This window comes from Rhinoderma darwinii, chromosome 1 (assembly GCF_050947455.1).
Source record: "Rhinoderma darwinii isolate aRhiDar2 chromosome 1, aRhiDar2.hap1, whole genome shotgun sequence".
Taxonomy (NCBI): domain Eukaryota; kingdom Metazoa; phylum Chordata; class Amphibia; order Anura; family Rhinodermatidae; genus Rhinoderma; species Rhinoderma darwinii.
Window position 1 is genome coordinate 297,846,754 of NC_134687.1, and position 72,089 is coordinate 297,918,842.

At 43.5% G+C, this 72,089-nt stretch overlaps 1 protein-coding gene across 1 annotated transcript; it reads left to right on the plus strand.

Annotated features, from left to right (window-relative positions):
* Window positions 1–6,649: 6,649 nt before the first annotated feature.
* Window positions 6,650–46,792, plus strand: FAM174C (family with sequence similarity 174 member C). The gene is made up of 5 exons (XM_075851056.1): window positions 6,650–6,684; window positions 10,164–10,217; window positions 42,627–42,862; window positions 46,027–46,146; window positions 46,234–46,792. Exons 3-5 carry the CDS (start codon window positions 42,627–42,629, stop codon window positions 46,235–46,237), a joined length of 360 nt encoding a protein of 119 aa, XP_075707171.1. The 5' UTR covers window positions 6,650–6,684; window positions 10,164–10,217; the 3' UTR covers window positions 46,238–46,792.
* Window positions 46,793–72,089: the final 25,297 nt, after the last annotated feature.

Genomic DNA, 72,089 nt, shown 5'->3' on the forward strand with positions numbered 1-72,089 from the left:
TAATGAAGTCCCCAGCTGTGCTATCCTAATGCTCCTATATGGCCACGTTCACACGTGGCAGAATTTTTCTGCTGCAAATGTTGGTGCAGATTCGGGGCAATTACGCAACGAATCTGCACAAACATTTGCATATTTGACAGGTAATTCAGACGTTGCAGATATCACAGCGGACTTCCCACAGATTTCAGTTTTTGCATTGCAAAGGTTGAAATCCGCAGTGAAATTCTGCTTCTTCTCCGCAACATAATGAGCATGCTGCAGAGGGAAAATTCTGCACTGCAGCCTAATTTCCGAAGAGTTATTTTCTGCAACGTCTGAACTAAGTTTCCTAAAAATGTATAGAAATTTTTTTTTAAAACCGCTGACGCAGAATTCCACTGTGGACTGTCTGCAGCGGAATTCAAGAGCAATTCCGCCACGTCTGAACGTGGCCTTAAAGAGGCTCTGTCACCAGATTTTGCAACCCCTATCTCCTATTGCAGCAGATCGGCGCTGCAATGTAGATAACAGTAACGTTTTTTGTTTTTTTAAAACAAGCATTTTTGGCCAAGTTATGAGCATTTTTATATTTATGTAAATGAGGCTTTCTAAAGTACAACTGGGCGTGTTTAAAGTTAAAGTACAAGTGGGCGTGTATTATGTGCGTACATCTGGGCGTTTTTACTTCTTTTACTAGCTGGGCGTTGTGTATAGAAGTATCATCCACTTCTCTTCAGAACGCCCAGCTTCTGGCAGTGCAGACACACAGCGTGTGTTCTCGAGAGATCACGCTGTGACGTCACTCACTTCCTGCCCCAGGTCCTGCATCGTGTCGGACGAGCGAGGACACATCGGCACCAGAGGCTACAGATGATTCTGCAGCAGCATCGGCGTTTGCAGGTAAGTCGATGTAGCTACTTACCTGCAAATGCTGATGCTGCTGCAGAATCAACTGTAGCCTCTGGTGCCGATGTGTCCTCGCTCGTCCGACACGATGCAGGACCTGGGACAGGAAGTGAGTGACGTCACAGCGTGATCTCTCGAGAACACGCTGTGTCTGTGCACTGCCAGAAGCTGGGTGGTAACGAAGAGAAGTGGATGATGCTGATTCGTCAGCATCATACACTCCCATTCCTAACGCCCAGCTAGTAAAAGAAGTAAAAACGCCCCGATGTACGCACATAATACACGCCCAGTTGTACTTTAACTTTAAAGAGGCTCTGTCACCACATTGTGCAACCCCTATCTGCTATTGCAGCAGATCGGCGCTGCAATGTAGATTACAGTAACGTTTTTATTTTTAAAAAACGAGCATTTTTGGCCAAGTTATGACCATTTTCGTATTTATGCAAATGAGGCTTGCAAAAGTACAACTGGGCGTGTTGAAAAGTAAAAGTACAACTGGGCGTGTATTAGGTGCGTACATCGGGGCGTGTTTACTACTTTTACTAGCTGGGCTTTCTGAAGAGAAGTATCATCCACTTCTCTTCAGAACGCCCAGCTTCTGGCAGTGCAGACACAGCCGTGTTCTCCAGAGATCACGCTGTGTCGTCACTCACAGGTCCTGCATCGTGTCGGCACCAGAGGCTACAGTTGATTCTGCAGCAGCATCAGCGTTTGCAGGTAAGTAGCTACATCGACTTACCTGCAAACGCCGATGCTGCTGCAGAATCATCTGTAGCCTCTGGTGCCGACACGATGCAGGACCTGTGAGTGACGTCACAGATCTGCACTGCCAGAAGCTGGGCGTTCTGAAGAGAAGTGGATGATACTTCTCTTCAGAAAGCCCAGCTAGTAAAAGTAGTAAACACGCCCCGATGTACGCACATAATACACGCCCAGTTGTACTTTTACTTTTCAACACGCCCAGTTGTACTTTTGCAAGCCTCATTTGCATAAATACGAAAATGGTCATAACTTGGCCAAAAATGCTCGTTTTTTAAAAATAAAAACGTTACTGTAATCTACATTGCAGCGCCGATCTGCTGCAATAGCAGATAGGGGTTGCACAATGTGGTGACAGAGCCTCTTTAAACACGCCCAGTTGTACTTTAGAAAGCCTCATTTACATAAATATAAAAATGGTCATTACGTTACTCTTATCTACATTGCAGCGCCTATCTGCTGCAATAGGAGATAGGGGTTGCAAAATCTGGTGACAGAGCCTCTTTAAAGAGGCTCTGTCACCACATTATAAGTGCCCTGTCTCCTACATAATCTGATCGGCGCTGCAATGTAGATAACAACAGTAGTTTTTATTTTGAAAAACGATCATTTTTTAGCAAGTTCTGAACAATTTTAGATTTATGATAATTAGTTTCTTAATAGACAACTGCCCGTTTTTTTTAACTTTTTTACCAACTGGGCGTTGTAAAGAGAAGTGTATGACGCTGACCAATCAGCGGCATACACTTCTCTCCATTCATGATTAGTAGTACTCTCGCGAGATCATGCTGTCTCCCACATTAACTTTACCTAAGTGTCTCGACAGTGAATAGACATCGCCTCCAGCCAGGACGCGATGTCTATTCACACTCCCGACACCTCGGTAAAGTTTCTGTGGGACTTAATCACAGCACAGCGTGATCTATGTAGGAGATGTATTGTACCAGCGATATAACGATTGGTTCTTCAAGTCTCTTTAAGAATAAGAAGCTAATTACAAAAATCTGAATCCTAGAAATCCCTTCTAGTGTAGTGAAGGGGTTACTGCGAACATCCCTGGACAGCTAAGGTCATAAATGGGTAATGGGTACACATGTGTTAGGGATCTGCCAGGTACTTCATCTAGCTATACTCCTGGGATTAATCAATCCACACCTGAGGCCAGACCTGTTCGACTGACACCATCTCCCACCAACCAGGGTGGCAGGCTCAGGAGTGGGAGAGCCTATCGCGGCCTGGTCTCTCGGAGTTAGCTCCGCCCCCTGCCCTTTATTACCTGCCCTGTGCTCTCCCTCAGTGCTTGTAATTCTTTTGGATTCCTGGCCCCACTGCTGCTTGCTCCAGCCTGCTTCTGCCGTGCTTCTGCCTTGCTGCAGTTCTGCTTGACCTGCTTTGCTTGCCCTGGCTTGCTTCTGTCTCCGTGCCCGCTCGGGTGTACTCACTTCGTCCTGGTCCTGACTGTTCGTTCGCCGCCCCGTTTCCTCGTGGCGTTCCGTGGCTACTGCCCCTTCCCTTGCGTGTTCCCTGTTTGTCTTCCAGAGCACTTAGCCAGCGTAGGGACCGCCGCCCAGTTGTACCTCGTCGCCTAGGGCGGGTCGTTGCAAGTAGGCAGGGACAGGGCGGTGGGTAGATTAGGGCTCACTTTCCCTTCACCTCCTTCCTGCCATTACATAATTACAAGCCCCTGCCTACTGTTTACCCTTTCTCCTACGCTGACGCTATCATGGACCCCCTTGAGACCCTGACCCAGCAGATGCAGGGCCTCTCCCTACAGGTCCAGGCCCTGGCCCAAAGGGTCAATCAGGGTGACGCTGCTTTAGTAGTACCCCTCACCTCACCTCTAGAACCCGACCTCAAGTTACCTGACCGGTTTTCAGGGGACCGTAAGACGTTTCTCTCCTTCCGGGAGAGTTGCAGACTGTATTTCCGCCTAAAGCCCCACTCCTCAGGTTCCGAGAACCAGCGGGTGGGTATCATCATATCCCGACTCCAGGAAGGGCCCCAAGAGTGGGCCTTCTCCTTGGCTCCTGACGCCCCTGAACTTTCCTCTGTTGATCGTTTTTTCTCTGCCCTCGGACTCATTTACGACGAGACTGACAGGACTTGGGTACCTGCCCGTGATGTTCACGCTGGGGTATTGATCAGGAGGTTCCACCTCCTCTTCCCCACTAAACCGGGTCCCCTTAGTAAGGGTCCGGTGGCCCCTCATAAAAGGGGGAGTACTGTTAGGGATCTGCCAGGTACTTCATCTAGCTATACTCCTGGGATTAATCAATCCACACCTGAGGCCAGACCTGTTCGACTGACACCATCTCCCACCAACCAGGGTGGCAGGCTCAGGAGTGGGAGAGCCTATCGCGGCCTGGTCTCTCGGAGTTAGCTCCGCCCCCTGCCCTTTATTACCTGCCCTGTGCTCTCCCTCAGTGCTTGTAATTCTTTTGGATTCCTGGCCCCACTGCTGCTTGCTCCAGCCTGCTTCTGCCGTGCTTCTGCCTTGCTGCAGTTCTGCTTGACCTGCTTTGCTTGCCCTGGCTTGCTTCTGTCTCCGTGCCCGCTCGGGTGTACTCACTTCGTCCTGGTCCTGACTGTTCGTTCGCCGCCCCGTTTCCTCGTGGCGTTCCGTGGCTACTGCCCCTTCCCTTGCGTGTTCCCTGTTTGTCTTCCAGAGCACTTAGCCAGCGTAGGGACCGCCGCCCAGTTGTACCTCGTCGCCTAGGGCGGGTCGTTGCAAGTAGGCAGGGACAGGGCGGTGGGTAGATTAGGGCTCACTTTCCCTTCACCTCCTTCCTGCCATTACAACATGCCTGCTAACCGTCCCGGGTCCAGCGGGACAGTTCCGGGTGATGTCCCGCTGTCCTGGGAGGCCTGCGGCATGTTTCGGTCCCAATTGTATCTGCGCCCTCAAGAGGGAGCCTGCTCCACCACCGTGACCGGCCTGGCACAAACAGGCATGATGCAGTGTTGTAATCTGACCTGTCTGCGCTAAACCACACACAGCACAGACTGGAGGAGACATGCAATTTGATCTCACTTTCGTTGTGAGAACGGGGCTAGGTGAGTATTTTATTATTTTTAGGAGGCACTATGGGGGCATTTTTTTGTGTGTGTGTGTGTGTGGGGGGGGAGGGGTCACTATGTGGGCATTATACTGTGTGTGGGAGCATTATACTGTGGGGGGGGCAATATGGGGGTATTATACTGTGTTGGGAGGCACTCTGGGGGCATGAAACTGTGTGGGTTGGCACTACTGGGGCATAATATTGTGTGGGGCATGATGCTGCATGTAGGGGCGTTACAAGGGCACAATACTGTGGTGGGCACTAAGGGAGCTTCATTACCGTGAAGGGGCACTAAGGAGGTATTGTTACTGTGTGGGGACACCTACTGTGTGCCATAATAACAGGCTTTATAAAAGCGTGTGGGGCAACTAGGTGTATATAGACAAGAATTCGGTAGTACTAGAGGCGTGGCTTAGGCTCTATTCACATCTGGGTTGGGGTCCCGTTCTGACGTTCCGTCTGAGGTTTCCGTCAGAACGGGACCCTGAGCAGACACAAACTGACACAGACGGAAACCAGAGGTTTCCGTCTCCATCACCATTGATTTCAATTATGATGGAGCCGGTGCCCCTGGTGTCCGTTTGTCTCTTTTTTGCACCGGATCAGTCGTTTTGCCTGAAGCAATAGCATAGTCGACTACGCTATTGCTTCCGGCAAAACGACGGGTCCGGTGCACAAAAGAGGCAAATGGAAACCAGCGGCATTGGTGTCAGTTTGTGTCTGCTCAGGGTCCCGTTCTGACGGAAACCTCCGACGGAACGTCAGAACGGGACCCCAACGCAGATGTGAACAGAGCCTTAGTAAGTCAAGGATTTAGCATGGGGAAATCTGGATCTAAGTGTGCCCAAGGTTTAGGGCATGACACCCAAGGTACAGGATGGGGGCAAACCGGAGCAGATATTGTTAAAAAACGATGCGGGGAAGGTGCAGTGAAGTACCTGGTGAGAATAACTAAGAAAGCGGGAATGCCCAAGTATTTTCAGTTATACTAGATGGGATGATTTTTTGAGTGATGAGGGGCCATGGATTAATAAACAGGGTTACAGAGAATAGGTAGAAGCTTGGTTGAATGTGCCAAAGGAAATTAAAGAAGAGGGTTATACCGAGATACTAGCAGAGAAGGCGTTCGCTTTCCGTTCAGGGGTTCCATCGGAGGTTTCTGTCGGGTGAATCCCGCAACGGAAAGTCAAACTGAAACCACAGCTTCCGTTTCCGTCACTATTGATATCAATGGTGACGGAAACATTGCTAATGGTTTCCGTTTGTCACCATTCCAGCAGGTTTCCGTTTTTCCGATGGAATCAATAGCGCAGTCGACTGCGTTATTGATTCCGTCGTTAAAACGGAAACCTGCCGGAATGGTGACGAACGGAAAACCATTAGCAATGTTTCCATCACCATTGATCTCAATGGTGATGCGAACAGAAGCTAAGGTTTCCGTTTGACTTTAAGTTGAGGGGTTCCCCCGACGGAAACTTCCGATGGAACCCCTGAACGGAATGCGAACGCTGATGTGAACCGACCCTAATATTTAAAAAATGAGCATGAGTTGTCCATCTTTACCACCACTGATTGTTGAGTGGTATGGGTACAGCCCTGGTGGTCTAAGGTAGTAAAGGGGTTAATACTAAAATCATATTTTAAAATAAAAAAAATCACATGACTTGCCAGCACATTTTTAGTCCGTTAATAAACACGTTTAGAGATCTACATGAAGGAGTTTGCAAACGATTAAAATCTGTCACATCCTTTTCCTTCGACCTGAACTGATCGGTTACATGACACAAAGTTGTCGACTCTGCGTCGGTGTCACGTGACCTTGCTCGTGACGTTGTCCCATGCGTGCTAGTAGTGGGCGGGGTCGATGCAGGAAGTGGCAGCACACAGTGACCGAGAGTCTTTACCATAGAGTGGATCCGGTGGCTGGTCAGCTGTGAGTATGAGACGCTGTGTAGTGTGTGTTTTCCACAGTGGCAGCCTGGTATGTGGAGGCGGCAGTGCAGGTTGTACGGTGTGATGCGGCACTTCGCTGATATATGCTGCCGGCTGAGTTACATGGCACTTCTAGTGGGACTATCGTGTGTAGTAGATAAGGGAAGTGCTAAGCAGTGAATATGGGGGTGGCTGCTCCCTGAGACTTTCCCACTTGTAGTAGTATCAGTCACGGGGGGATAATACATGTGTAATTTCAGAATTATACTCTGGAGGCAGTGATGTGGGCCAGCAGACGTATATTGTATTGCACAATGTGTATGTGGCCCTATGTGGCCACGTAATAGTCACCATAAGCGTCTGTTGACTATGGGTTTTCCTGGGTATGGAGCGGTCACGCCACGCATACGCTTCCGTAGTCGTATTCCAATATAACTATGTAAATGGAACCTCTGTAGAGGGTTAATAACTCCGGGAGGTGACGCTATTCGTTTTAAACCGCGTCCATTATAGACAAATTCTGACAAGTTCAATCGGTTCTTTTATGATCTATTTCCTATTTGGCTTGGCACACGGCCTCCCGTCTTATGCCATCAGGGAAACTAGGATCTGACCATTTGTTTCCCCAAGGATAAGTGGTGCCATGTTTGTCTTGCAGCCCCTGTCCCTTCTGTTGCGTTTTTTCTCCGCGGTGCATATATTAAAATCCGCAGCATGTCAATTTATCCTGCGTTTCCACTTGCAAATTGTATCGGACTAGTTTCAAAAGAAAATGCACCAAAATCTGCAGCATGACAACGCACCTATCTCCGCATCAAAGTGTAAAAACCGCACAATTTGGCCGGGTCCCCACGTAGTGTAAACGCTACGGAATTCTGTGCAGAAATTCCGCAGCATTAAGGCATCATGCCCACTTCAGGTTTTTTCGTCAGGGTGCTATCTGTTTTTTTTAACTGATAGCACCCTGGCACATTCATGTCAATGGGACCTTGCACACTACTGTTGTTTTAACAGAACCGTGCAGCCGTTCCATCAAAAATAGGACAGGTCCGTTTTTGATGGAACAGTCTCGGCCTTTTCATTGATTTGGTCCAGGAAACAACGGACTGCACACGGAAGCCATCCGTGTGCGGTTCATGTTTCACGGAACAGTCATTAGCGGCCATACAATTGCAGACGGAAGTGTGCATGAGGCCATACAGTAGCAGCAAAGTGGATGAGATTTAGGAAATCCTATGCCCCCACTGCAGAAAAAAACCGCAGCGTAAACGTGAATAAATTGACCTGCGGTGTGGAATTTAAATCTGCAGCGTGTCCATTTATGCTGCATTTTCGTTACTTTTCTGCTGCGTGTTTTCCCAATTGAATTCAATGGGGATGCAAAACCCGCAACAGAAGGAGAGGGTAACTATAAACGTTTCTTTTGGGTTTTTTTTCTCCGCTGCTTTCCGCTAGAAAAAACGCACCACAATGTGGTGCGTTTTTATGGACGCGATGTGCTCCGGGTTCCAGGTCGGAACCGCTGCGTATACGACCCTTGGGAACCTAGCCTTAGGTGTGGAATTTAGTTGAGGAACTACCTGCGTATTCCTGCGGATTTGATAAAGATTTTCTGCACCAATTTGCGCCACGTGTGCATTTAGCTTAGGGCCTGTTCACACTGGCATCAATGCTTCTTTTTTTTCTTTTTTTTAATGCTTCTCTTTTTAAAGGATCCATAATGAATATGAAGGCCTATTTTTTTTTTTTCATGGGAAAATATGGCATAGTAGACTGCTATTCTAAAGCAAAGGAATCTTGACAGAAGTGTGACCTGTTTTCCCTCTTTTCTCTGGCTTCTGGCTATGTTACTTTTGCTCTGTTTGCCCGCTTGTCGTTATTGATCCTGCTTTGTTTTATGGTTGATCCTCCCCACCTTCCCCCTCTGTCTCTATCAGTTTCATATACCTGTTTGTTGACTTCCCTTTCTTTTATTGTATGCCCAAGTTCATCAGCAAAGGGGAATGATAACACTTTGTCTTTGCCTTTAAATAATCTGAGATCAGAAGATGGCACAATCTTTCTGACTGATATTAGTGGCTTCCTCCAGGTGTGGCAGCCTTGGTGACAATCACGAACAATTCTGATGTCACGACATGTCTTTACATGATTGTTATCCTTAAAGAGGCTCTGTCACCAGATTATAAGTGCCCTATCTCCTACATAGTCGGATCGGCGCTGTAATGTAGAGAACAGTGGTTTTTATTTAGAAAAACAATCATTTTTGAGCAAGTTATGAATAATTTCAGATTTATGCTAATTAGTTTCTTAATAGACAACTGGGTGTTTTTTTTTTTTTTTTTTTACCTTTTTACCAACTGGGCGTTGTAAAGAGAAGTGTATTACGCTGAGCAAAAACGTCCAAAGAAGTGACATGCACTTCTTTTTTCGCGCCGTTTTTTTCAAAACGACCGTGTAAAAATACGCCCCGTCGGAACAGAGTCGCCGTATTTCCCATTGAAATCAACGGGCAGATGCTTGGAGGCGTTCTCTTTCCGATCTTTATGCCTGTTTCTCGGCCCGAAAAACAGCCGAAAATAAGCCGTGTGCACATACTCTTAGAAAGTTTCAAAATACCCCTCTTCTAGCGGTCTATGACCAGCTGTACAGACACTGCAGTATTCGGCCAGGATCACATACAGAGTTTTGATGCCGTTTTTGGCTCAGTTTGTTTAGGAAAACAAAGAAGTGGACACAAAAGAAAGGAGATGCATTATACCTCTCCTTCCTTTTTGATCCAGTTCTGGCTCAAAAAACTGCACCAAAAACTGCCAAACAAACTGGATCAAAACTTTGTGTGTGATCCTGGCCTAAAACTTGCCATTTTCACAGGGCTAGATCAATTACTGTTAGGCCTCATGCACACGACCGTAGTGTTTTTCTGGTCCACAAATTCCAGGACCGTGTTCCGTGAAATGTCCTCCGCAGTTCATCCGTATGTAATCCGCAAAATGCAGTTGATTCTGCAGCAGCATCGGTATTTGCAGGTAAGTCGATGTAGCTACTTACCTGCTGATGCTGCTGCAGAATCATCTGTAGCCTCTGGTGCCGATGTGTCCTCGCTCGTCTGACACGATGCAGGACCTGTGAGTGACGTCACAGCGTGATCTCTCGAGAACACGCTGTGTCTGCACTGCCAGAAGCTGGGCGTTCTGAAGAGAAGTGGATGATACTTCTCGTCAGAACGCCCAGCTAGTAAAAGTAGTAAAAACGCCCCGATGTACGCACATAATACACGCCCACTTGGACTTTTACTTTTAACACGCCCACTTGGACTTTTGCAAGCCTCATTTGCATAACTACAAAAATGGTCATAACTTGGCCAAAAATGCTCGTTTTTTTAAAATAAAAACTTTACTGTAATCTACATTGCAGCGCCGATCTGCTGCAATAGCAGATAGGGGATGCAAAATCTGGTGACAGAGCCTCTTTAATGCAGACCTGTACTTTATTATAGAACAATATTCAACAATTTTGTTTTTCTCCTAGCAGTTCGTGAAGAAACCCTGGAGAACCACCATAAGACAAAACAGCAGAAATAAAGTATGGAGGTTTGTAAATGAAATGAGTTCAAGTTTGAATAAGTCTAGATTTAAATTACGGCTGTCACTTTCTCTCTCCATAAACAGAAGTCAAGCTCCATAAACAGCCTCCTTTATTCTGTTGACTCAGGGAGAGCAGCTGTGGGGAATAGGATTTTCCTGGGCCTGATCTCCCACTTGTAAAGGAAGTGGTTTGGATAATGGGTGTACATTATGGAATTAGAGTAAATAAAATGTCTTTATGTATAAAGTGAAGTAGCATGGACACATCCATAAAATAGGCTTTGTATAGTAAAACTGTTTACTATATTTTCTAAGAGACATATTGTTGTAACAAGGATGCAGTTGAAAGCTATATAACTTAATGGCTACTTACCTGGGTTTAGTATGGAGCCTGTCCCCCATCATTTTTTGTAATATGTGGTTTAGATTACAGGTTTAAGGGGCGATATACAGTAAATAGAATATTCTGAAACTTTCATAGTACTATGCTCTTCAGTTTCGCCTCCAAACTTGGAAACTGCTGCTACAGAGGCTGATACAAAGACGCAGATGTCTAAACGGCACAGCCCTTCTGTTAGAAGTCCCGAGTACTCTGTAATCGGGACTTGTGGTCGAAATACGTCCGTCAATTACGGACGTAATGACCTCGTGTGAATCCGGCCTAAGATGTAGATGAGATCGCAAAGGGGCAGTTCCAGGGCCAATGATGCGAGGACCATGCGGGCCTTGACAACCATACACCAAAAAGATTGACCCTGGTATCAAAAGGTTGAAGTTATTGTAAGGCTGGGTTCACCTCTGAGTTTGTGGTGTCCGTTGTTCTGCTCCACCGTGGGAGCAGAATAACGAAAGAAAAAAAACGAAGTGCCGGATCAGTCGTGTGACGGACACTAAGAGGCGGCTGATGGAGCCTATTGACTAAAATGGGTTCCGTCGGGTTTCCGTCATGGTGCCCGTAGTTTTAATGGAAAAAATATCACTGCAATCTGCGCTATTTTCTTCCGGACTTTCAACCAGATCTGCAATTGAGCCTCCAACGCAGACATAAACACAGACCTAAATACACGCAGTGTGTACAGTCATGAGAAAAACAAAGTACACCCTCTTTGAATTCTATGGCTTTACGTATCAGGACATAAAAAAATATATATGGTCCTTAGAAGGTCGTCAAATTAGGTAAATACAACAACACATGAGAAATTATACCGTGCGATTATCTATTTATCAAAAACTAGGCCAAAATGGAAAAGCCATGTGTGAAAAATGAAGTATACCCCATGAATGATACTTCAAGTAATCGTTTTCTGTATGATTTTCAGTTTCTTACATTGTTCTGGAGGAATTCTGGCCCACTCTTCTTTACAATGTTGCTTCAGTTCATTGAGGTTTGTGGGCGTTAGTTTATGCACCGCTCTCTCAGGCTGGGTTCACACGAGCACATTAACGTCCGTAATGGATGGACGTATTTCGGCCGGAAGTCCCGGACCGAACTCAGTGCAGGGAGCCGGGCTCCTAGCATCGTAGTTATGTACGACGCTAGGAGTCCCTGCCTCTCCGTGGAACTACTGTCACGTACTGAAAACATGATTACAGTATGGGACAGTTGTCCTGCAGAGAGGCAGGGACTCCTAGCGTCGTATATAACTACGATGCTAGGAGCCCGGCTCCCTGCACTGCGTTCGGTCCGGGACTTCCGGCCGGAATACGTCCGTCCATTACGGACGTTAATGTGCTCGTGTGAACCCAGCCTTAAAGAGGCTCTGTCACCAGATTTTGCAACCCCTATCTGCTATTGCAGCAGATAGGCGCTGCAATGTAGATTACAGTAACGTTTTTATTTTAAAAAAACGAGCATTTTTGGCCAAGATATGACCATTTTTGTAATTATGCAAATGAGGCTTGCAAAAGTCCAAGTGGGTGTGTTTAAAAGTAAAAGTCCAAGTGGGCGTGTATTAGGTGCGTACATCGGGGCGTTTTTAATACTTTTACTAGCTGGGCGCTGTGAAGAGAAGTAACATCCTCTTCTCTTCAGAACGCCCAGCTTCTGACAGTGCAGATCTGTGACGTCACTCACAGGTCCTGCATCGTGACGGCCACATCGGCAGCAGAGGCTACAGTTGATTCTGCAGCAGCATCAGCGTTTGCAGGTAAGATCGACTTACCTGCAAACGCTGTTGCTGCTGCAGAATCAACTGTAGCCTCTGGTGCCGATGTGGCCGTCACGATGCAGGACCTGTGAGTGACGTCACAGATCTGCACTGTCACAAGCTGGGCGTTCTGAAGAGAAGAGGATGTTACTTCTCATCAGAGCGCCCAGCTAGTGAAAGTATTAAAAACGCCCCGATGTACGCACCTAATACACGCCCACTTGGACTTTTACTTTTAAACACACCCACTTGGACTTTTGCAAGCCTCATTTGCATAACTACAAAAATGGTCATAACTTGGCCAAAAATGCTCGTTTTTTAAAAATAAAAACGTTACTGTAATCTACATTGCAGCGCCTATCTGCTGCAATAGCAGATAGGGGTTGCAAAATCTGGTGACAGAGCCTCTTTAACCCCTTAAGGACGCAGCCTAGTTTGGGCCTTAAGGCTCAGAGCCCATTTTTCAAATCTGACATATTTCACTTTATGTGGTAATAACGTCGGAATGCTTAAACCTATCCAAGCGATTCTGAGATTGTTTTCTCGTGACACTTTGGGCTTCATGTTCGTGGTAAAATTTGGTCGATATATTCAGTCTTTATTTGTGAAAAATTGCAAAATTTAGAGAAAATTTACAAAAAATAGCATTTTTCAGAATTTAAATGCATCTGCTTGAAAAACAGACGGTTATACCACCCAAAATAGTTACTAGTTCACATTTCCCATATGTCTACTTTAGATTGGCATCGTTTTTTGAACATTATTTTATTTTTCTTGGACGTTACAAGGTTTAGAACATAAACAGCAATTTCTCATATTCTTAAGAAAATTTCAAAAGCCTTTTTTTGAAGGTGCCAGTTCAGTTCTGAAGTGGATTTGAGGGGCCTATGTATTAGAAACCCCCATAAAACACCCCATTTTAAAAACTAGACCCCTCAAAGTATTCAAAACAGCATATAGAAAGTTTTTTAACCCTTCAGGCATTTCACAGGAATTAAAGCAAAGTGGAAATGAAATTTGCAAATTTCATTTTTTCTGCTGAATTTCAATTTTATTCAATTTTTTTTTAGTAACAGAGAAGGTTTTACCAGAGAAACACTACTAAATATGTATTGTCCAGATTCTGCAGTTTTTAGAAATGTCCCACATGTGGCCCTACTGCGCTCGTGGACTAAAACACAAGCCCTAGAAGCAAAGAAGCACCTAGTGCATTTTGAGGCCTCTTTTTTATTAGAATATATTTTAGGCAGCATGCCAGGTTTGAAGAGGCGTTGAGGTATCAAAACAATGGAAACCCACCAGAAGTGACCCCATTTTGGAAATTACACCCCTCAAGGAATTCATTTATGGTTTTTGTTATCATTTTGACCGCACAGTTTTTTCACAGCACCTATTTGAATTGGGCTGTGAAATGAAAAAAATGATATTTTTTCCAATAAAATGTCATTTTTGATCAAATTTTCTTATTTTCACAGGGAACAACATACCCCATTTTGTTGCCCAATTTGTCCTTAGTGCGGCAATACCCCATTTGTGGTGATAAACTGCCGTTTGGGCCCATGGGAGGGCTCAGAAGGAAAGGAGCGCTATGTGTTTGTTGGAGTCCAGATTTTGCTGGATTGGTTTTCGGGTGCCATGTCGCATTTGCAGAGCCCCAGAGGTATCAAAGCAATGGAAACCCACCCGAAGTGACCCCATTTTGGAAACTACACCCCTCAAGGAATTCATTTATGGTTTTTGTTATCATTTTGACCGCACAGGTTTTTCACAGCACCTATTTGAATTGGGCTGTGAAATGAAACAAATGATATTTTTTCCAATAAGATGTCATTTTTGATCAAAATTTCTTATTTTCACAAGGAACAACATACCCCATTTTGTTGCCCAATTTGTCCTTAGTGCGGCAATACCCCATTTGTGGTGATAAACTGCCCTTTGGGCCCATGGGAGGGCTCAGAAGGAAAGGACCACCATTTGGCCTACTGGAGCTTTTCTGGTGCTAAGTCATGTATGCAGAAGCCCCTGAGGTACCAGTACAGTTGAAACCCCCGAGAAGTGACCCCATTTTAAAAACTACACCCCTTAAGACATTCATCTAGAGGTGTAGTGAGCATTTTGACCCCACAGGTACTGTGTAAAAGATAATGCGCAGCAGATGGTGCAGTGTGAGATTTGCAATTTTATATATATATATATATATATATATATATATATATATGTATATGCCATTTCAGTGTCCAATATAGTGTGCCCAGCATGCGCCACCGGAGATATACACCCCTTAAATTGTAATGTGGGTTCTCCTGGGTACGACAATACCCTACATGTGGCTGTTATCAGCTGCCTGGGCATACGGCAGGGCTCAGGAGGGAAAGATGAGGGGGGTAAGCTGTGCGGAGTGCATCAGGGTAAATTAAAAATCAAGGGATGTATGATACATTTTAAAACAATCTTTTATACAGAGCCCTGGTTTTTCGGGACACGTGTCACATTGGTATATTGTGTTCTTCCTTATCCCCCTCTTATAGCAGACTCTGCACCTCTTTTGACTCTTTCCCTTTCCACCGGTTTGGGGACCTTCTCCTGGAAAGTGTTGCCCTGGTACGATGCGTGTGGCCTCGCTTCCAGAAGTACTGGGTGCCCCCCCTTCCTGGTCCCTAAAGATTAGATCTTGAAATTCCAGGAAAGTTCCCCTCTGGCCTGCACATCGACGTAGCACGTACGCATTGTACAATGCCATCTGTATGATGTGCCCGGCCAGCTTCTTATACCTCACAGCATGGCGCTGTAGGGCTTCAGGACTTGATTTGACAAGTCCATCCCTCCCATGTACCTATTGTAGTCCAGGATGCAGTCTGGTTTGGGGGTGGCCTTTCCTTCATATATCCTAAACCTGTAGGTATACCCTGATGCACTCTCACATAGCTTATACATCTTCACGCCATACCTTGCCCTCTTACCTGGCAGGTACTGGCGGAATTGAACCCTCCCTTTAAAATGTACCAGGGACTCATCAATAGAAAAACACTTCTCGGGGGTGTATGCTTGGGAAAACCGGGCACTGGAACGGTCTAATAGGGGTCTCCGTTTATACAAACGGTCAAAACTGGGGTCATCTCGGAGTGGGCACGGCTCATTATCAGTATAATGTAAGAAGCGAAGTATTGCCTCATTTATTTATTTTTTTAGGTTCCAGTTCATTTCTGAAGTTGCTTTGAGGGGCCCATATATTAGAAACCCCTATCAAACACCCCATTTTAGAAACTAGACCCCTCAAAGTATTCACAACAGCATTTAGAAAGTTTATGAACCCTTTAGGTGTTTCACAGAAATTTAGAGCAAAGTAGAGGTGAAATTTACTCTTTTTATACCATTTTTTTTATAACACAAAAGGATTTATCAGAGAAACGCAACGCAATACTTATTGCCCAGATTCTGCAGTTTAGAGAAATATCCCACATGTGGCCCTCGGGCGGTAATGGACTGAAGCACCGGCCTCCGAAGCAAAGGAGCACCTAGCGGATTTTGAGCCCTCTTTTTTATTAGGCACCATGTCCGGTTTGAAGAGGTCTTGTGGTGCCAAAACATTGGAAACCCCCCAAAAGTGACCCCAATTTGGAAACTAGACCCCTTGAGGAATCCATTGTAGTTTTCTTGGGGTGCATGCGGCTTTTTGATCAGTTTTTATTCCATTTTTAGGTGGCGTGGTGACTAATAAACAGCAATTCTACTATTGTTTTTGTATACTTTTTTTTTTACAGCGTTCACCGTGCGCTATAAATTACATATTCACTTTATTCTGCGGGGCGATACCAGATGTTTATAGTTTTTTTTTATGTCTTATGGCGTTTGCACAATAAAATACGTTTTGTAAACAATCATTCACTTTTTGTGTTACCTTATTCTAAGAGCCATAACGTTTTTATTTTTCAATCAATAAAGGCGTGCGAGGACTTTTTTTTTGCGTAACGAACTGTATTTTCCATCAGTACCATTTTTAGGTACATGCGACTTTTTGATCTCTTTTTATTCCATTTTTTGGGAGGTGAAGTGACCAAACAATTGTGATTGTGGTACGGTTTATTAATATTTTTTTTTACGGCGTTCACCGTGCGGGATAAATAACAAAATAATTTTGTAGCTCAGGCCGTTACGGACGCGGCGATACCAATTATGTATAGTTTATTTGTTTGTTTATATATTTTTATTAATAATAAAGGACTGATAAGGGAAAAAGTGGGACTTTTACTTTTATTACTTTTAAAACTTTTATTTTCTTATTTTTACACATCTTTTTTTAACTTTTTTTTTACTTTATTACTTTGTCCCACTAGGGGACATGAGGGCAGGAGGCCCTGATCGCTATTCTAATACACTGCACTACATGCGTAGTGCAGTGTATTAGAACTGTCAGCTACTCACTGACAGCAAGCATAGTGGGTCCTGACGTTGTCAGGACCCACTAGGCTTCCGTCTATGGCATAGCCGGACGCCATTGTTTGGTGTCCGGTTGCCATAGTCACCATCGCCGGCCGCTATCGCGTAGCAGGCCGGCGATGGCAGCTTAACCCCTAAAAAGCCGCAATCTCTATAGAACGCGGCTTTTAAGGGGTTAATCAGCGGGGACACAGCGATCGGTCCCCGCTGTAGGAGCTGTGACAGCTGCTGAACAAGACAGCAGTGTCACAGCTCCTGTATGTGTCGGGAGGACGGCCGAAACGGCCGTTACTCCCGAGACGTACTATTACGGCATGGAGCGCGAACGATACAGCTGCCATGACGTAATAGTACGTCAAGGAGCGGGAAGGGGTTAAGGTCCTGCCACAGCATTTCAATTGGGTTGAGGTCTGGACTTTGACTGGGCCATTGCAACAACTTGATTCTTTTCTTTTTTTTTTTAGCCATTCTGTTGTAGATTTGCTGGTGTGTTTGGGATCATTGTCCTGTTGCCTGACCCAGTTTCGGCCAAGCTTTAGCTGTTGGATAGATGGTCCCACATTTAACTCTAGAATACTTTGGTATACAGAGGAGTTCATGGTCGACTCAATGACTGCAAAAAAAGCCCAAATCATCACCCCTCTACCCCCGTGCGTGACAGTTGGTATGAGGTGTTTGTGCTGATATGCTGTTTGGTTTTCTCCAAACGGTGCGCTGGACATTATGGCCAAACATCTCCACTCTGGTTTCTCGTCTGTGTAAAGGAAATTGTTCCAGAAGTCTTGTGCTTTGTTCAGATGCAACTTTTCACGTTCTGCCATGTTCACTTTAGAAAGAAGAGGCTTTTTCCGGGAACCCTTCCAAACAAGCCACTCTGGTTGTCTTTTTCTAATTGTACTGCCATGAACTTGAACATTTGACATTCTAACTGAGACCTGTAGAATCTGAGATGTAGCTCTTGTTTTTTTTTGCAATTTCTCTGAATTTGCTGGGACATCCACTCCTGGGAAGATTATCAACTGTCCTGAATGTTTTCCACTTGTCAATAATATTTCTCACTGTAGAATGATGGACTTCAAATAGTTTGGAAATGCCCTTATTATAACCCTTCTGAGATTGATGGGCAGCAACACTTGCTTCTCTAAGATCATTGCGGATGTCGTTCCTCCTTGGCATTGTGTTAACTCACGCCTGAACAAACTGCCAATACTTCTGCTTTTCTAGAGGTTGTCACACTTGCTGATGAATCAAGAGGGTTTTATTAACTTCTACTTACCCTCTTAATTCCTATCGAAGCCGTAAGGGTGTTATTAGTTTTTCCCACATGGCTTCTCCATTTTGACCTAGTTTTTGATTAATGACACAGTATAATTTGTCATGTGGTGGTCATCTGAGGATGGATTTACCTCATTTTAAGACCATCTAAGAGCCAGATTTTTTTTTTATTCTGTCCTGATACGTAAAACCATAGAATTCAAAGATGGTCTACTGTGTTTTTCTCATGACTGTTTGTATAAATATATGTACACACAAAGGGGGGGATTTATGAACTTCACCGGTTTTCTGGTGGAGAAAAGTCGCAAACTGCACAAAAGTCAAAATTTGCTGTAAAAAGTGTGCCGTTTCCACCACTCACGGCACTTTTTTTTTCTTGGAAAAAAATAAAATGGACAGAGCTTCGCTTATCATAATTTACACCGGAAACTGGCCTAATACGGACGGGGCCTGAAAGGCTTCCGTAGCCGAAGGAGCTGAGCTGGCGTCCTCAGTGGTGGTTGTCAGCTGTATGTTACAGCTGATAACCTCCTGTAGCGGCAGGGGCCTGAGCTAGCTAGCATTAACCCCTTAGATGCAGCGATCGAAAGCGATCACTGCATCTTAGAGGTTGATTGCTGATAGGCAGCCCTGCTGTGCGATCGCAGGGTTGCCGACTACTGCTGTGGCAACAGGAGGCCTTACAATGGCCTCCTGCTCTGCCATTATGGAAGCCCACTAGGCCCCTCCCGGAGACAGCCTAATCGGCTTGCTGTCAGTGAGTGACTGACCGTTCTAAAAGTAATACAATAAAACACAAGCGCCCTTTTTTCCTTATCAAGTCCTTTTATTATTGAAAAAAAGAAACCATACATATTAGGTATCGCCCCGACCACAACGGCCTGAACTATAAAAATATTATGTTTATTCCACACAGTGAACGCGTAAATAAAAACTTGAAAAACAATGCCAGAATTTCTGTTCTTTGGTCACTTTGCCCTACAAAATAAAAAGTGATCAAAAAGGTTGCATGTATCCAATATGGTACCTATAAAAACTATAGCTTGCAAAAAACAAGCCCTCCTACAGCTCCGTTGAAGAAAAAATTCTGGTTCTGGTTTTCACAACATGGCGACAGAAAAAATACATTCATTTTACAAAAGTAATTTTATTGTGCAAAAAGTTGTAAAACATAAAGTGCTATAAATTTGGTATCGCCGGAATCGGACTGACCCGCAGAGTAAAGTTAACATGTAATGCATAGTGAACGCTGTATAAGAAAAATGAAACTATGCCAGAATTGCTGTTTTTTGGTCACCTTGCCTCTCAAAAAAATAGGATAAAAAGTGATCAAAAAGTCGCATGTACTCCATGTACTCCAAAATGGTACCAATAAAAAAACTACAGCTAGTACCGCAAAAAAACAGCCCTCATACTACTAAGGCTCTATTCTGACTGTCGGCCGATAAAAACGGCCGTTTTGCATCCGTTCCGTATTTAACGGCCGATTTTTGACCCGTTTTGCATCCGTTATTTTCCCTGTCCGTTTTAAAATCAGATGAATTTCATTTGTACAATTTTTGCCACACACTTCCCTCTGTAGATAATGCCACACACTGCCCAGATGTAGGTAGTGCCACGCGGTGCCCCTTGTGGGTAGTGCCGCGCTGCCCCGCCCACCCCGTGGGTAGTGCCGCGCTGCCCCGCCCACCCCGTGGGTAGTGCCGCGCTGCCCCGCCCACCCCGTGGGTAGTGCTGCGCTGCCAGACAGCCCCTTTTTACATAGCACACGCACCCCCCATAGATGACACCACCCTACCTTCCTGTAGATAGCGCCTCTGTAGGGGACTGTTCCAGGAGAAGTCTGACTTCAATGTCCATATATGGACAGTGAAGTCAGGTACTTCTCCTGGAGCGGAATCACCGGCCACAGCGCCGGGGATTCCGTTTCAGGAGTAGGGGTCCGCTCCAGGAGAAGTCCCTGATGTGACTGTCCATATATAGACAGTGAAGTTAGGGACTTCTCCTGGAGCGGAATCCCCGGCCACAGCTTCGGCAACGCTGTGGCCGGGGATTGGAGATTCCACCCTTACAGGGAGCAAAAAAATACTCTCCTCCTCCTCCTCCTCCTCCTCCTCCTCCTCACATGCACTTCGCACTGTGAGGAGGGGACGAGAGTGAGCGGCAGAAAGCTCTTCTGCAGGGGACGGGAGAACGGCTGAAAATAGGGCATTCTCCATTTTTTTACCGGGCCGTGAATTGGGGTCTATTGTTCCTACTGCGGCCGTGTGACGGCCGTCACACGGTCGGGAATCCCTGTCGTATGAATAGGGCCTAAGTCTATGAAAAAATAAAACTCGTTAAGGCTCCAATAAGTCAAGAAAAACAAAAATGCAGTTGTGCAGGCCCGGGGGAACATTTCGTCTGTTTCAAGAGATGCTTTATCAAGGGCCTAAAATTAGGCAACCAGGAAGGGTAGGGCCCAAACATATCTACTGGAAGCGAGGATGCCCGTATTATACCAGGACAACACTTTCCCAGCAAAAAACCACAAACTTCAAAGGTGCGGAGTGTGGACCAAAAGGGGGATAAGGAAGGACATTTATCAGTGTGACACAGGCCTGTGCATAAAGGATTGCATCACAGCGTAACACACACCTATGGATTATTTTATTGTTTACCCCATTATTATACCACCTGACTATGCCCCTGATGTACTCTGCTCAGCTTACATGTACCCCCACATTATAAACTGAAATACCAGTAATACTCCAAACAAATTACTACCAATCAAAATCCACGCGCCAAATGGCGCTCCCTCCCTTCTGAGCCCTACAGTGTGCCCAAACAGCTGTTTACTTCCACATATATGGCATCGCCATACCCGGGAGAACCCTTTTAAGAGTTTTTGCAGTGTGTCTCCAGTGGCAAAAGCTGGGCACGACTTTTTTGCCACTGAAATGGCCTATCTAGGGAATAATTAAAATTTTTACTTCGCACCATCCGCAGCGCCTTAGTTTATGGAAAAGATCTGTGGGGTGAAAATGCTCACTACACCCCTTAATAAATGCCTTGAGGGGTGTAGTTTCCAAAAAAGAGGTCACATCTCAGTGGTTGTCTGTTATTATTTCACGTCAGAGCCTCTGCAATTGTGAACCAATCTTATATATATTTTCGAAAGTTTGTTTGAAGCCCGATTTTTTTCATTGGTTTAAAATCAGGGAATCGCTATTTCTGATTGGACAAGCGTTCCCCAGGTAACCGATTGCAGTGACAGGCTCCGCCCCTATTGGTGACGTGGCAGCCCATAATTGGCTGCAACGTACATCATTCGATGACTTCTGGGACCTGCAGTAAGGACTAATCCCTATCACTGGTCATTTATAATCAAGCACCGCAGTAATACTGCATGCAGATCACACAGTGACATCTGTATAACGTGTTCTTATATCAAACACAGCTACCGCAGAACCTCTTGTTCAGATGTACAGAACTGTAGCTGTCCCATTCATATTTCGCAAAATCACGGCAAAACGCCACAACCGCTACGTCTGAATAATCCCGTCCGAGATGAGACACATGATTTTTAGCTACGAAAAAAAAAAACACATTGAATTTGTACCTGACACCTTTGTTCCCAGGCTCTGCCCTCCATCATTGCGTGCAGCCGCCTCAGCTCCGTCCTGCAGGCGCTTCTCGTGCGCGCCAAATGTGTCGCGTGACATCCCCAGTTTCCCGCGCTGTCGCGTCCTCACAGGAAGCGGGTGAGTCAGGTGAGCCGCCGCCTCAGTTTTGGGGTAACGTGTGGAGTTTGAGGTACAGCGGGGCTCCACGTCTCCCTCCACTGCCGGTGAATGTCATATCACTGCAGGACGCGGTCTGGACGGTGAATCCCGGAGGAAAGGATTAATAGGGGGAGTAGTGATTACCCCGAGTGCAGTAGTCCTCTATGTAACCTCACTGAGTGCATGCTGAGGGTTGTAGTACCTCCTCAGGTGCAGAGCTGCTCATCTATTAAATAGACACGTCGTCTGTATCGTGTGAAACTACAACTCCCAGCATGTGGCTGCACCACCCGTAGAGACCAGAAATACAGTGACAGGACTGCAAAAACTCATTTTATTAAGAATGAAAAAAATATATATAAGGTATTGACATATATAACATAAGTAAAATATAGAATAACTGGTATATAATCTATACATAAAATACCTGCAACTGGTGTATAACAATACATAACTGGAATATAAAACATATAATATAACGAATATAAAACATATAATATAACGAATATAAAACACAATATAACTGGAATTTAAAACATCGATGCCAAATGGGCATTAATCAGAAGTCCCCGCCCCTCATCCACCACTTCGTAGTTTAGTCTAGGAGCACTGGCTTAGGACTTTTATTTCCTAAAGGGAATAAAAAAATTTTGATCATAGTGTTAAGGATATTTAATGGTGCTTCCAATAACAGTGGGTCCGGTGTCACCAGTATTCCACCCGTACTTACGGACCCGGTTTCTCTGCACTAATCGGCAGCCCATTCTCTCTATCCTTGCTGGAAAGAGAGCAGGGGCAGCCCTTTCGGGCAGAGTTTCCGCAGCGATTGAAAGTAAAAGATGTTCATACGTACCGCTGTCTTGGTGACGCGTCCCTCTTGACATCCAGTCCGACCTCCCTGGATGACGCGGCAGTCCATGTGACTGCTGCAGCCTGTGATTGGCTGCAGTGGTCACATGGCATGAAACGTCATCCCGGGAGGCTGGACTGGAGGAAGAAGCAGGTAAGTTAACTTTTAATACTCTCTAATTATTATGCGGGTCGTGCTCCCATATAAAGTATGGGAGCACGGTCCGTAATAATCAAAAACAGGACATGTCCTATCTTTTGCGGAGCCTTTCTACGGCACGGACACCTTCCTGTAAATATACAGGAAGGTGTCCATGGGCAATAGAAGTGAATGGGTCCGTAATTACGGACAAATTCTACGGTCGTTTGCATGGGGCCTTACAACACATAGTTGAGTATTTAAATAGTGAGCTTTTACTCTATCTATACCATAAGTCAACCTCCCGATCAACGCCGGGTATAAAAGCTAGTACTCTATAAATCACCAAATTAGGCCTCAATTTCGCATGGTACACTTGCAATCCTGATCCTGGTCGAATGTCCAGGCAAAAGATATGGGCCACATGTAGAGTGTTTCTAAAACCGGGAAACACAGCATAATAATTAGAGAGCTGTCTTGTTATGGTGGCACAAGTTGGGCACCACATACTGGCATATCTATGGAAAAATTCTCATTTTCACTCTGCAACATAGTGCACACTAATTTCTGGAAAACGCTTGCGGGGTTAACATGCTCACTACACTCCTAGGTGAATACCTTGAGGGGTGTAGTTTCGAAAAATGAGGTCACTTCTGGGGGGTTTCCACTGTTTTGGTCCTACAGGGGCTTTTCAAATGCGACTTAGCGCCCAGAAACCAATCCAGCAAAATCTGCGCTCCAAAAGCCAAATGGAGCTCCTTCCCTTCTCAGCCCTACTGTTTGCCCAAACAGCAGTTTATGACCACATATGGGGTATTGCCGTACTCATGAGAAATTGCTTTACAAATGTTAGGGTGTTTTTTCTCCTTTCATGTGTTGAGAAAAGTTTTGTAAATGGAGTCACGTTTGGGTAGTTTCCACTGTACTGGTACCTTAGGGGCTTTGCAAAAGCGACATGGTACAAAGAACTCAATCCTGAAAATCTGTACGCCAAATGGCGCTCCTTCTACTCTGAGCCCTGCCTTGGTTGCTTTACAAATGTTAGGGGGCTTTTTCGTCTTTATTCCTTGTGGACATTTTTTTTTATTATAATTTTTTTAGCTAAAACTACATCTCATTTTCATGTCCAAAGTTTCATAAAATCTATAAAAGACCTGTGGGGTCAAAATGCTCACTACACCCCTGGATTCCTTGTGGTGTGTAGTTTCCAAAATTGCGTCTTTTTGGGGGGTTTTCCTTTGTTTTGGCATCACAAGAACTCCTCAAACCTGACATGGTGCCTAAAATATATTCTAATAAAAAGAAGGCCCCAAAAAACTCTACGTGCTCCTTTGCTTCTGTGGCCTATGTTTCAGTCCATTAGCACACTAGGGCCACATGTGGGGTATTTCTAAAAACTGCAGAATCTGGGCGATATATAGAGTTCGGTTTATCTGGTAAAACCTTCTGTGTTACAGAAAACAATGGATTAAATATGAATTTCTGCAGAAAAAATTAAATTTGTAAATATTACCTCTACTTTGATTTAATTCTTGTAAAATGCCTAAAGGGTTAAGAAACTTTCTAAATACTGCTTTGAATACTTTGAGGGGTGCAGTTTTTAAAATGTGGTGACTTATGGGGGTTTGTATTGTATAGGCCTCTCAAAGCCACTTCACAAATCAACTGATCCATGTAAAAATAGCCTTTTGAAATTTTCTTGAAAATGTGTGAAATTTCTGCAAAGTTCTAAGCCTTGTAACGTCCTAGAAAAATAAAAGGATGTTCAAAAAAACGAAGACCAACTAAAGTAGACATATGGGGAATGTTAATTAGCAACTATTCTGTGTGGTATTACGATCAGTCTTATAAGCAGATGCATTTAAATTTAGGAAAATGCAAGTTTTTGCAATTTTTCGCAAAATTTTGCTGTTTTTCACAATTAAATACTGAATGTATCGACCACATTTTACCACTAACGTAAAGTACAATGTGTCACGAGAAAACAATCTCAGTATCACTTGGATAGGTAAAACCGTTTCAAAGTTATTACCGTATAAAGTGACACACGTCAGATTTTAAAAATAAGGTGGTCAGGAAGGTCAAAAGTGGCCGCAGCGGGAAGGGGTTAAGTGTACCATGGACCCTGGGCTGTTGCTATAACTTGGGCCCCCTCCTCCCTTAACGCTCAGTGACGTACTGTTCCGTCATGGAAAGCGCCCTGTTCGTTCTCCATGACAGAATAGTACGTCACGGGAGTAACGGCCATTTCGGCCGTCCTCCCGACACATACTGGAGCTGTGACAGCTGCTGTCTCGTACAGCAGCTGTCACCTCTCCTACAGCGGGGACCGATCGCTGTGTCCCCGCTGATTAACCCCTGAAAAGCTGTGTTCATAGCGATCACGGCTTTTTAGGGGTTAAGCTGCCATCGCCGGCCTGCTACACGATAGCGGCCGGCGATGGTGACTATGGCAACCGGACACCAAACAATGGCGTCCGGCTATGCCATCGACGGAAGCCTAGTGGGTTCTGACGAAGTCAGGACCCACTATGCTTGCTGTCAGTGAGTAGCTGACAGTTCTAATACACTGCACTACGCATGTAGTGCAGTGTATTAGAATAGCGATCAGGGCCTCCTGCCCTCAAGTCCCCATAGTGGGACAAAGTAAAAAAGTTAAAAAAATAGTTAAAAAAAGATGTGTAAAAATAAGAAAATAAAAGATTTAAAAGTAATAAAAGTAAAAATCCCCCTTTTTCCCCTATCAGTCCTTTTATTATTAATAAAAATATATAAACAAACAAACTATACATAATTGGTATCGCCGCGTCCGTAACGGCCTGAACTACAAAATTATTTCGTTATTTATCCCGCGCGGTGAACGCCGTAAAAGAAAATAATAATAAACCGTACCAGAATCGCAATTCTTTGGTCACTTCACCTCGCAAAAAACGGAATAAAAAGAGATCAAAAAGTCGCATGTACCTAAAAATGGTATTGATGGAAACTACAGTTCGTTACGCAAAAAATAAGTCCTCGCACGGCTTTATTGATAGAAAAATAAAAAAGTTATGGCTCTTAGAATAAGGTAACACAAAAAGTGAATGATTTTTTACAAAACTTATTTTATTGTGCAAACGCCATAAGACATAAAAAAAACTATAAACATCTGGTATCGCCGTAATCGTATCGCCACACAGAATAAAGTGAAGATGTCATTTACATCGCACGGTGAACGCTGTAAAAAAAATAGAATGAAAAAACAATAGTAGAATTGCTGTTATTTAGTCACCGCGCCACTTAAAAATAGAATGAAAACTGATCAAAAAGTCGCATGCACCCCAAGAAAACTACAATGAATTCCTCAAGTTGTCTAGTTTCCAAAATGGGGTCACTTTTGGGGGTTTTCCACTGTTTTGGCACCACAAGACCTCTTCAAACCGGACATGAACTGGAACCTAAAAAAATAAATAAATTAGGCAATACTTTGCTTCGTACATTATACTGATAATGAGCATTGCCCACCCCGAGATCACCCCAGTTTTGACCGTTTGTATAAATGGAGACCCCTATTAGACCGTTTCAGTGCCTGGTTTTCCCAACCATACGCCCCCGAGAAGTGTATTTCTATTAATGAGTCCTTGGTACATTTTAAAGGGAGGGTTCAATTCCACCAGTACCTGCCGAGTAAGAGGGCAAGGTATGGCGTGAAGATCTATAAGCTGTGCGAGAGTGCATCAGGGTATACCTACAAATGTAGGATATATGAAGGGAAGGACACCAGTATTCAGCCCCCAGAATCCACCCCCCTTACTGGGAGTTAATGCAAAAATTGTGTGGGATTTGGTGCACCCACTGCTGGACCAGGGTTACCACCTCTACCTGGATAATTTTTATACCAGCGTCCCACTCTTCAACTGCCTCACTCCCAGAAGTCATGCGCCAGTGCTAGAAGAAATCTGAGAGGCCTCCCTAAGACTCTGCAGGGCAAACACTCAGAAGGGGTGAGAGCAGGGCACAATCCAGCAGCAACATATTGTGTGTCAAGTACAAGGACAAGAGAGATGTCACACCAGTACACATGTACCTGTACAGAGACCCCCAAACCAGACTGCATCCTGGACTACAATAGGTACATGGGAGGGGTGGACTTGTCAGATCAAGTCCTGAAGCCCTACAGCGCCATGCGGTGTGGTACAAGAAGCTGGCCGGGCACATCATACAGATGGCATAGTACATTGCGTACGTGCTACATCGATGTACAGGCCAGACGGGAACTTTCCTGGAATTTCAAGAGGTGGTTATCAAGAAACTAATTTTTAGGGACCAAGAAGGGGGGGCACCCAGTACTTCTGGAGGCGAGGCCACACGCATCGTACCAGGGCAACACTTTCCAGGAGAAGTTGCCCAAACTGGCAAGAAAGGAAAAAGTCAAGAGGTACAAAGTCTGCTATAAGAGGGGGATAAGGAAGGACACAATATATCAATGTGACACGTGTCCCGAAAAACTAAGGCTCCGTATGAAAGTGTGCTTCAAAATGTATCATACATCCCTTGATTTTTAATCTACCCCAGTTTTACTTACCCTGATGCACTCCGCACAGCTTATCCCCCCTCGTCTTTCCCCTCTGGGCCCTGCTGTGTGTCCAGGCAGCTGATAACAGCCACATGTAGGGTATTGCCATACCCGGGAGAACCCACATTACAGTTTATGGGGTGTATGTCTCCGGTCAAAATGCTCACTACACCTCTAGATGAAAGCCTCAAGGGTGTAGTTTTTAAAACGGGGTCACTTCTTGGGGGTTTCAACTGTACTGGTACCTCAGGGGCTTCTGTATACATGACTTCGCACCAAAAAATCCCCAGTAGGCCAAATGGTGGTCCTTTTCTTCTGAGACCTCCCATGGGCCCAAACGGCAGTTTATCACCACAAGTGGGGTACTGCCGCACTCAGGACAAATTGGGCAACAGAATGGGGTATTTTATTTCTTGTGAAAATTAGAAATTTTCAGCCAAAACTACATATTATTGGAAAAAATAATTTTGTTTGAATTCCCAGCCCAATTCAAATAAGTTCTGTGAAGAAACTATGGGGTCTAAATAGTCACATTACCCATAAATGAATTGTTTGAAGGGTGTAGTTTCCAAAATGGGGTCACTTCTGGTGGGTTTCCATTGCTTTGATACCTCTGGGGCTCTGCAAATGCGACATGACACCCGAAAACCAATCCAGCAAAATCTGGACTCCAACAAACACATAGCGCTCCTTTCCTTCTGAGCCCTCCCATGGGCCCAAACGGCAGTTTATCACCACAAATGGGGTATTGCCGCACTCAGGACAAATTGGGCAACAAAATGGGGTATTTTGTTCCCTGTGAAAATAGGTAATTTTGATCATAAATTACATCTTGGAAAAAATTTCATTTTTTTTAATTTCACAGCCCAATTAAAATAGGTGCTGTGAAAAAACTGTGTGGTCAAAATGATAACAACCATAAATTAATTCCTTGAGGGGTGTAGTTTCCAAAATGGGGTCACTATTGGGGGATTCCTACTGTTTTGGCACCTCAACACCTTTTCAAGGGGTTAAGGACTCAGCCTTGTTTTGGCCTTAACCCCTTCCCGCTCCTTGACGTACTATTACGTCATGGCAGCTGTATCTTTCGCGCTCCATGCCGTAATAGTACGTCTCGGGAGTAACGGCCGTTTCGGCCGTCCTCCCGACACATACAGGAGCTGTGACGCTGCTGTCTTGTTCAGCAGCTGTCACAGCTCCTACAGCGGGGACCGATCGCTGTGTCCCCGCTGATTAACCCCTTAAAAGCCGCGTTCTATAGAGATCGCGGCTTTTTAGGGGTTAAGCTGCCATCGCCGGCCTGCTACGCGATAGCGGCCGGCGATGGTGACTATGGCAACCGGACACCAAACAATGGCGTCCGGCTATGCCATAGACGGAAGCCTAGTGGGTCCTGACAACGTCAGGACCCACTATGCTTGCTGTCAGTGAGTAGCTGACAGTTCTAATACACTGCACTACGCATGTAGTGCAGTGTATTAGAATAGCGATCAGGGCCTCCTGCCCTCAAGTCCCCTAGTGGGACAAAGTAATAAAGTAAAAAAAAGTTAAAAAAAGATGTGTAAAAATAAGAAAATAAAAGATTTAAAAGTATTAAAAGTAAAAATCCCCCTTTTTCCCTTATCAGTCCTTTATTATTAATAAAAATATATAAACAAACAAATAAACTATACATAATTGGTATCGCCGCGTCCGTAACGGCCTGAACTACAAAATTATTTCATTATTTATCCCGCACGGTGAACGCCGTAAAATAAAATAATAATAAACCGAACCACAATCACAATTCTTTGGTCACTTCACCTCCCAAAAAATGGAATAAAAAGAGATCAAAAAGTCGCATGTACCGAAAAATGGTACTGATCGAAACTACAGTTCGTTACGCTAAAAATAAGTCCTCGCACGGCTTTATTGATTGAAAAATAAAAACGTTCTGGCTCTTAGAATAAGGTAACACAAAAAGTGAATGATTGTTTACAAAACGTATTTTATTGTGCAAACGCCATAAGACATTAAAAAAAAACTATAAACATCTGGTATCGCCGTAATCGTATCGCCCCGCAGAATAAAGTGAATGTCATTTATAGCGCACGGTGAACGCTGTAAAAAAAAAATAAAAAAAAATAAATAGTAGAATTGCTGTTTTTTAGTCACCACGCCACCTAAAAATAGAATAAAAACTGATCAAAAAGCCGCATGCACCCCAAGAAAACTACAATGGATTCCTCAAGAGGTCTAGTTTCCAAATTGGGATCACTTTTGGGGGGTTCCCAATGTTTTGGCACCACAAGACCTCTTCAAACCGGACATGGTGCCTAATAAAAAAGAGGCTTCAAAATCCACTAGGTCCTCCTTTGCTTCAGTCCATTAGCGCACTAGGGCCATATGTTGGATATTTCTCAAAACTGCAGAATCTGGGCAATAAGTATTAAGTTGCGTTTCTCTGATAAATCCTTTTGTGTTATAAAAAAATGGTATAAAGAGGATTTTCTGACAAAAAAAATGTAAATTTCACCTCTACATTGCTCTAAATTTTTGTGAAACACCTAAAGGGTTCATAAACTTTCTAAATGCTGTTGTTAATACTTTGAGGGGTCTAGTTTCTAAAATGGGGTATTTGATAGGGGTTTCTAATATATGGGCCCCTCAAAGCAACTTCAGAACTGAACTGGAACCTAAAAAAATAAATAAATGAGGCAATACTTCGCTTCTTACATTATACTGATAATGAGCCGTGCCCACCCCGAGATGACCCCAGTTTTGACCGTTTGTATAAACGGAGACCCCTATTAGACCGTTTCAGTGCCCGGTTTTCCCAAGCATACACCCCCGAGAAGTGTATTTCTATTGATGAGTCCCTGGTACATTTTAAAGGGAGGGTTAAATTCCGCCGGTACCTGCCGGGTAAGAGGGCAAGGTATGGCGTGAAGATGTATAAGCTGTGAGAGTGCATCAGGCTATACCTACAGGTTTAGGATATATGAAGGAAAGGCCACCCCCAAACCAGACTGCATCCTGGACTACAATAGGTACATGGGAGGGATGGACTTGTAAGATCAAGCCCTGAAGCCCTACAGCGCCATGCGGTGTGGTATAAGAAGCTGGCCGGGCACATCATACAGATGGCATTGTACAATGCGTACGTGCTACGTCGATGTGCAGGCCAGACGGGAACTTTCCTGGAATTTCAAGAGGTGATTATCAAGAACCTAATCTTTAGGGACCAAGAAGGGGGGGCACCCAGTACTTCTGGAAGCGAGCCCACACGCATCGTACCAGGGCAACACTTTCCAGGAGAAGTTCCCCAAACTGGCAAGAAGGGAAAAAGTCAAAAGAGGTGCGAAGTCTGCTATAAGAGGGCGATAATGGATGACACAATATATCAATGTGACACGTGTCCCGAATAACCAGAGCTCTGTATGAGAGTGTTTTAAAATTTATCATACATCCCTTGGTTTATAATTTACCCCTATTTTACTTACCCTGATGCACTCCACACAGCTTATCCCCCCTCGTCTTTCCCCTCTGGGCCCTGCTGTGTGTCCAGGCAGCTGATAACAGCCACATGTAGGGTATTGCCATACCCGGGAGAACCCACATTACAGTTTATGGGGTGTAGGTCTCCGGTCAAAATGCTCACTACACCTCTAGATGAATGCCTTAAGGGTGTCGTTTTTAAAACGGGGTCACTTCTTGCGGGTTTCAACTGTACTGGTACCTCAGGGGCTTCTGCATACATGACTTCGCACTAGAAAATCCCCAGTAGGCCAAATGGTGGTCCTTTCCTTGTGATCCCTCCCATGGGCCCAAACGGCAGTTTATCACAACAAATGGGGTATTGCCGCACTCAGAACAAATTGCGCAACAGAATGGGGTATTTTGTTTCTTGTGAAAATAAGAAATTTTCAGCCAAAACGACATATATTATTTGAAAAAAATAATTTTGTTTTAATTCCCAGCCCAATTCAAATAAGCTCTGTGAAGAAACTATGGGGTCAAAATGGTCACAACACCCATAAATGAATTCCTTGAGGGGTGTAGTTTCCAAAATGGGGTCATTTGTGGTGGGTTTCTATTGCTTTGATACCTCTGGGGCTCTGCAAATGCGACATGGCACCCGAAAACCAATCCAGCAAAATCTGTACTCCAAAGAACACACAGCGCTCCTTTCCTTCTGAGGCCTCCCATGGGCCCAAACGGCAGTTTATTGCCACAAATGGGGTATTGATGCACTCAGGAGAAATTGGGCAACAAAATTTAGTATTTTGTTCCCTGTGAAAATAAGAAATTTTGGTAAAAAATTACATCTTATTGGAAAAAATGTCATTTTTTTTAATGTCACAGCCCAATTGAAATAGGTGCTGTGAAAAAACTGTGTGGTCAAAATGCTAACAACAACCATAAATGAATTGCTTGAGGGGTGTAGTTTCCAAAATGTGGTCACTTTTGGTGGGTTTCCATTGCTTTGATACCTCTGAGGCTCTGCAAATGCGACATGGCACCCGAAAACCAATCCAGCAAAATCTGGACTCCAACAAACATATAGCGCTCCTTTCCTTCTGAGCCCTCCCATGGGCCCAAACGGCAGTTTATCACCACAAATGGGGTATTGCCACACGAAGGACAAATTGGGCAACAAAATGGGGTATTTTGTTCCCTGTGAAAATAAGAAATTTTGATCACAAATGACATTTTATTGGAAAAAATGACTTTTTTTTCATTTCAGAGCCCAATTCAAATACGTGCTGTGAAAAAACTGTGCGGTCAAAATGGTAACAACAACCCTAAATTAATTCCTTGAGGAGTGTAGTTTCCAAAATGGGGTCACTATTGGGGGATTCCTACTGTTTTGACACCTCAACACCTCTGCAAACCTGGCATGCTGCCTAAAATATATTCTAATAAAAAAGAGGACTCAAAATGCACTAGGTGCTTCTTTGCTTCTAGGGCTTGTGTTTTAGTCCAGGAGCGCAGTAGGGCCACATATGGGACATTTCTAAAAACTGCAGAATCTGGGCAATACATATTTAGTAGTGTTTCTCTGGTAAAACCTTCTGTGTTACAGAAAAAAAAATGAATAAAATTGAAATTCAGCAAGAAAAATGAAATTTGCAAATTTCACCTCCACTTTGCTTTAATTCCTGTGACATGCCTGAAGGGTTAAAAAACTTTCTAACTGCTGTTTTGAATACTTTGAGGGGTCTAGTTTTTAAATGGGGTGTTTTATCAGGGTTTCTAATACATAGGCCCCACAAAACCACTTCAGAACTCAAGAGGTACCTTAAAAAAAAGGCTTTTGAAATTTTCTTAAAAATATGAGAAATTGCTGTTTATGTTCTAAGCCTTGTAACGTCCAAGAAAAATAAAAGAATGTTCAAAAAACGATGCCAATCTAACGTAGACATATGGGAAATGTGAACTAGTAACTATTTTGGGTGGTATAACCGTCTGTTTTACAAGCAGATGCATTTAAATTCTGAAAAATTCAATTTTTTCAAAATTTTCTCTACATTTTGCAATTTTTCACCAATAAACACTGAATATATCGACCAAATTTTACCACGAACATGAAGCCCAATGTGTCACGAGAAAACAATCTCAGAATCGCTTGGGTAGGTTTAAGCATTCCGACGTTATTACCACATAAAGTGAAATATGTCAGATTTGAAAAATGGGCTCTGAGCCTTAAAGGAACAGTGTCATCACAAATAATTTTTTTATATGTTAAAGATGTTAGTGCTTTAATAAAAACGTTTATATTCATTTGTGTGTTTGTGTTTTACTTTTTCTTATTTTTACACTTTTTCTTCCCTATGGGGGCTGCCATTTTTTGTTCCATTTCTGTGTGTGTCGATTAACGACACACACAGACATGGAATACGGCAGCCACAGTCCCATAGGGACTGCGAACGGCTCCCGTCCCATTGACTGCCGTGTACGGCGTCTGTGTGGGAACTGCGCATGCGCCGCTCCCACACAGTCCTATTCGAAATTGGCGCCGTCCGGCGCCATTTTCCTGTGGACCGGAAGTCGCGGCCGGACAGTAATATTACTACTTCCGGTCGCGGCTTCCGGACTTGTGCACATGGAACAGCGGCAGCAAACGGAGCGGACGGGCCGGAGGGAGCCGCGGCGGCAGGAGCAGGTAAGAGATTTCAATGTATGTTCGTGTTTGTGTGTGTTTACTACTGTATGTAAACCTACTACACTGTGGGTTACCTCAAAAAATGGCGACACACAGTGTAGGAGGTTAAACCTTTCAAACCCCTCGTTTATCCCGGCACTAGCCAGGATGAAGGAGGGGGGAATGCGGAGAGCTCACTAGAGCGAGGGCTTTTAACCCAATGTTGCAATGCTGCAATTTTGGGAACAGCTCCATCTAGTGACCAAAAAAGGGTAGTATTATAAATTAGAAATAATTTATAATATTTCCTGGCTCGTGCAAAAAAAAAAATAAAAAAATTTGAACAATGTTTAATCACCCACACACTAAATGTTTAATTTTTTAAAAAAAAAACATGTTTTTCTGGCAACACATTCCCTTTAAGGCCACTTTATGTGGTAATAACATCGGAATGCTTAAACCTATCCAAGCAATTCTGAGATTGTTTTCTCGTGAGACATTGGGCTTTGTTAGTGGTAAAATTTGGTCGATATATTCAGCGTTTATTTGCGAAAAATAGCAAAATTTTGCAAAAATGTGACAAAAAAAATAGCATTTTTCTGGAATTAAATGCATCTGCTTGTAAGACAGAGGGTCATACCACCCAAAAAAGTTACTAGTTCACATATCCCATATGTCTACTACACGGCTTAGAACATAAGCAGCAATTTCTCATATTTTGAATAGAATTTCAAAAGCCTATTTTTTTAGGTACCAGTTCAGTTCTGAAGCTGCTTTGAGGGGCTTATATATTAGAAACCCCCATAAAACACCCCACTTTAGAAACTAGACCCCTCAAAGTATTCAAAGCCGCATTTAGAAAGTTTATTAACCCTTTATGTGTTTCACAGGAATCTAAAGCAATGTAGAGGTGAAATTCACAAATTTCATTATTTTATTTTTTGGGCAGAAAATCCTTTTTATTCAAATTTTTTTTTTTCTGTAAAGCAGAAGGTTTTACCAGAGAAACGCACCTCAATACTTATTGCCCAGATTCTGCAGTTTTGAGAAATATCCCACATGTGGCCCTAGTGTGGTAATGGACTGAAGCACAGGCCTCCGAAGCAAAGGAGCCCCTAGTGGATTTTGAGGCCTCCTTTTTATTACGCACCATTTACGGTTTGAAGAGGTCTTGGGGTGCCAAAACCATGTAAACCCCCCAAAAGTGGCCCCACTTGGCAAACTACACCCCTCAAGGAACTTACCGAGGGGTATAGTGGGCATTTAGATCCCACAGGTTTTTTGCTGCATTTTGTGGAATTAAGGCTGTGCAATTGAAAATCAAATTTTTCGGATAAAAGGTACGAATTTGTAATTTTGACAAGGAATAAAGGAGGAAAAGCACCCCAACATTTGTAAAGCAATTTCTCCCGATTACAGCAATACGCCATATGTGGTCATAAACTGCTGGTTGGACAAAGGCAGGAGTGATATCTGGCATGTAGATTTTGCTGGATTGGTTTCTGGGCGCCATGTCCCATTTGCAGAGCTTCTGAGGTACCAGTACAGGGGATACCCCTTAAACGTGACTCCATTTTGGAAACTAGACCACTTGAGGAATTTATTGTAGTTTTCATGGATTGCATGCGACTTTTTGATCAGTTTTTATTCTATTTTTAAGAGGCGTGGTGACTAAAAAACAGCAACTCTACTATTGTTTTGCATTCCTTTTTTTTACAGCGTTCACCGTGCGCTATAAATGTTTGCACAATAAAATATTTTTTATAAAAAAATCATTTACTTTTTGTTTTGCCTTATTCGAAGAGCCATAACTTTTTTTTATTTTTCCATCAAGAAAGCCGTGAGGGGACTTATTTTTTTGCGTAACGAACTGTAGCTTTGATCAGTACCATTTTTAGATACATGCGACTTTTTGATCTCTTTTTGTTCCATTTTTTTGGGCGGTGAAGTGACCAAAAAATTGTCATTCTGGTATGGTTTATTTTCTTTTATGGCGTTCACCAAGCGGGATAAATAACGAAATACTTTTGTAGCTCAGGCCATTACGGACGTGGCGATACCAATTATGTATATTATTAATAAAAATAAACAAACTAAAGGACGGATAAGGGAAAAAGGGGGATTTCTACATTTATTACTTTTAAAACTTTATTTTTACACTACTTTTTCTTTACTTTTTTTTACTTTGTCCCGCTAGGGGACTTGAGGGCTGGAGGCCGTGATCGCAATTCTAACGCATAGTGCAGCGTATTAGAGCTGTCAGCTACTCTCTGACAGCAAGCATAGTGGGTCCTGACTTTGTCAGGACCCACTAGGCTTCCGTATAATGGCATAGCCGGGCGCCATTATTAGGCCTCCGGTTGCCATAGCAACCATCGCCGCCCGCTATTATGTACCGAGCCGACTATGGTAGTTTAACCCCTAAGAAGCCGTGATCGCTATTGAACGCGGCTTCTAAGGGGTTAATCAGCGGTGACACCGCGATCGGTCCCCGCTGAAGGAGCTGCAGCAACTACTGTAAAAGACAGCAGTTGTCACAGCTCCTGTATGTGCCGGGATGACAGCCGAAATGGGTGTTCCTCCTGTGACGTACTAATAGGTCATGGAGCGCGAACGATACAGTTAACCATGACCTAATAGTACGTGAGATTTTCTCGTGACATATTGTACTTTGTTAGTGAAAAAATTTGGCCAATAAATTCATTGCTTATTTGTGAAAAACACCAAAATTAAGAGAAAATTTGCAAAAATTATGATTTTTCTAATTTTAAATGTATCGGCTTGTAAAACAGATAGTTATACCACACAAAATAGTTACTATTTCACACATTCTATATGTCTACTTTATATTTGCATTGTTTTTTAAACATTTTATTTTTCTAGGACGTTACACGGCTTAGAACGTTAGCAGCAATTTCTCACGTTTTCAAGAAAATTTCAAGGCTATTTTTCAAGGACCAGTTCAGTTGTGAAGTGGCTTTGAGGGTCTTATGTACTATATAGACCCCCTAACTCACCTAATTTTAAGAACTGCACCCCTCAAAGTGTTCAAAACAGCATTCCGAAAGTTTCTTAACCCTTTAGGCGTTTCACAGGAATTAAAACAAAGTAGAAGGGAAATTTACAAATTTTTTATTTTTTTTTGCTGAAATTCATTTGTAATACTTTTTTTTTTCTTCTGTAATACAGAAGGTGTTACCAGAGAAACGCAACTCCATATTTATTGCCCAGATTCTCCAGTTTTTAGAAATATCACACACATGGCTCTAGTGTGGTAATGGACTGAAACACAGGCTTCAGAAGTAAAAGAGCACCTAGTGGATTTTGGGGCCTCCTTTTTTTAGAATATATTTTAGGCACCATGTCAGGTTTGAAGAGGTCTTGTGGTGCCAAAACAGTGGAAACTCCCCAAAAGAGACATGGTTTTGGAAACTACACACCTCAAGGAATTTATCTATGGCTATAGTTAGCATCTTGACCCCACAGGTCTTTTGCTATATTTATTGGAGTTTGTCTGTGAAAATAAAAATCTATATAAACATTTTTACAAGGCATAAAGAATAAAAAGCACCCAAAAACTTGTAAAGCTATTTCTCCCGATTACGGAAATACCCCATATGTGGTAATAAATTGCTGTATAGACCCACGGCAGAGCTCAAAAGGGAAGGAGCACCATTTGGATTTTGAAGCACAGATTTTGCTGGATTGGTTTTCAGTGCCATGTCGCGTTTGCAATGCACTGGAGGGACCAAAACAGTGGAAACACCCCAAAAGTGACCCCATTTGGGAAGCTACACCCCTCAAGGAATTTTTTGAGGGGTAGAGTTAGCATTTTGACCCCACAGTTTTGTTTGCTGAATTTAGTGGAATTAGACAATGAAAATGAAAATCTTTGGCTTTTGGAGCGCAAATTTAGCTGGAATAGTTTTTGGGTGTCATGTCGCATTTGCAAAGCCCCTGAGGTACCAAAATAGTGGAACCCCTCAAAAGTGACCCCATTTGGGAAACTACACCCCTTAAAGAGGCTCTGTGACCATATTATAAGTGGCCTATCTTCTACATAATGTGATTGGCTCTGTAATGTAGGTAACAGCAGTGGTTTTTATTTAGAAAAGCAATCTATTTTCACCAAGTTATGAGCGATTTTAGCTTTATGCTAATGACTCTTAATGCCCAACTGGGCGTGTATTTACTTTTGACTAAGTGGGCATTGTGGAGAGAAGTGTATGACGCTGACCAATCAGCGTCCTACACTTCTCTCCATTCATGTATTCAGTACAGTGATCCTGCGTTGTTCCCTACGTGCAATCACATACACCCACATTAACGTTACTGAAGTGTCTTAGACATCACCTCCAGCCAGGACGGGATGTCTATTCACAATCCCGACACTTCGGTAATGTTTGTGTGGGATTTACAGCACCGCAAGCGTGATCTCGCTGTAAACTGTCATTTACAGCGTGATCTCGCGAGATTACGCTTGCTGTGCTGTAAGTCCCACACAAACGTTACCGAAGTGTCGGAATTGTGAATAGACATCCCGTCCTGGCTGGAGGTGATGTCTAAGACACTTCAGTAACGTTAATGTGGGTGTATGTGATTACACGTAGGGAACAACGCAGGATCACTGTACTGAATACATGAATGGAGAGAAGTGTATGACGCTGATTGGTCAGCGTCATACACTTCTCTCCACAACGCCCACCTGCTCAAAAGTAAAAACACGCCCAGTTGTCTAAGAAAGACATTAGCATAAAGCTAAAATAGGTCATCATTTGGTAAATTTGTTTTTTCTAAATAAAAAACACTGCTGTTACCTACATTATAGCGCCGATCTAATTATGTAAGAGATAGGGCACTTATAATGTGGTGACACAGCCTCTTTAAGGAATCTATCTAAGGGTATAGCGAGCATTTAAACCCCACAGATCTTTTGCAGAATTTATTAGAATTAGGCCGTGAAAATGAATATCAAATTTTTTCCACAAAAATGTTTAATTTTCACAAAGGGTAAAGGAGAAAAAGCACCCCAACATTTGTAAAGCAATTTCTCCCGAGTACGGCAATACCCCACGAGGTCATAAATGGTTTGTCATGAGAAATTAATTAATCCTTTCAGGACTGATCCATTTTTTGCTTTTTCATTTTAGTTTTTCCCTTCCCGCTTTCCAAGAGCCATAACTTTTTTTTTTTTTTTCTTCAGAGTGGTGTGAGGGCTTATTTCTTGCAGGAGTTGCAGTTTCTAGTGACACGATTTAAAGTACCATTTAATGTACTGAGAAACTGAAAATAAAATTCTTTGCAATCTGAAATTGGAAAAAGCTGCGACTCATCCATTGTTTTTTGGGTTTAGTTTTTACGGCTTTCACCGTGCGGTAAAAACGACAACTTAATTTTTTTCTAAGACTCAATACGTTTACGGTGATACCAGATTTATAGTTTTGTTTTTTTTGTTTTATATTTTACTACTTTTACAAAGTCAAAAATATTTGTTAAAAAAAAACAACCCGTTTTTGTTTCACCATATTCCGAGAGCCATAACTTTATTATTTTTTGGTCAATTCAGCGGTGTGAGGGCTTATTTTTTGCGGGTTCTGCACGTGGCATGCAGGTTTCTAGGACCATTGAGATGGGTAAGGTGCTGTCTATTTCCTGATACCTTGGCTTCTCCTATCTTTATATGGACTATACTGTCCTGATCATAGGCACTTTCATATTAGATAGGGCTTTGGCACGCTCAGGTTACTGCACTGCCCACTCTTTACATCTCTAATATAGGGACTACAGCTTACTTGTTATATTATATGGTTGGTCTATTTCCCTGTCATGCCGTGTAAACACTTATAGAGTCTTCTCTTTTTGAATATACCTATTTTAAATATTTGTCTTACCTCTGTGTCAATACATTTGTTATACTTTTATAAATATGGCTCTGTACTCCGCTTCGCTTGTATGGTATTAGTCTTGGAGTTGCCCAATTGTTGAGAAAGAGAGGGTGTTCTCGTGGGACACGACCTAGCCCGCTATTACATTGCTCTAGGAGTTTATATATTTGTTAGATGTGATCAATAACCGCTCGGTCCCGCGTGTCAGAGACACGCAGGGCCCGTTGTCACTGAACAAGTCAGTCCCGCGGACCTGTCACACAGGTTTTAGTGCTAGATACATCTGCTCTGTATACAGAATAAAAATACAGCTGTATCTCAAGAAGTAGTTTTAAGAAGGTGTTCAGAAGATTTTTTTTTATTTGATGTATTAAATGCTAACACCTCTAAACCTTTTAAAAAATACTTTTGACATGTCATAGTGAAATGTCAGTAGTTTTGATCGGTGGGGGTCCAAGAGCTTTGGCCCCCACCGATCGCTTAAATGAAGCGGCAGAATGGCTCGGTTGAGCGCTGTGCCACTTTGTTCCTGATTGGCATTCCTCCTAGCAGTGTATGGTCTCAATGGAAAGTCTATAAGTCTACTGCGCTATTGATTCCACCAAAAAACTTAAACCTTACGGAATGGAGACAACCGGAAATCATTTGCAACGGAAACAATATTATTGAAATCAATGGTAATTCAAACGGAAACTATGGTTTCCGTTTGCCTTTCCGTTGATGGGTTCCTCTGACGGAAAGGTCTGGCGGAAGCCATCAAGGGAACCCCAACGCAGATGTGAACACTCCCTTACTGTATCAATAATGCAGTCAATTCAGAAGGCGGTATGTAGAGAACTGCATCGTTGTTTTCTAGCGCGTCCAGGAGTGTTACAAGCCCCAAAGCATATGTCCCTCCTCTCACACAATTTTTTTTAAATCTATATACATATGCAGTTATTTCATACCACTAAACCAGATGAAATATTACCTGCATACTGTTAGTGCAGACAGCTCATTCTTGTGTATGGCGTCGCACACAACCCCCCCCCCTTGTGTATGGCGTCGCACACAACCCCCCCCCTGTATATGGCGTCGCACACAACCCCCCCCCCCTTGTGTATGGTGCCGCACACAGCCCCCCCCCCTTGTGTATGGCGCCGCACACAGCCCCCCTTGTGTATGGCGCCGCACACAGCCCCCCCTTGTGTATGGCGCCGCACACAGCCCCCCCTTGTGTATGGCGCCGCACACAGCCCCCCCCCTTGTGTATAGCGCCTCACACAGCCCCCTCCCCCCTTGTGTACGGCGCCGCACACAGCCCCCTCCCCCCTTGTGTACGGCGCCGCACACAGCCCCCTCCCCCCTTGTGTACGGCGCCGCACACAGCCCCCTCCCCCCTTGTGTACGGCGCCGCACACAGCCCCCTCCCCCCTTGTGTACGGCGCCGCACACAGCCCCCTCCCCCCATGTGTACGGCGCCGCTCACCGCGCCCCTCCCCCCATGTGTACGGCGCTGCTCACCGCGCCCCTCCCCCCTTGTGTACGACAGCGCCCTCCCGTACATAGTGCCACACAGCGCCCCCCCCCTTTGTACATAGAGCTACACAGAAATCCTCTCCTGCATATTGCCACACAGCCCCCCCCCCCCAAAAAAAATGTACGTACTTTGCCCTGTTCCCGCTACAGACGGAGCGCTGCACAGGCTCCGGTCAGGAAGCATGCGCAGACCAGAGTGATGCAGGGATGTCATCACGTTGGGCTGCAGGCCTAACGTGGCCTGCAGCCTATAGTATTCATTTGTATCTGCGTCCTGAGGACGCAGATGCAAGTGAATGTGACGCTCGCTAGCATCGGGGCCCCCTCCGATGCTAGCGACCTCACTGATCATGAGGGGGTCCGATCAGGGAGGAGCCTTGGCACCGGGTGGCCACCCTAACCACCCTAATGATGATCCGCCACTGGTTAGATGGGTTCCAAACGATAAGCTGATCCCATGGTGTCCCACTACTCGGTCTCCCAGAGAATGGATATAATCTGTAGGGGAACCCAGAAGTTGGGGGGGGGCCCTCGTTCAGAGTTTACTAATACTAATTGGGTTTGGATAAAATGGGGTCTTTAATCTAGACAACCACTTTAAAGAGGCTCTGTCACCAGATTCTGAAATCCCTATCTCCTATTGCATGTGATCGGCGCTGCAATGTAGATAACAGTAACATTTTTTATTTCTTTTTTTAAAACTTTCATTTTTGGCCAAGTTATGAGCGGTTTTATTTATATATATATATATATGAGGTTTGAAATGGACGACTGGGCGTTTTTTTTTCCGTTATGTCCAACTGGGCATGTATTGTTTTTAACTGGGCGTGTTTACGTGTATCACGCTGACCAATCAGTGACCAGTCAGCATCATACACATCTCTATTGATTTACACAGCTGTGATGTGCAGCCACATAAACAGAGATTAACGTTACTGCAGTGTCCTGATAATGAATACACATGACCATCCAGCCTGGACGTCATGTGTACTCATTATCAGGACACTTCTGAATCTTTTCTGTGAGATTTGCAGCAAGGGAAACGAAATCTCGTTTACCTCTGAAATCTCGCGAGATTTCGTTTCTCGTGCTAGAAATCTCAAAGAAAAGATTCAGAAGTGTCAGGATTCGGAATACACATGACGTCCAGGTGTATTCATTATCAGGACACTTGATTAACGTTAATCTCTGTGTATGCGGCTGCACATCGCTGCTGTGTAAATGAATGTAGAGGAGTGTATGATGCTGACTGGTCACTGATTGGTCAGCGTCATGCACGTAAACACGCCCAGTTAAAAACACAATACACGCCCAGATGGACATAAAAAAAAAAACGCCCAGTTGTCCATTTCAAACCTCATTTGCATATATATAAAATCGCTCATAACTTGGCCAAAAATGAACGTTTTTAATAAAAAAAAAAAACGTTACTGTTATCTACATTGCAGCGCCGATCACATGCAATAGGAGATAGGGATTTGAGAATCTGGTGACCGAGCCTCTTTAAGGCCTGTTTGTGAAAGTTGTATCCAATATACAGTATTTGGTTTAGGATTAATGGGTTATGGCCCTTTATGATTTCTAAGTAGTGTTATAGCATAATAAAATAAAACTGGATTAAACAGTTATTCTGATATGATGGGCTAGTTAAAATGGCCACTACTGACCGTTTCCAGTATTGCTTGGTGATGTACAAATCTGTTTCTTCTTGCAGATGTGGCGCTACTCCTGTTTACTGATTATTATGATGCCCGTGGCTTGGAGTGCAGAAGGACAGGAAAATGTGACGCATGTTCTAATCACTAGTTCAACACTTACCACAAATTCTTCAGTCACAAAACCTACCCAGTTATCCTTTTGGGGCAACTTTGAAATGATGCAGCGAGCCATGTATGTAGTGATTGGAATCAGTGTGTTGGCTGTATTCTACTTTGTGATCCGGACTTGTAGGTAAGAAATAGCTGTTTCTTATACACCATACGTACGTTTTTTGCCTAACTTCTACACTTTATGATTTCTAAACAAAATTTTATATTAGGAAACCTAAATAAGCACAAAACATGTTGTTTTTGGGGTTATTACCTTATGTATTTAAAAGAACGTTATCTAACACGCATATCACCCATGTCAAAAAATGATTGCCGCCTTAAGCAAAATGACCTGGTTGCAATGCCATCTGTGTTGAATCTCAAGCGTATTGTATATTGAACCTTATGAGAATGAAGCAGTTATCACATATGTTCTACTACATTACACCTCGATCACAGTAATTCCATGAAAAATTAGATAAAGTTGTTGAAATACATCAGTCTGAAAAGGATTGCGAAGCCAATCGTACTACTTTGGGTCTCCATCAAACTACAGTAATGATCTCCAAATGGTTCTGACTTGGAATGGTGATGTATCTTCTTTCGAGGTCTCTGAATCCTTTACATACATATGTGAATGCTAATTAAAAAAATGTTGTGAGAAATGCATACAGCCATTGCAGATTTTCACCACTCTATGGTGACAATGTTTGCATTGCATTGTTCAGGCTGCGTCAACATTAAGTTAACCTTCCGGTATGTATACAAAGTGTAATTTTTTTGGTAACGGTCCTCCTCTTACAATTTGTTTGCAATATGTGCCAAATTATAGGGGTTTTCCGGCCAGTAAAGATTGATGGCTTATCCTCAGGATAGGCCATTAATAGCGACTCCCGGGACCCCCACCCCCCCGCCGATCAGCTGTTTTGAAGTAGGTGCAGCATCCGTACGAGTGCTGCTTTCCCTTCATTTCTACTTGCTCACTGAATCTTCGACACGCATGAAGCGGCGATTCACAGGTATTTTAGCCCTCTTCTCCTATTTACGTCAATGGGAGAAAATGCTGCAATACCTGTGAATTGCTGCTTTATGGGTGTCGACGACTCGCAAGAAGAAATGAACGGAAGCGGCGCTCGTACAAGTGCTGCACTGCCTTCAAAACAGCTGATCCTGAGGATAGGCTATCATTTTTTACTGGCTGGAAAACCCCTTTAAGAAAAAATGCCTGAGACATATACAATTCGGTCCAGAAGAATCTGTACACCACCACAATGGAATTGAAACAAAGCAATGAAGATGTGACTGAAGTGGAGACTTTCAGGTTTAATTCAAGGGCTTCATCAAAAATATTGCATCAACAGTTTAGGAATTAGTAATTTTTTACATAGTCCCTCCATTTTCATAGGGTCAATAGTCTCAACACTAAATATGCAGGCCAAGGAGATGTCAATGCAAGGAGGACATCATTAGGATGAAAAAAACCAAAGCAAACTTATCCGAGTGAGAGCACAAACTGTCGGCGCAGCCAAAACAACAATTTGGTACGTTCTTAAAAAGAAGGAATGCACTGTTGAGCTCCGCAACACCAAAGGGTCTGGAAGACCACGGAAGATGACTAAAGTGGATAATCCCAGAATTCTTCCCATGGTGAAGAGAAACCCTTTCAAAACATCTAGCCAGGTCAGGTAGGCGTATCGTTGTCAAAGTCTACGATAAAGGGACGTCTTCATGAATGTAAGTACAGAGTGTTTATCTAAACATGCAAACCACTGGTGAAACTCAGGAAGGCCAAATTACACTTTGATAGAAAATAAGCCGAAATAGTTCTGGAACAAGATGCCTTGGACAGGTGAAACCAAGATTTACTTGTATCAATGCTGGGGAGAGAACAGTATAGAGTAGTAAAGGAAGGCCTTATGACTCGAAGAATACCAGATGGTGGAGGCATTGTCATGGCGTGGGCATGTATGGCTACCAATAGAACTGGATGACTGGTGTTTATTGATGAAGTGACAGCGGATAGAAAGTAATAGGTTGCATTTTCAAGTGTATACAGCGAGACATTCTGCTCAGATTCAGTCAAACGCTTCAAAACGGATGGGACAGCACTTCATAGTACATATGAGTAATGACCCAAAACATACCGCAGAAGCAATCCAACAGCTTCTTAAGGAAAAGAAATGGAATATACTTCAGTGGTCGAATCTGTCACCTCAATCGAATTAAGCATTCTTTTCATTTACTAAAGGTGTGCGCCATCTATTCATCCCCTATCAGACATAAAATAAAAATAAACTCGCCTCACCGCTGCTCCTTCGTTTCTCCCCTCAGGCTCCATCTACTCGCCGCGGCTCATGCAAAGTCATGTTAACACCTTGAATTCACTTCAATCTAATCTTCATTGCTTTGTTTTACATCCATTGTGGTGGTGTACCGAGGCTTCATTCTGAAAAGTGTAAACACTGTCCAAATACTTATGGACCCAACTGTATGTGAACTTGGTGCATGCACTGCCCTACAAAACCCAGTGTACGATTAGTCTAACCTAGTGTAGACGAGCCATTAGATCCCAGGCCGAAAATGTTGCATGCACTTTATAAATTTGAAGCACATGTGACCATAATTGTTGGGAAAAAAGGGTGCAAAAATTAAATCTATATATGTAACACACCTGCTTGGTTAAATTTCTTCTCCTTACCCTAACTGGCCAGTTTCAGAACACCTGTGGTCCCTATGACAATCTAAGTTCAGTGCAATAGAGCTGCGGGGGATCCGGATGTTGCGGATATAATTTGGCAATAAAACTGGTCTGTGACTGTTTTTATAAATGTGCCGCTAAGGCTCTGCAACTTTAGTACTTGGGTTGCTTCGAATTACCGTGCACCATTGCCTTTTTTAGTTTTTTTTCTTTTTTTTGCAATTTAATTCTAAAATTCGAGGTTCATTTATTTTGGGCCTTCGGCTTTTTTTTTTTAAGGCCCTGTTCACAACTGCATCAGGGCGTTCCGTTGTTTTGCTCCGTCGGAGGAGCAGAACAAGAATGCTGGATGCAAAAATTCCATTGCAACACGGACACCACAGGTGGCCTACGGAACCCATTGACTGACTTTAATGAGTTCTGTCGGCTTTCTGTCTGGGTGTGTGTCGTTTTACCTGGAACAATAGCAAAGCATGCCGCTCTATTGTGTCCCGTAATTCTTGCCGGATCTGCCACAGAGGCCCCCAACGGAGCCTCCACCTCACATGTGAACAGCCCCCTAAATCAACTTTTGTTAATTGTTTGACTTTATACCTATCTTTCCTCAGCTTAAAAAAGAAGCCGCAGAGGAAGAAGTATGGGCTTCTCTCAGATTACGATGAAACCATGGAAATGGGATCTATGGACAGTGATGAAGAAAAAATTTTTGAATCAAGAAGTATACGAAGGTAAGCACTTGAGGAAAGTGCCAGATCTGCTGCTGCTTCTTTATTTTGTAATACCTTTTTATCACTTTTTTTTTTTTCCATTGACAGGTGATTAGTAAAGTTGCAAATCTTGGATCACTATCGACTAACAAGCCTAGTCTTTCTGTCCTTGTGACGGCGCAGACTGTTTCCTTTGGGATTTGTGTTTCGAGGGGATATCAGCCTTAGTGGCCAAATTAATGCTTACATTGACTGCTGCTGGTGGAAAAGCCTGACTGAATTAGGACTTGGATGGTTTTTATTCTGCTGTTTGGAATTTCACAGTAAAGACACAAAAGGAATACATGGTTTTCTGGCCTTTGCACAAAATATACATTCCATTTTCACAGTGTGGACTATGTTTCTAATGTTGCCGAACTTGAACTCGCAGCTACTAATGGTTGAATAACGAGTGCTTTCCTTTTTACTTTTCCCAACACAAAGTATTTGCTACATTTTGTTGATAAAACCAGGTAGTTATATGGTTCTGCTGCCAGGGAGTTTGGCAAAGATGCAAGTTCTTACTCTGTGCTACTAATTTTATATGGGGTGCAGAATATTTTGTAACAAACATTTATTTTTCCACTGTGCCTTTTTAAATATGAATAAAACATTCCATTTAACCTGGGCACCTGTTTGATCATCATTTTAGCAAAATCATTGTCTGCTCATTGACCAAGCCTTGAGAAGAATTCCACACTGCTGCATTAACCCGTTAGCGACCGCCAATACGCCTTTTCATGGCGGCCACTAATGGGCTTTATTCTGATGCATATGCCTTTTCACGGCGCTGCATCAGAATAAATAAACAGAGCAGGGAGCCGTTAAACCTCCCTGCTCTCAGCTACCAGAGGTAGCCGCGGGCTGGGGGCATCCCTGCTCCAACGGGTGAGATCGATATCTGTATCGATCTCACCCGTTTAACCCTTCAGATGCGGCGCTCAATGGCAAGGGCTACATCTGTGTTGTTTTGGAGAGAGGGAGGGAGCTCCCTCTCATCCCACTGACACTCGGCGATAAGATCGCAGAGTGTCTGTGTCTCCGATGGCACAGGTCTGCCTGTAGTGAATGCCTGCTAGGTCATGCCAGAGGCATGGCCTAGCAGATGCCTGTCCGTTTTAAACGGACAGGCAGTAATACACTGCAATACAAAAGTATTGCAGTGTATTCTAAAAGCAATTGGAGGATCGCATATTAAAGTACCCTAGTAGGACTAGTAAAAAAAAAAGTTTAATAAAGTTAATTTAAAAAAAAATGAAAAACCCACTTTTTCCCCTTACAAAATGCTTTACTATTAAAAAAAACTAAATAAAGTAAAAAATGTACACACATTTGGTATCCATAGCGACCCCGACTATAAAGCTATTACATTATTTAACCCGCACGGTGAACGCCGTAAAAAATTATATAAAAAGCAATGGAAAATTACTGTTTTCTGTGAATCCGGCCTTAAAAAAAAAAAAAAAAGTGATAAAAAAGTCGCATCTACTACAAAATGGTACCAATAAAAACTACAAGTCGTCCCGCAAAAAAAAGTTTATAAAAGTTAATCAATAAATTATATGTACCCCAAAATGGAGCTATTAAAAAATACAACTTGTCCCGCAAAAAACAAGACCTTTATACAGCTGTGTCGACGCAAAAATAAAAAAGTTATAGCTCTTGCAATGCAACGATGGAAAAACTTGAAAAATAGCTTGGTCATTAACTCCTTAGTGTCTAAGCTTGCTTTGGCCTTCAGGACAAAGCCGATTTTTGCAAATCTGACATGTTACTTTATGTGGTAATAACGCCTGAATGCTTTTGCATATCCAAGCGATTCTGAGATTGTTTTCTCGTGACATGTTGTACTTTATGATACTGAAAAAATTTGGTCGTTAAATTCAATATTTATTTGTAAAAAACACCAAAATTTAGAGAATTTGCGCAAAACTGCGTTTTTCTAAATTGTAATGTATCTGCTTGTAAAACAGATCATAATACCACACAAAATATTTACTAGTTAACATTCCCCATATGTCTACTTTATGTTTGCATCATTTTTTGAACATTATTTTATTTTTCTAGGACGTTACAAGGCGTAGAACTTTAGCTGCAATTTCTCGCATTTTCAAGAAAATTTCAAAAGACAATTTTTTCAGGGACCAGTTCAGTTCTGAAGTGGCTTTGAGGGCCTTATATATTAGAAAGTCGCCATAAATCACCCCATTTTAAAAACTGCACACCTCAAAGTATTCAAAACAGCATTCCGAAATTATTTTAACCCTTTAGGCATTTCACAGGAAATAAAGCAACTTAGAGGTGAAATTTACAAACTTCAATTTTCTTTTTTACCAAATTCATTTGTAATAGTTTTTTTCTGTACCACAGATGGTTTTACCCAAGAAACGCAACTCAATACTTATTTCCCAGATTCTGCAGTTTTTATAAATATCCACATGTGGCCCTAGTGCGGTAATGGACTGAAACACAGGCCTCAGAAGCAAAGGAGCACCTAGAGGATTTTGGGACCTTATTTTATTAGAATATATTTTAGACACCATGTCAGGTTTGAAGAAGTCTTGTGGTGCCAAAACAGTGGAAACCCCCCAAAAGTGACCCCATTTTGGAAACTACACCCATCAAGGAATTTTTCAAGAGGTATAGTTAGCATTTTTAGCCCACAGGTTTTTTGCTAAATTTATTGGAACTGGTCTGTGAAAATTAAAATCTACTTTTTTTCTGAAAAAACATATACGATTTTTTTAGTTTTTACAAGGAATAAAGGAGAAAAAGCACCCCAACATTTGTAAAGCAATGTCTCCTGATTACAGCAATACCCCATATGTGGTAATAAACTGCTGTTTGGACACACGGCAGGGCTCAGAAGGGAACGAGGGCCATTTGGATTTTGGAGCGCAGATTTTGCTGGAATGGTTTTCGGTGCCATGTCGTGTTTGCAAATCCCTGGAGGGACCATAACAGTGGAAACTCCCCAAAAGTGACCCAATTTTGGAAACCACACCCCTCAAGGAGTTTTTCTAGGGGTATAGTTAGCATTTTGACCCTACACGGTTTTTGCTGAATTTATGGGAATTATGCAGTGAAATTGAAAATCTTAATTTTTTCTAATAAAATGTCGTTTTAGCTCAGATTTTTCAATTTTCACAAAATATAAAGGAGAAAAAGAACCCCAACATTTGTAAAGCAAACTCTTCTGAGTACGGCAATACCCCATATGTGGTAATAAACTGCAGTTTGGACCCACAGCAGGGCTCAGAAGGGAAGGAGCACCATTTGGCTTTTGGAGCTCAAATTTTGCTTGATTGTTTTTCAGGTGCCATGTTTCATTTGCAAAGACCTTGAGAGGCCAAAACAGTGGAAACCCCACAAAAGTGACCCCATTTGGAAAACTACACACCTCAAGGAATCTATCTATGGGTATAGTGAGCATTTAGACCCCACAGGTCTTTTGCAGAATTTATTGAAATTAGGCTGTGAAAATGAAAATCTACATTTTGTTCCACTAAATTGAAGAATGTCTTCATTTTCACAAGGGATACTGGAGAAAAAGAGCCCCAATATTTGAAAAGTAATTTCTCCCGATTACGGCAATACCCCACATGTGGTCGTAAACTGCTGTTTGGACACACGGCAGGGCTCAGAAAGGCAGGAGCACGATTTGTCATGCAGATTTTGCTGTATTGGTTTTTGGGCGCCATGTCGCATATGCAAAACCCCTGAGGTACCAGAGTACAGTGGAAGCCCCAAGAAGTGACCCCATTTTGGAAACTGCACCACTCAAGGCATTTATCATTTGCCTGCACAAGACAGGGCTCAGAAGTGAAGAGCACCATGTGCATTTAAGGTCTATTTTGGTGATTTTTCACAGCATCGGCCCACAATTGAAGAGCTCGGAAGTCAAATAGTAAAACAAACACCCCAAGTAGTGACCCCCATATTGGAAACTACAACTCCTTAGGGCATTTTAAGGGGTGTAGTGAGCATTTTGACTCCACAGGTGATTTTACATTAGAAATTAGTGCCCAGTGGATGATGCAAAGTGAAAATTGCAATTTTCCACTGATATGCCATTTTAGTGCACAATATGTTGTACCCAGTTTGTGGCACTGAAGACAAATACCTCATAAAACGTTAAGCGGGTTCTCCCGGGTATGGCAATGCCAGATCTGTTGACGTAAACGGCTGTTTGGGCACGCTGCAGGGCTCAGAAGGGAGGGAGCGCCATTTGGCTTTTGGAGGTCAGATTTTGCTTGGCAGTTGTTCTGTTAGGAGTTTTGCTGGTGTTTCAGTTTATAATGTGGGGCATATGTAATCTGTGCGGGGTACATCAGGGTATAATAATGCGGCAAATAAATAATCGCAGATGTGTGGCCAGTGTCGCACTGATAAATGGTGCCCGATCTTATCCGCTTTTGGAACACTCTGCACATTTTTCATCGCCGTATCCTGAGAACCAGAACTTTTTTTGTTTTTTCACCACCGGAGCCGTTTGAGGGCTTATTTGTTGCGGGACAATCTGTAGTTTTCATTGGTACCATTTTGGGGTACGTGCGTTTTTTTTTTTTTTTTGTTTTTTTTATCACTTTTTATTCAATTTTTTTGGCAAGCAAGGGGACCAAAAACCATCAATTCTGACAATGTTTTTTTGCTTTTTTTTTTACGGTGTTCACCCTGGACGATAAATGATATTTTACTTTATTATGCGGGTCGATATGATTACAGCGATACCAAATGTATATAGGGTTTTGCAGCGTTTGCACAAAAAAAAAATCCCTTTTTTTAAAAAAAAAATATTTTTTGTCACCATATTCTGAGAGCTATAACTTTTTTATTTTTGCGTTGACAAGGCTGTGTAAGGAATTGTTTTTTACAGGATGGGATGTAGTTTTTACTGGTACTATTTTGCGGTACGTGCGACTTTTTTTATCATTTTTTATGCTATACTTTTGAAGGGATGGTGACCAAAAAAATAGTGATTAGAGCATGGTTTATAAAAAAAATTTTTTGCGGTGTTCACCGTGTGGGAAAAATAACTATAGTTTGGGTCGTTACGGATGCGCTGATACCAAATATGTGTACTTTTTTAACGGTTTCATTTTTTTCCTATAATAAAAGACTAATCGGAAAAAAGGTTTTAAAAGTTTTTAATTTTTTAACTGATCTTTTTTATAACTTTTTTTTTTGTCCCACTAGTGGACTTGAAGACCTGCACCTCATCTTTAGGGTATGTGCACACACACTAATTACGTCCGTAATTGACGGACGTATTTCGGCCGCAAGTCCCGGACCGAACACAGTGCAAGGAGCCGGGCTCCTAGCATCATACTTATGTACGACACTAGGAGTCCCTGCCTTGCTGCAGGACAACTGTCCCGTAGTATCATGTTTACAGTACGGGACCGTTGTCCTGCAGCGAGGCAGGGACTTCTAGCATCGTACATAAGTATGATGCTACGAGCCCGGCTCCTTGCACTGTGTTCGGTCCGGGACTTGCGGCCGAAATACGTCCGTCAATTACGGACGTAATTAGTGTGTGTGCACATACCCTTATTCTAATACATTGCACTACCCACGAAGTGCAATGCATTAGAGCTGTCAGCTATTCACTGACAGCAAGCCTATTAGGCTCCGCCTCCGGGCGGGGCCTAATAGGCTTCTATACGTGGGAGACCAGGAAGCAATTGTTTAACCTCCGGTTCCCATAGTAACGATTGGCATCCGTGCGACTACATCGCAGCGATGCCGGTCACCTGGAAACACCTACGATGCCGCGATCGCAGCATCTAAGGTGTTAATGGCAGGGACCGGAGCTAGCTCCGTTCCCTGCCGTTACAGCAGGATGTCAGCTGTAACAAACAGCTGATATCCATCGGCTGATGGCGCAAGCTCAGCTTCTGAGCCCGCCGCCATCTTTCTTCTGCGGCCGGAAACCTTTTAAGCCCCGCCTCCAGGCGGGGCTTAACAGGCCGCCGTACTTTGCAGACTGGGGCACCATGGTTAGGCCTCCTGTTGCCAACAGCCGATTGGCTACCGTGGCTACCCGGCTCTTTTAGCCGGGTAACCATGCTGCAATACTGTGATTGGTTAGTCAGTAGAGACTGACCAATTACAGCGATCGCCGCAATTGTTCCCCCGACGAGTCACAGTGACTGTCGGCTGTCTATGACAGCCGATGTCACTGTTCTGTCACCATGGTGCGTTAAGGTTTAAAATAGGCTCTTAAAGAAACAACTGAAGTGCTCCCCATCAAATTAAGGCAGGCTTCCCACCGGTCCGATACGCTGCGTAATAACTATGCAGCATATCCAACCTGGAGCCCGAAAAGTCAGAATTTCCGCTGTGCTAAGCAACGTAGAAATAATAATAAAAATAAAACGTCCATACTTACCTAGGCCGTTAACGTGGTGACGCTTCCCTCCTCTGCCTGTGATTGGTTGCAGCGGTCACATGGGATGAAACGTCACCCCAGGAGGCCGGACTGGAGGAAGAAGCAGGGAGTCCTGGGTAGAATGAATTATTTTTCCCCAGAGTTGTGGTTTTTGAAAAGTCGCAACACTTAGCTTTCTGTTGCGGGTTTTGCTTCCCCATTGAATTCAATGGGGGAAACCTGCAACGAAAACGCAGCATAAATTTACATGCTGCAGATTTAAATTCCGCACTGCAGGTCAATTTATGAACGTTTTCGCTGAGTTTTTTTGCACAGCGTGGGCTTGAAATTTTCTGAATCTCATCCACTTTGCTGCTAGTCTAAATGCGGTGGAATTTCCACACAGAATTCCTTTGTGGAAATTCTGCAGCTTTTATGCTACGTGGGAACCCAACCTAAGGCTCTAATCACACGACAGGGTCCGAGTGTCGGCCGATAAAAATGGCCATTTTGGTCAGTTTTTCTCGGCCGTTTTGCATCCGTTCTGTTTCCGTGTCAGTTTTAAAAACGGATGAATTTCATTTGTAAATTTTTTGCCACACACTTCCCTCTGTAGATACTGCGCTGCCACACAGCCCCCCTTGTAGGTAGTGCCGCACAGCCCCCCTTGTAGGTAGTGCCGCACAGCCCCCCTTGTAGGTAGTGCCGCACAGCCCCCCTTGTAGGTAGTGCCGCACAGCCCCCCTTGTAGGTAGTGCCGCACAGCCCCCCATGTAGGTAGTGCCGCACAGCCCCCCTTGTAGGTAGTGCCGCACAGCCCCCCTTGTAGGTAGTGCCGCACAGCCCCCCTTGTAGGTAGTGCCGCACAGCCCCCCTTGTAGGTAGTGCCGCACAGCCCCCCTTGTAGGTAGTGCCGCACAGCCCCCCTTGTAGGTAGTGCCGCACAGCCCCCCTTGTAGGTAGTGCCGCACAGCCCCCCTTGTAGGTAGTGCCGCACAGCCCCCCTTGTAGGTAGTGCCGCACAGCCCCCCTTGTAGGTAGTGCCGCACAGCCCTCTTTGTAGGTAGTGCCGCACAGCCCTCTTTGTAGGTAGTTCCGCGCAGCCCCCCCTTGTAGGCAGTGCCGCACAGCCCGCCCCCCCCTTTCTGTAGATAGCGCCACCGTTCCAGGAGAAGTCTCTAACTTCAATGTCCATACATGGACAGTGAAGTCAGGGACTTCTCCTGGAGCGGAAACACCGGCCACAGCGCCGGGGATTCCGCTTCAGAAGTCCCTGACGTCACTGTGTCCATATGTGGACACAGGAGTCAGGGACTTCTCTTTGAGCGGAAACACCGGCCACAGCCCCGGGGATTTCGCTTCAGAAGTCCCTGACGTCACTGTGTCTATATATGGACAGTGAAGTCAGGGACTTCTCCTGGAGCAGAATCTCCAATCCCCGGCAACAGGGTTGACGAAGCTGGGAATTGGGGATTCCACTCCTACAGGGAGCATAAAAATACCCTCCTCCTCCTCCTCACATGCACTGTGAAGAGGAGAAGGAGAGAGAGCGAGCGATGGAAGACACGGCCCTCACTCGAAACACATTCCAGTGATGGCCATGTATTACCCGGCCCCATCGACTTCTATGGGAGCCGGGTGGCCAGGAGAACGGACGAAAATAGGGCATGTCCCATTTTTTTGATGGCAAGGTTTCCCGGGGCGTCAAAAATTTGGTCGTGTGAATAGCCCCATTTGGGGTCTATTGTTCCTATAGCAGCAGTGTGATGGCCGGGAAACCCTGTCGTGTGAATAGGGCCTAAGTCTCCTGTATTCCATGGGATCTGCACCCATATTTAACAAGAAATATACAATTCCCACAAAGACTCTTAATGACTGAATGCAGTATTAGACTCGTGTACGTGGCAGAGGTGTGTGCACTGACCTCCTAGGGTTCCGCGCTGCAGAGCTGTGTGCACTGACCTAGGGTTCCGCGCTGCAGAGCTGTGTGCACTGACCTCCTAGGGTTTCCACGCTGCAGAGCTGTAAGCACTCCCATGCGCCTCCATATGGCAGTACAGCATCCAATGAAGCCTGCCGTGTTTTTTTTTTTTGTACGATCTATACACAAACTGACTCTGCCTTTGTTTGAAATCGGAGACATATGGAGGTACAGTACAGCTTATTAGAGTGTTATGGATGTGTAGAGCCATATTATGCCCATGTTATTCAGGGCTTGTAATTTATTATTTGAGGTATCACCAGAAAATCGATTTCACGGTTTCCATTATATCAAACCTCAGTTTGATGAAGTATAACAATAAACTCTATGTTTAGTTAAGGTAAAAACATTTTTACATTTCCAAAGGCTGGCGGTTGAGTACAACGGTTGTGTAACATCACATCAACAAACACAAGGTGGCAGCAGTGTGCTATTTACTTTTCTGAGAGCCGATGATTGATAAAAAAAAATTAGAGCCGGAGTTGAAAGCTTGTCAAGCTGCATATCGGCCTGGTTTCTCTCACACAAGAGGTGTTTTACTTCAAATGCTTGCCTCAAGTGACAATGACCATCAACTTACGTCCTATAGCACTTTAGCACTGCCACAATGCGACTAAAGTGAACTGAGCTGTAGATCTCGTTGGAACGAAAGAAAGATTTCTGATAGTCGTGAGCAGCCATGTTTCCTTGCTCATTTTCGAAGCTTTTCTCTATTCTGTTAAACCTTTCAGGATCACTGTTCCTATAATTTGTAAGCACCCGCCAAGGTTAATGCACCATTAGCAAGTGCCTGAAAGGGAACTGAGCAGACAGGTTGTCAAAGACTTCTGAGATTAAAGAGCCAGATTCACAGAGGGAAATCTCCTGTGCTTTGTGGGGGGAGGGGGGCAAAATGTGGCGTTGTTTTGTAAGGCGGCTCCTCTTACTCGTTAGCGCAGCTTCAATCTAATAAGGAGGTCACGTCAGATTCTCCAGGGTGCAGAACCCTTTCCTGATGTGAGAATGTGTATGCAGTCTCAACACGTGCTCTTAACCCTTGCATAGTAAATGCCATCCAAATCGAATACCTTGCGTCTGGATTTAGATACCACAGGCAGATTAGTCAGTCACCCAGCACCCGATTAATTGGATGAAATGTTTATCAAGATCTGATTCCATTCAAATCTAAATGCATAAATGAGCACTGGAGGCCAATTGCACCCATGTGACAATTTAGGATTAATTAACTAAACAGAATGTGGTGGGTTTTTTCTTGTCTACGATTTATTATGCCTATTGTTGCTGAAAATCTTGGTTATGTGTAGGTGCAGCATTTAACTCCAAAAAAAGGGCAATTATCTTGGTTCCAAAATTGCAAATTATAATTTAGTAAAATATAAGGAAAGAAAGTTAGATGCAATAATAATATGACTGCAATCAGAGAAGCGACAAGGCAAAACAAAGGTGACGTATAAGTATCTATACTGCTATACAACTATAAATTATAAGAATATTAGAAGTCACCAAGGAGTTTAGTCTCCTATAACAACACAAGACTACAGGCCTCTAGTGTCGTCCGCCTCCATGCCCTTTTCTTAAATGTCGCCCCGCCTCTCTGCTTACTACTTCAGTCCCCGTCGACATCCGATTGTAATCAATTTCCTCTTCCTGTCCAGTAGAAGGAACTCGCCGTAGCAGTCTGTAATATTGTTTTTGCCAGAAGACAAGTAGCCTATATGTAGTGCCGCCCATCTCTGCAAAATCAGTTATTTTTTTTAATTGTTTTTTATCTGAATATACAAATGTTATTCTGACATTTCATTGAAAAATTAACGTGGACATGTATTCTATTGAAAAAAATGTTTACATGGTCTAACATTCTGCAACTGGCAGTGTACATTCAGCAAATTTCTCATAGGATTCGGAAGTTCCTTTGACAGGACGGTATGACCTTTGATGACCTTACCAGTTAAGTTAGAAATTTTTCAGAACACCCTAGACCCACATGTGTGCTTAGAGAAATGTCCCCGGGGGCACTTTTCAGATGGGTACAAAGCCTTGAAATGGCAAGTCATCTGGTGAGCAACCAGGAAAGGGGTGAATATTTGTACATGCCTCACGTTCCCCCTTTAGCTATATTTATGTGACCCTAAAACTTGGCTAACGGGTTCGGGATTGTGAGGTGTCTCTTCCCCTCTTAACATGTGGGATTTCCCATGGTCTGTTGAGAAGTAAAAGGCTCCCGGAGAGACCTAGTAATAATCTTCCATCAATGGTCAGACCGGTCTGGAAAGGTTTGAGATGTTAGGGAAGGCTAGAGGTCGAAGTCCCCAACAAGGTCACATTATCCCATCTCCCCATATTGAAAAAAAAATACAGCAGAGGTAATTTTTCAGATGCCACAAGTTTTGTATTTAGGTGTCCTTGACTTATCCATCAGGAAAGTAGCCTTAACACAAAAGTCACTTAAGAATTTTAGTTGTGGAATGTAGAAATTCATCTGTTCATGGGCACATTCTTGCCGGCTTAAAGCTGAGGGCATATACTGATATGCCACCCCAATGCAATGTAAAATAATATACATATTCTTTGGTAAAGACACTTGTATGTTCGAAATGCGTACCTGACCAGGCCACAAGCCATAAAGTTTAAGTGATATGTAATAACCATTTCTACTCTCTAACCCCTGATTGGGTTAAAGTGTCGAACCCCCTGCAGTCACACTGAAAGTTTTGCTGTGATATGTCTGGATAATAGATCCCAGTAGAAATCTCTTGGTCATTTGAACATACCATTTCCCTGTTTTTTTTGTAAAAGCAGTTTCTTTGGCTGTTATCTGGCGCCCAGGAGAGAGATCAAGTTCTATAGACTAGGTCAGCCTCATGGCACATGCATGATTGTGGGGCTCAGTCTACATTTTAGGAAGTGTTTGTTGCACTGAGTGATATTAAACACAGATGCGTGTAATATAATGAAGGCCTCAGAGACTGGCAGCTGCTCGGACAAACAAAGCTGTGTTATTTGTGGCAGGTAGCACATCCCCTGAGGACAATGTGCTAATCATTGCATGAGCTGCTCTGTAATGAAGACCTGAGGGACACAGCAGGCTTATATGCCCCTACACCAGGTGAAAGGGCAACCTTTGATGCTGTTGGTACAATGCCATGTCTGACATCTTTTGGACAAAGACCTAGGAGCAGTTTCTAGTCTCTTTTCTTCAATCCAACCAACCCTCTGCCTCCGTATAACATATTATATGACATATATTTTTTCTCGGTAGGAGTCTCGTCCATGGTAAAACCAGTTCACCAAGACTGGCAATTTTTCTGGATAGCTGGTGTGCAGAACACCGGTGCTGCTAGGTAACACAGGGGGATTTCGAATAGTTTTCCTAAATCCTCACATCGCAAGTCACTGATAATCCATTAACGCGTTCAGTCAAGCGTTGTCTTAAGGAGAAGCAGAAACTTGGTGCCAGGAAAGTGAGACCTGTTCATAAGGCCACCACTAGATGGGAATATCGTGTCATTTCATTGTCACTTGCATGGTCTTTGTGTAACAAAAATTTGGAAGACAAACCTCTCAGCCATGAGCTGCATTTTCATCAACTATATGTAAGAAAACCAAAAGAAAAAAAACCACAAGCCGATCACTGTAAGATATTTTATATAAACCAAATATGAATAAAGGAAATTTGTTACGTGCTGGTAACTTTATCAGCCGCAAGTGGTTTCTTGATGTGACATGCAGTATTCATTAGCTGTCCTATTTGGAAATGACCGGTAGAATAAAAGTATCTTAAGGTAAAAATATTCAGTAGGGTATAATAAAACATTGAAACAGGGAAAATTGTAAATGGCCAGAGTTAAGGTTACAATAAAGATTAAAGGCTGATGCACGCGGCCATATTAAGGCTATGTTTTGGACGGAGTGTAATAGAGCTTCCATAAAAGTACATGGGGCCTCTACTTTACCTGCGTATGCTTCCGATTTCATACGGAGGTTTTATCTGTTGGATTTGTACAGAAAAAGATTGTGCCATGCTCCATCGGACGCCATATGTTCAGACTGAGTCCAACGGAGCCTGTATGGCTCAATACAAAGGGCTTTTCCTTGTGCATGAGCCCTATGGAGGGCAGTATGTGCGACGTAACCTATTAATACTGTATAACCATAGCATGGGTAATATAGCTATAATTTTTAACTATTCATTTCTACAATTTTTTTTTTTTTTCAATTAATGATGAAGATTGGGTTAACACGCAGCATTTAGATTTTTTTACATAGTTTTTTTTTTTGTTTTTTTCTTGCTGCAAACTCAACGACCCGATATGTGCTGTCTGTCAATTGGAGAATAAGAAATTCTCTACACACACCTTTTTGTTTGTGCCATTTTTTTTTTTAGATGTTTTTGAACCTGGTGGCTGTTTCCCAAATGGTATGCTGTAGGTGAGGCATTTTTGAGGATGTTTTCCACTGATCGATTTACCAAAAACTGCAACTGCCTGTGTGACCTAGGTTGTCATTTTTGAAACGGTAATCCTAGTAATTTTTAACCATGTGAATACCTTTCTATAAACACATTTGTAACCCTATACAATCAATGTCCTTGCAAATGTGCTCTAGAATTAATTGGTTTAACATATAGAATATTTTTAAGTGTTTACTATATAAAAGACAATTGAACATAAAACCATGAAAAACTGATCTACCGAACATGCTTTCCATATTAAAGTTAATCTGTACAACCCTTGCTTTCTGGAAATCAATGATTTTACTATTTCAGGTTTTTTTGTGCCATGATGACCTTATTATTAGCATTGCACTTTGTATCTGGATGTTATCCTGTAATTGCAATGTACCGTTGATTCCAACTGTTTTCCTACAAGACACATAAAACATATTGATAGGTTAATTGGCTTCCTATAGAGTGTAAGGAAACTAGACTGTAAGCTCCACAGCAACATATGAATAATGTGAGTGAATACATTTTCTATACAGCTCTAATGGACTGTTCAGGACTCTAGTTATGTATATAAATGATGCTTTAGAACAAGTACGTAACAACATGCAGAAACTTGCCCGCCACATTCAGTGATCCCATAATGCTGTGAGCCTCATTCAGTTCTCCTATAACAGACAGAAAAGCACAGAGCCCACATTTAGTGCCAGTCACAGAGCCACCATACAGTGGCAGACACTTACCTCTCCTCGTTCCTCTTCCTCCGCTGGTAGGACGTTTCATTTCAGCAGTTGATCCAGCTCTGTAGGGAATGTCCCAGGGAATGATCTGACACTGTTCGTATGAATCTTTTCTGTACAAGCAGGGAGGGATTATAAGTAGGGCATATGGGGCAATTGCCCTAGGGTCTCCACAACCCTCTCATTTAAAAAAGCAAATAAAAAAAACAACTGAACTCATTATGACATGATCATATTTTTGTCCCAGGGCCTTCACTAAGGTTGATATGGCCCTGTGTATAAATTATTCTGACGTGTGTAAAAAATATATATTTTTAAACATTGAACCCAGAAACAAATACATGTGAGATTCCGGTGCGGATATATATGTGCAACCTGCGCAGTTGCACAGGGACCTAGTTGGTAAGGGGGGGTCTCTGTTACCTTAAAAGCAGCTTTCACATGTGCATAGCTATAGGGGGTGCAGCGGTAGCAGTCGCACCCGGGCCCTGGAGCCTGAGGGGGCACAAAAGCCCCTCAGCCGCATAAGAAGGCACCAGTATTATAAATGACTAGCAGAGTTACCCGGCTTCACATTGGTGTATTTCTTTGTTGTTTGTGTGTGTGTGGCTAAAAACTTAGTTTCCTACTTGTATGAAGCCGACATATCCAATAAAGTAAACCTTTTGGGGAGTTTCAGCAGCTCACTGTTTGCTGTGACGCATCTTGCCAGCCTAGAGACTAGCTTGGATCTGTTGAGAGGTTTCAGCAGCTCGGGCAGCAGCCTTTTTTGGAGGCGTGACTGGTCTGAAAGGGGTTCAATTTTTGAGATTCCTGAATGGCTGGATTGTAATGGAAACCCGGTGTAAAACAAAAATGACTGGGTTGGTATGGGAACCTGGTGTCAAACTGTATGTATGTTAGAGAGGCTAAGAATAAAGAACCTGCGGGCTTCTATTGGCTAATACAGGTAATCTGATGTGATATGGAGGAGGATCCTTGAGTTGGAAGCCAGTGGTGCCATATTTGCTTTTGTATTGCAATTTTTTGTGAATATGTAGAGAATGGTAGGCCCTAGAAAGCTGAGACATGGTGTAAAACATTCGAAAATACCGGATTTACTTATGTGCCAAATTTGGTGCAGATTGGTCCAATTGTTTGGCCGTGCATAAAGAACACACAACAGAATATATATATATATATATATATATATATATATATATATATAATTAGTAGATGCGGGCCCTGTTATAGATTTTGCATTGAGGCGTCGGAGCTTCAAGTTACGCCTCTGAGCTCGCAGCTTCCTAGAGTCTATTGGTTTGCATGTAAGGGCCTGAGATAATGAATTTCATATCTCACAATTAGTAGTGGATTTTTAGGGAGACATAAGGGGTGTTCTAAACTGAGAAATTAGTGAGCAAGGGGCCCATTTACTGTTCTTGCACAGGGGCCCTCTGCTGCCTCTGTCGGCTCCTGGTGAGATTATTAAACAAATTAAACATTTTCCTGCTTTGGGATCTATTATAAAGTTGCTTTTTTTCTCTCACTTCACCAAAGTATTTTAAACAAAAACATTTCTGAAAGTGTTCACATCCCCCATGAGCACCATCCTCCCCCTCAATTTGAGCGTCCTGTTCTCACAGGAAAAAAACATCCTGAAACAAGGCCAGGTTAGTGAAGCAAGTCCTGAGATGATCAGAGCGATAAGAAAAAGAAAACTGTCCTTATCAGTGGCCTCATGTTCTGCAGTCTGCCCTTTATAGGAATGCATTTTTCATTGAAACAAATTAACAATGAGACCACAAAAGTAGAGGTGGAGGAGGGGATGGTATTATGCTGCTTGTGGGATCATAGAGAAGCTAGTATACAGTACATATTCCACGTTAGGTGAGCCTGTTATTCCAATTGTGCTTTAGATGTTTCCTAGCAAAATAAATCACTTTTTAACAGAAATGTACCAGATTTAGTTTGAGCTTCCATCAAAAATGTTCACTATCCGTTCTCCAAATTTCTGTTTTTGCTTTACTCTGCATCGATTTTGTATATAGGCTTCATGCTGCATTGAAAAATTCTTACTCATTTCTAATTTTATTATTTTGTTGCACAGTGAAAGTTTAGGTACTTAGAACCAAGTAAAGAAAAGAAAGGTAGATGCAATACATTATGCATATACTGACGTATTATACTTAAACTTCTCACCGGGCTATCACAATTTATATAATGCTAAAAAGACATTTATCTAGACGCTGTGGGTGGATATTCAGAGCAGTAAAAGAGTAATTCATCCGCTGAACATGTACCCATGGTGCTCATCATATCACATACCATCATCATTAAATAAGAAGCAGCATATCTAGGCTGGCAGTATCTAACTCATCTGTCTAAGAGAAGAACGTAATCATAAAAACGCAACAGCAGCCATATTCCTATATCTAATGTTACTGATGAGATAGGAACACGTAATTATTATCTATGAGCAGATTTCTGTAGAGCATAAAGAGCAGATCTGTATAGGGAGGACAGTGTGAATCTGTTGCCTCGTCTGAATAAAGCTGTCCATACACTAGAGATTTCGGACACCCAAAAGGGGAGATTTAGACCATTTCTGCCAACTGTTGGCGCCTTTTCATGACACGAATATACGTAACAGATGTCGACTGAAGACAAATATCTGTGGATGAGTTGATCTGCCATGTTTGGATTTTTTTTGTCGTTGTCGGGTGCAGACTTGTAAAGTCATTAATGACAATCAACATTTACATTACAGTATGTATCCCATCAATCCATGGCCACACCAGGCAACAGATCAAGGCAGAGATCGATCTGCGATTAGTCATTTTAACTTATGGCGTTGTCATCCAAAATAACAACCTTTACAGACCAAAGGAATCACAAGTTGTTTAGAAAAAGCCATCTGAAATCCCTTAAGTATGTCCAGCTTAAAGGGGTATTCTCATCACTTTGCAATCGGGCCTGACTGATGGGACCCCCATCTGTCCTAAATTTGAAGAGGCTACAGTGCTGTTTAGGGCCTTGGCCCCTTCACTGTTTTTCTCTGCACAAGTGAATGGGTCCATGTTGCAGCCGCCTGCACAGCCGGTTTGCTGGGAGGACAGTTGTGCAGGGGAAAACTGAGAAGGGGACGCAGCTCTCAATCAGCGTTGCAGCCCCTTCAGTCTTGAGATTGGTGGGGGTCTCAGCAGTTGGACCTCCACAGATCAGATAGTGATGCCATATCCTAGTGATATGCCATCACTTTGTGTGATGGGAATAACCCTTTAAGTAAGGCTTGCCTTTCACATAATATTGTTCAATAGCTATCTTCTCAAACTCCCATATAGGCATGGCTATTCAGCTTGGCTGAATGTGCATGTTGCTTCAATGAGAATGGGGTGAGTGAGTTAAGCAGTTACTAGGCACATATGACACTGCTCATCTCCAAGAGAAGTAAAGCAGCAGACAGACAGATTAAATCCCACCCTTGCTTTCTTCCTTCCATCTATCCAATCCTCACTTCTATTTACGTGAGAAGCCTCTGGAACCCTCACCTATTGGTAGAATGGGGGGCCAATGACCCTCGTTTGCAAATTCCCATCTGCCACACTCTATACAGTTTAATCAGGGGCGTAGCTAAAGGCTCATAGGCCCCCCCCCCAAACTTCTCATGGTTGATGGCCACGCAGCTTTCAGCTGCATCGCTGGGTCTCCTAAGTGGCCAAACGTTGCAGCACCAGCAGCCAGGGTAGTCACTAAGGTCTTGAAACGTCAGGGGAAATAGTCCCAATACACACCCCCCCAAAAAAATGTGTGTATATGTGTAGCACATATAGCACTACGCCCCTTTAGCTATGGATAAGATTAGATACAGTGGCTTAGCAGACTTTATCACATATGATAAATTAGCTATAGATAGGGCCCAGCTCGCTGACGTTGCGGCTCCAGCGCTGGACCCAGGAAAGTTAAGTATAAGAATTGTTTTGGTTTTTTATGTGTTACTAATTATTTTTCTGTGTTTGTGTTTTTTTTACAAGTTCAGTTGTCGGACTTTTTCAATAACAGTGTTTGTGGGATTTTTATTTCAATAAAGTATTTTTTCTATGTCTATGTATTGTCTTTGTAAAGTATAAACTTTATTACTACCACTTTAGTAATGACTCCTGGCTGATTGACCACAGCCATTACTAAGGCGGGGCTTAATGTTGGACATGAAGAGGCTAACACTAACCCCCATTATTACCCCGGTACCCACCGCCACCAGGGGTCCTGGGAAGAGCTGGTGCAGGCTGGTATTACTTGGCTGGGAAAGCCCAAAAACAGTGCCATTTCCCACCCTGGTAATGCTAGCCTGCTGCTGCTATGTTGTATTTGGCTGGTTATAAAAATGGGGAAACCCCACATCGTTATAGAAATGATGGAAACAGCCGAGTACAGCGCTCGGCTGTTTTCGCCATTCTCATAGACATTGAATGGAGCGGCACACGCATGCTCAACCGCTGCTCCATTCAAGCTCCTCCTAACCGCGGGGGGTCCAGCAAGGAGAATCTTGGGGGTTCAGGACCTCCGACCTCATGATTGGTTGGGGACCCAGCGGTGGGGCCCCCAGCAATCAGAAAATAATGACCTGTGGATAGGTGATAATTAATTATTGTGGGAAAACCCTTTTAATAACAGAGCGATTTTTTCAGGTTTTTTTATTGTTGCATTTCAGAAGCAATAACTTACATTTTTCCATAGATATAGCCATATGAGGGACTGCTTTTTGCAGGACAAGTTGTATTTTTTGATGGCACCATTTTAGGGTACATATAATTCATTGATAAACTGTTAGTAACTTTTTTGAGGGTAATGATAAAAAAAAACTGAAATTTTGCCATGCTTTTTTGCGCCTTAAATTGACAGCATTTACCGTGTGGTATAAAGACCATAATAACTTTATTGTGCGGGTCGTTATGCTTACAGTAATACCAAATTTATATAGTTTTTTTTTTTTATGCTTAAACACTTTTAAAAAAAAGTATTTGTTTTTGTGTAGCTATATTCCAAGAGACATAACTTTTTTTTATTTTTCCTCCGATGTAGCTATATGAGAGCTTATTTTTTGTGGAATAACTTATAGTTTTATTAGTACCATTTTAGGGTAAATAGGACTTTTTGATAACTTTTTATTGCCTTTTTTGGAATTCAGGATTAACAAAACAGCAATTCTGGCATTGTTTTTATTTTTTTACGGCGTTCACCGTGCGGGTTAATTAACGTAATAGTTTTATAGTAGACGCGCCAGTACCAATTATGTGTCGTTTTTACATTGTTTTGGATTTTTCATAATAAAGCATTTTGTAAGTGGAACTTTATTAATCTATTTTTACTTTTATTTAGTCCAACTATATCACGATGTGGGGGTGTCGATTGGGGTTGACAGAGGGAGCCCCCTCTCTCTGAAACCCTTTAGATGTCGCGGTTGCTATTAACCGTGGCATCTAAGAGGTTAAACGCACGGCATCGGAGTTAACTTTGATCCCACCCGTTAGAACAGGAGCCCGACACCCGCTCTAGCCAACACGGGATACGTGTGCCCGGCTTATGACACAGCGCCGTGTAAAGGCGGCGCTGTGGCATAAGTGCCCTTAGTAACTGCCGTGAAAAGGTGTATGGGCAGTCATTAAGGAGTTAACAAACTGAATTGTTAAACCATGGTAAATTTTAATAAAGGTATACATTGTGTCTTGCAAGCCTGTTGAAAGTCCTTTTTCTACTTATTCCCACTGCTACCCTGAAGCTACTTTGATGCTTATAGTAGACTTCGGCGCCCAAGCAAAAAAAAAAAGAATAATTGATTCTTATTGCATTTCTCGCATGGGTGTTTTAAATGTTACATGTGACAGCTCAGAAATTTTTAAAACATAGAAAGGTTTAACTTTTTCAGCAACAAATATCCTCAAGAAAATTATGTCAAGTAGTGGCCATGTCAATAGATGTCATATGACACATCATAGTACAGTCCTTTCTAAACCATTTGCCAAACGATAAATGTGATCATGATGTTCAGTGAGTCTAGATCATTCTTATGACACTTCACAATACTTTGGGTATAAATTAGTAACACACATCCTGCTTGTCACGATTGTGGGGTATGTGGACCCATTAGGCTTCTCCGCCCTAGCGGAGTAGCAGCTGGCCAAACAACATTCAATAAAAAGTCTCAAGAGTACCTGTATGAGAGTTCTGACAGACAGCAGTCGTAGCAGACACTTTGGCTGGGATGATATGTGGCACAGATGATAATTGGCGTGGCAGATGAAATTTGGCATGGCAGACGATGCTTGGCGTGGCAGATAGGATAAACTCAACCCCAACACTAAACTTCGATCAGGAAAAAACATAGTTACTGGATACAGGATACAGGAAACAGGATCACTGGGGACAGGATACAACTAAGGAACCATTTGCTTAAACGAACATAGGAAGACAACGACAATGCTCAGGCACAGGAAGAAGAGCAGGACAGACTCAAGTAGGGATAACATTGATAGGCTGGGGAAGAATATAGTGGTGCGCGTGCTGGCCCTTTAAGAGGTAACGGGGAGCACCCTACAGGAGCGAGGCACAGAGGAGAGCAGTACATGGCGGCATCCCCGGGGAGGAGGAGCAGGATGCCGGAAAGAAGGTAACAGATGCTGGCAGCCGCTAGAGGAAGCCGTGTAGCGGCAAACGGCGGCCACCAGCTCTACAGAACCCCCCCCCCTTTACGCCCCCTCTTCTTAGGACCAGAACGCAGAAGGAACCTCTTGATGAGCGCAGGAGCATCAATGTTCTCTTCAGGTACCCATGATCTCTCCTCAGGACCAAACCTCTTTCAGTCAACCAGGTAGTAGATTTTTCCTCCTACCCTCTTATAATCCAGAATTTCCTTGACTTCTGGGAGAGGTTACAAGACCAGGGGATTTGCTGTAGTGATTCAAAACCACAGACTTTAGGAGAGGGACATTGAAGGAGTTTGGAATTTTGAGAGTCGGAGGCAGCCGTAGTTTATATAACACAGGATTGATTTGTTGGAGAACTGCAAAAGGACCATGAAATCTGGGTGCAAATTTGTAAGAGGGGATTTCAAATCAATATTCTTTGAAGATAACCAGACTTTGGTTCCGGGAAGAAACTTAGGAGGTTTTCTTCTATTTCTATCAGCATTTTTTTTCATGCAGTCTACCACCTGTAGGATAGAGCACTTGGTCTGCTGCGAGATATGAATAAAGTCTCCAAATGAAGCGTTAGCTGCAGGTACTTGAGATGTAGCAGGCACTGGAAGAGGAACACGTGGATGTTGGCTGTATATGATGAAGAATGGGCTAGAGGTAGTACATTCACTCATGTGGTTGTTGTAGGAGAACTCGGCCCAAGGAAGAAGCTGCACCCAGTTATCGCGTTGAACAGAAATAAAATTACGAAGATAATTCTCCAGCATTTGATTAATTATTTCTACTTGTCCGTTAGATTCAGGGTGGTATGCGGAAGAAAAGTCCAATCTCACATCAAGAAGTTTACAGAGGGCTCTCCAGAATTTTGAAGTAAATTGTACACCTCGATCAGACACGATATGGAGGGGCAGTCCGTGCAGACGAAAGACATGCTGTATGAATAGATTTGCCAGACGAGAAGCAGAAGGAAGGCCTGAAGGGATGAAATGTGCCATCTTAGAAAAGCGATCCACCACGACCCAGACCGTAGTGCAACCTGAAGAAGGAGATAAAATCCATGGCAATGTGTTGCCAAGGTCCATCAGGTACGGGCAGAGGCTGAAGCAGACCGGGAGGCTTGGAATGAGAGGATTTGTCTTGGGCACAATTGGTACAAGAGGCAACATAGTCCACAATATCTCTAGGCAGCCACCAGTAATGACGAGATATAAATTCCCTTGTCTTACGGACACCAGAGTGCCCAGCCAGTTTTGAATTATGTCCTCAAAGGAGAATGCTCATCCTGTCTGCAGGACGAACAAAAGTCTTTCCAGGGGGAATGTCTCCAATTAGCAGAGGGTTCACGGCAATAATCCTGGAAGGATCTATGATATATTGGGGAGCCTCCTCAGTATCATCCATCTCAAATGACCAAGATAGAGCATCGGCCCTCACATTTTTATCTGCAGGGCGGAAGAAGAGCAGGAACTGGAATCGGGCAAAAACAGCGATCATCTGGCTTGACGAGGATTTAATTGTTGCGCAGACAGAAGGTACGTGAGATTCTTGTGGTCCGTATAGATGATGATGGGGTGAATAGCGCCCTCCAGTAGATGTCTACATTCCTCCAAGGCCAACTTGACAGCCAGTAACTCCCGATCCCCTATGGCGTAGTTGCGCTCTGCAGGAGAGAACAATTTGGAGAAGAAGTTACAAACCACTGCCTTACCCTTGGAGAAATGATGACTCTGCATTCGGGATCCTTTCCTTGGCTTTCACTCCCTTCTTAGTAAGAGCAGAGATTGGAGCAGTCAGAGACGAGAAGTTTGTGATAAACTGCCGGTAAAAATTAGCGAATCCCAGAAATCGCTGAATGGCTCGAATGCCCTGTGGACGTGGCCACAGTAAGACCGACCTCACCTTCTCTGGATACATCCTGAGTCCACGATCGGAGACAATTTAGCCCAGGAAGGGCAGAGAGTTCCTCTTGAACGTTCCCTTTTTGAGTTTTGCGTATAGGCGATTCCCCCTTAACCACGACAGTACTTGGTGTACATGCTTTCGATGCGTCTTCAGATCTGGTGAATAGATCAGAATGTTGTCCAAATATACACTACCGTTCAAAAGTTTGGGGTCACCCAGACAATTTTGTGTTTTCCATGAAAACTCATACTTATATTTATCAAATGAGTTGCAAAATGACTAGAAAATATAGTCAAGACATTGACAAGGTTAGAAATAATGATTTTTATATGAAATAATAATTTTCTCCTTCAAACTCTGCTTTCGTCAAAGAATGCTCCATTTGCAGCAATTACAGCATTGAAATTGGCTCCAATCAAGCGCTGTCCACAGGGTATGGCATGGTGTTGCAAAATGGAGTGATAGCCTTCCTTATTCAAAATCCCTTTTACCTTGTACAAATCTCCCACTTTACCAGCACCAAAGCAACCCCAGACCATCACAATACCTCCACCATGCATGACAGATGGCGTCAGGCACTCTTCCAGCATCTTTTCAGTTGTTCTGCGTCTCACAAATGTTCTTCTGTGTGATCCAAACACCTTCGATTCGTCTGTCCATAACACTTTTTTCCAATCTTCCTCTGTCCAATGTCTGTGTGCTTTTGACCATATTAATATTTTCCTTTTATTAGCCAGTCTTAGATATGGCTTTTTCTTTGCCACTCTGCCCTGAAGGCCAGCATCCCGGAGTCGCCTCTTCACTGTAGACGTTGACACTGGCGTTTTGCGGGTACTATTTAATGAAGCTGCCAGTTGAGGACCTGTGAGGCGTCTATTTCTCAAACTAGAGACTCTAATGTACTTGTCTTGTTGCTCAGTTGTGCAGCGGGGCCTCCCACTTCTCTTTCTACTCTGGTTAGAGTCTGTTTGTGCTGTCCTCTGAAGAGAGTAGTACACACCGTTGTAGGAAATCTTCAGTTTCTTGGCAATTTCTCGCATGGAATAGCCTTAATTTCTAAGAACAAGAATAGACTGTCGAGTTTCACATGAAAGCTCTATTTTTCTAGCCATTTGGAGAGTTTAATCAAACCCACAAATGTAATGCTCCAGATTCTCAACTAGCTCAAAGGAAGGTCAGTTTTATAGCTCCTCTAAACAGCAAAACTGTTTACAGCGGTGCTAACATAATTGCACAAGGGTTTTCAAGTGTTTTCTAATCATCCATTAGCATTCTAACACAGTTAGCAAACACAATGTACCATTAGAACATTGGAGTGATGGTTGCTGGAAATGGGCCTCTATACACCTATGTAGATATTGCATTAAAAACCAGACGTTTGCAGCTAGAATAGTCATTTAGCACATTAACAATGTATAGAGTGTATTTCTGATTAATTTAATGTTATCTTCATTGAAAAAAAACTGTGCTTTTCTTTCAAAAATAAGGAAATTTCTAAGTGACCCTAAACTTTTGAACGGTAGTGTACCAGCACACAGACATACAGAAGACCCCGTTAGATGTCATTCACAAATTCCTGAAATACAGCTAGAGCGTTACACAGCATAGATCCAGCTTTTTAAAAATCTTGGCTCCATGAATTCGAACTAAGAGCTCTGAGATTAGCGGCAAGGGGTACTTTGATTTGATTCAAACCACAGTAATTGATACATGGTCGAAGTGATCCATCTTTTTTCTAAACAAAGAAGAATCTGGCTCCAGCCGGAGAAGATTTCCGGATGAACCCCCTCTCAAGGTTTTCCTTGACGTAAGCCGACATGGCCTGGGTCTCTGGCAAGGAGAGAGGATAGACTCGTCCACAAGGGGGTGAGATGCCAGGAAGCAGTTCAATAGGACAATTGTAGGAACGTTGTGGAGGAAGAACCTCTGTGTCACGATCTGTGGGTGTGTGTACCCACTAGGACGCACCAACGTAGCGGGATGGCAGCTGGCCAAACTACAGTGTACCAATTTAATATATATTGTCCAAGCACAAGGGTACCTGTAAAAGTCCAGACAGTAGCAACGGCTAGGCACAGATAGGATCTTGACGGCAGGTGATGCAGACGAGACAGATGACACCAGACGTGGTGTAACACAGCAGACGTGGCAGAACTCGACTCCAACACTATAGCGGGCACAGGAACAACTACAGGTACAACACAGGATACAGGTAGCAGGCCACTGGAATAACGGGAACAGGATAACACTAAGGGACCATTTGCAAGACTAACAGAGGAATAAGAACAACGCCCAGGCAATGAGCAAAAGGGCAGGGCCCTACTTAAGTTCAGGGTGATCATGGGCTAATTAGTGATGGTAAACATGTTCGTGAACTAGCCCTTTAAGGCCGGGCGCGAGCGTGTGTGCGCACCCTATGGGACACAGCAGAGTGGCTCTGGCCGTCGGGGGGTGAGTAGTCCAGATGGTCCATGGCCGTGGATGCTACCGTATCTCCCCTCTTAGAGAGGGGGCCTCTTCTTGGGGCCAGAGCAAGAGAGGAACTTCTTCATGAGGGTAGGGGCATTGAAGTTCTCTTCTGGCTCCCAGGACCTCTCCTCTGGACCAAACCCCTTCTAATCCACCAAATAAGTAGTTCTTCCTCCTACTTTCTTGAAGTCCAGGATCTCATTTACCTCAAACACATTGGACGAACTGCTGGGAGCACTGCATGGCTAGGGGTTTTAGTGTAGCTGTTCAGAACCACAGGCTTCAGGAGGGACACATGAAAGGAGTTGGGGCAGGGGTGTAACAAGGAAAGACTGGGCCCCATGGCAAACTTTTGACTGGGCCCCCCATCCCCTGGGTATCGCACAACCCCCCCTTGTATATAGTGCCTCCCTATAGATTCTGCCACACAGCGCCCCCTATAGAAAGCACCATACAGCCCCCTGTAGATAGCACCATACACAGCCCCCTGTAGATAACGCCTTACAGCCCTCCCCCTGTAGATAACGCCATACAGCCCCCCTTTAGATAACGCCATACAGCCCTCCCCCTGTAGATAACACCATACAGCCCTCCCCCTGTAGATAACACCATACAGCCCTCCCCCTGTAGATAATGCCATACAGGCCCCCCTGTAGATAACGCCATGCAGCCCCCCTGTAGATAACGCCATACAGCCTCCCTGTAGATAAAGTCATACAGCCCCCAACCCCACTGTAGGAAACGCCATACAGTCCCCAACCCCCCCCCCCAAAAAAAAAAAAAACAGCCTATAGTTTGACCTACAAAAGAGATGTATCCACTATCCACAGTATAGGGGATACATGTGTGATCGCTGGCAGCGATAAGGAGAATAGGGGACCGAAAGTCCCCCAAAGTCCTCCTTGAGAAACCTCGGACTTTCGGGGTCTGCACAGTTCAATAAAAATTAAAGGAGCGCTGGTCACGCATGCGCACAAGCGCGACCGGTGCACAATTCATTTCTATGGAGCTGCCGACAGACCCCGGAAGTTCAAGGTTTGCCATGGAGAACTTCGGGGGACTTTCGGTCCCCCGTTCTCCTTATCGCTGGGCATCCCACATGTATTCTTTATCCTGTGGATAGGGGATGCATGTCTTTTGTAGGAACAACGCCTTCAGTGGCGTCGCACTGTAGCAGCCATGGCGGCTACTAGCGGAGCCTCCGACCATGGGGGGTTCCCGTGCCAGTGGGCGGCCCGGGCCCCCTCATGCTGCGAGCCCCATAGCAGCCGCTACGGCTGCTACAGCGGTAGTTGGGGATTCTGAGAGTAGGAGGCAGCCGAAGCTTGTAGGAGACAGGGTTAATCTG

Coding starts and splice junctions, on each gene's coding strand:
- FAM174C (XM_075851056.1), top strand. CDS start 42,627: ATGTGGCGCTACTCCTGTTTACTGATTATTATGATGCCCGTGGCTTGG. Junction 42,863..46,026: donor TTTGTGATCCGGACTTGTAG/GTAAGAAATAGC, acceptor ATCTTTCCTCAG/CTTAAAAAAGAAGCCGCAGA.